Raw genomic sequence first — 72089 nt, forward strand, 5'->3', positions numbered from 1 at the left:
TAAAGTTAGTAAAAACCTATTACATAAAACCTGTCTGTTTGATTACAGGTGCTGTGAGGAAAAACGTGGTGACACGGTCAGCCACGGACGCGGAGGTCACCAAACACGCCATCAGGTGGTTCAACCTGGCGGCGGATCGGGCGGCGAGGGAGACGTGTCCCTCCTCCATCCACTCCTCCACCCGAATAACAATTAAACAATCTTTTGATTGAACTTCTTGTCGTTCACCAGTTATGCACTGTATATAGCGCAGCATTTCATGTTGTAGCCGAATAGTAAAAATATTTTATGTCTGCACCGACCTATGCCTATAAAGCACTAAATTAGGTCCACAAAATGAATGTAAAGTAGCCTAGCCAACGTAGACTACTTAACAAAACCAGAATAGGCTATAACCTATAATTTTCCATAAATGTAAATGTCAATTTTCTGTTTTCTATTTTTCTATTGAGTAGTGATTACTTTTGTGCAGTAAATTGATGTCTTGACTTGAACCTTTTCTGTTATTGTTATGCCTATTGACAATATTGTTAGGTAAAACATACAAGGCAATGCATATTTTAACTTATGCCTAGGCCTATATTGCTGTAGCCTAGGCTAGGAATGATAGTTTTGAGTTTTATCCTATAGTTTAGTTTATCCTATTTTATCCTACAGCAAGAACAGAAGGGATTTTGAAAATAAGATAAACGGGTCCAAAACGGACCCGGGCCAGATGAGCCAGGATCTTTATGAGTCCGTTGCGGTTCCGCGGCGGATGTCTGCATACATTTGCGGGTCCCATACGGACCCGCCACGGAGGTAAGGTTTTAATCGCGGATCCGGAGCGGATGCGGCGCGGAGCCACTGCGGATCCGCGATCCGCCTTCGTAGCGGATCCGTCCCTGAGTGCAAGTGAACTCCGATACGGGTCCGTTTCGCGGGTCCGTTCCGGAAGCCGCAATACCTCCGCGGCGGTTCCGCCGCAGAGTCCTTTTGCTGTGTGGGTTGTGTGGACTTGGGACCATCAAATATCCCAGGATGCATTTCGCATTCCTGTTTTAAAATATCACTGTAAGCTATAAAATAGGCTATATAGGGACATTTTAAAAGTATAACAAAGATGGAGGCCTATTATTTACATACTATTTTAAAGTGAAAGAGGGGTTTTGCTTTATATAATTTGTTTATATTGTATAAATCGCTGGAAGAAACCCATCGCAACTGAGCCTGCATATTGTGTGGCTTGTGTGGACTTGGGACCATCAAATATCCCAGGATGCATTTCGCATTCCTGTTTTAAAATATCAGTGTAAGCTATAAAATAGGCTATATAGCAGGGGGTGCCATGCCGTAATTCCGACGCCTCATTGTTCCGACGTCTCAATGTTCCGAAATATTTCCCATTAGATCGACATGCCACTATTCCGACGGTTCAATGTTCCGAAAACGAAACCCATTGGTCCGAAGGTCCGTTAGTCCGACTTTTGAAAAAGGAGGCGCATTAGGCCGACGGTTCAATATGCCGAATAGAAAAAATTGTTTTATACCTCGCTCGCTCCCTCTCTCTCTCACTCTCACTCTCTCTCTGTCTCCAAAATACAACCTAGGCCTACATATCACGTTCACGATGAATTTTGGAGAGCAAAAAGACAACGCTTCACTTCATTTCGACACGGTGTTGCAGCCCCATGGACAGAGAGCGGAGGTCTAATTCTCAACACGGGCACGAACACACACACGCACACGCACACGCACACACACACACACAGAGTGAGAGAGGGAGAGGGAGGGAGAGAGAGAGGGAGCGAGAGAGGGTATACAACTCTTTTTCCTATTCAGCATATTGAACCGTCGGCCTAATGCGCCTCCTTTTTGAAAAGTCGGACTAACAGACCTTCGGACCAATGGGTTTCGTTTTCGGAACATTGAACCGTCGGAATAGTGGCATGTCGATCTAATGGGAAATATTTCGGAACATTGAGACGTCGGAACAATGAGGCGTCGGAATTACGGGCAGGCCCCATACGGACATTTTAAAAGTATAACAAAGATGGAGGCCTATTATTTACATACTATTTTAAAATGAAAGAGGGGTTTTGCTTTATATAACTTGTTTATATTGTATAAATCGCTGGAGGAAACCCATCGCAACTGAGCCTGCATATTGTGTGGCTTGTGTGGACTTGGGACCATCAAATATCCCAGGATGCATTTCGCATTCCTGTTTTAAAATATCAGTGTAAGCTATAAAATAGGCTATATAGGGACATTTTAAAAGTATAACAAAGATGGAGGCCTATTATTTACATAGTATTTTAAAATGAAAGAGGGGTTTTGCTTTATAAAATTTGCTTATATTGTATAAATCGCTGGAGGAAACCCATCGCAACTGAGCCTGCATATTGTGTGGCTTGTGTGGACTTGGGACCATCAAATATCCCAGGATGCATTTCGCATACCGCATTCCTGTTTTTAAATATCAGTGTAAGCCAGTGGTTTTCAAACTGTGGGGCGCGCCCCCCCTGGGGGGCACCAGAGTTCTTCAGGGGGGGCGCGACGTGAGAAAAGAATAAACCCGGAAAAAAACCTGAAAGTCGATGATTCAAATCATCAGTCGTACTTCAACTGTAGAAGTAACATAACTAAATCAATTGTCAACCATTTATCTTCGTGCAAACCATTTAACAAATCTACACACTTGTATCTTCAATAATATCTTAACAGAATTTCGATATCATTTAAAATTTCTTCAGAATCACAGTTTTAGTTTCATACCGCTTTGTTTTCAACTGTTTTCATTGAAGACGTCAGCCCATTCTGATACACCTACTTCTAGACATCGTAACGCATTCATTTTTCAACCGTTTACCATCGTTCAAACCATTAAACAAATCTACACACTTGTATCTTCAATACTATCAAAACGGAATTTTGATAGCATTTATACTTTTTTCAGAATCACAGTTTTCAGTTGCTTATAATAATTTAGGTCACCATAGCAACGCCGGTAAACAAACCCCGGCGAATAGTCGAATCTCTGGACTGAAAAGGCAGATCTGATTCGACCCTGAATGAATCTGTGTAAACTGGCAGTTTACACAGATTAAGATGTTCAAATGTATTTAAAAAAGGTTAAGCTAAAACATGCTTAGATAAAGTTGTTAAATTGTGTTAAGAAATGTGTTTAAAAAAGCACAAAGATGTTGTAATGTTTCAGAAATATGCTTAAGATATTCTGACGTGTTGCTGAAAAAATATGTTTCAAATGTTTCAAAAATATGTTTCAAATGTTTTAAAATTATGATCAGAGATGTTTAAAATGTGTAAAATAATTAAGATAGCTTTCAAAACACAGGTATTTAGAACATTTTTTTTGGGGGGGGGGGCTCAGCTGAAATTTCTTCTCTGAGGGGGGGCTCACTCTCTCACACTTTGAAAACCCCTGGTGTAAGCTATAAAATAGGCTATATAGGGACATTTTAAAAGTATAACAAAGATGGAGGCCTATTATTTACATACTATTTTAAAATGAAAGAGGGGTTTTGCTTTATATAATTTGTAGAGCTGTCAAGCGATTAAAATATTTAATCGTGATTAATCACATTAATGTCATAGTTAACTCACGATTAATCGCAGATTTTTTTTCTATGCTAAATATCCCTTGATTTCTTTGTCCCATAATTCTTCTCATTTTAATTCTCTTATCAACATGGTGAAGTGCATCGGCTTGCCTTGTGCAAATGATTTTTTATTGATAACAACATTGGCATATACTGATCAAAACAGGACGATACAAAAAAAGAGCCTATAGTGCAATTAAACGACTGCTTTGAACAAATGTCATTTGAACATAGCAGTCAGGCTACTGCTTCTTTGTTTTGAGCCAAAGAATTATTATGATTATTTTTTTTAAATGAAAGAATTGCGTTAATCACGCGATACATTTTTAAACGCCGTTAAAATTGGTTTGCGTTAACGCCGTTAATAACGCGTTTAACTAACAGCTCTAATAATTTGTTTATATTGTATAAATCGCTGGAGGAAACCCATTGCAACGGAAATCCCGATCGGATCCAACTGGTGTGTGTGTTTCTATTCTATTCTCGCTCGTTCGTTCTGAAACTGCACTTATGATGGTTTTCACCTCTTTCGATGCTTTTATCCTCCCCTTGGAAACAGCGGTGAAGTGGGGCAGAGAGATCGCCATCTCTGTGCCGAGTTCCAAATGCGGGTGTGGTAACGTATATCATATGCGTCGAGAGCAGCGAAGAGCTGTAGTTCACAAAGCGGCCTCACATAAAACCTAAAATTATCAAACTTCTTCACGAACATTTTTAGTTTTCTTTGCATGAAAAATTATCATTTAAATCTACAAACAACATATGTGTTATCCAGGGCATATAAAGACTGGGACCAGAAAATAATTATTTTCTCTCCATTGACACCCATTCATATTTTTCGATCTCATAGGTCCCATGAGCTCTCCCGGAAGGGGCGTGACTTCGCCACTCTATTGCCTGTGTGTACCTGGTCACGCACTCAAGGGCGTACACCACGCCCACACCTGAACCACGCCCACACCTGAACAGATAAAATCAGAAGTGTATGAAACATCACTTGCCCTGAGCAATCTTCTGGACAACACCCCTACACTCGTCTTGCCTCATCTTGCCTCGTCTCGCCTCGACCCGTCTCGACCCGCCTCGTCTCGACCCGCCTCGTCTCGACCCGACCCGTCTCGACCCGCCTCGTCTCGACTCGACCCGCCTCGTCTCGACTCGCCTCGTCTCGCCTTTTTTGATCTCAAAGTTAAAAAGGTAAGATTGAAATTTCTGTAAGAATTCAAATAAACGGATAGACAAAGAGGCAGAAAACTCTGTGTCTGCCTCTTTGTCCGTTGTTTTATTTGAATTCGCGTCCCTTTTTCCCGGCATACATTGCGGTTCTATCAAACGGAAACAAAACAAGCAACTGTAATATTCAGTCTTCCCGTTTTGGACATCCGTCAATGTTTGGATTATGTAATAATAATTTGGCTTGTGAATAATAGCTAGTGAGGGGAAAAACGGTCTGTCTAGTTACTGGACCAGATAAAATGAGACGGAGAGGTAATAAAGTCTGTCGGCACGAGGACCTTGGATTTATTAAGTAAAGTGGCAACGGTTATACAGAGTCATAAAGCGTGAGAAATCGAATATGTGTAAGTCCCAAATCAGCGCTGATGGTTTGTCCAGAGCTTCACCTCCGTGGAAGGTATGCTTCAGAAGAAGGTCCAGAGTCCCTGTGTGATACAGTCTTATGCTGTATCCTCCTCTCGATGAGGTGTGTGCGTTTGAGGTGTGTGTGGTTCTGTGTGTTTTTGCTTGACCTTGGCTCCCAGGCCCTGGTATATGCATGTGTATCTTCTTGTGTTCCTCCTAACGGGGGAGAGCTCTCAAAATGTCTCCTGTGTGATAAATTAAAATGGGGGAGTGCCCCCCCGAAGTGTCTCCTGTGTGATAATTTAATGTGGCTCTCACGTTCTTGAGGATGACTGGTGCATTGTCTGAGTGTCTACCATTTGCCTGCTTGGGAAATGGGGCCTTGGCTCTGGCCTTGACCTGACTATATTATCATGTTTGTGTTATGTGTTATGTGTTAAAAGTTGACTATATTGTAATGTGACTGCCATGTGATGTGCTCATCAGGCTAGGGTAGGAGTTAGCTATATTTGTAATGTACATGTGATGTACTCAGCAGGTTATTTTTCCCAACATATCCCCCTCAAGTCGTCGCAAGACGACTTTTACTCATTAGGGGTACGAGGGATAGGACTCCAGCGCGGGACTACCATTATAACACCATTAGAAATAACAGAAAGAAGGCAAAATGATCATAAAAAAAAAAAACCATGAGCATGGGACTAAAACAACTCGCTGGACCGGGTGTATGGGGAACCACGTGGGAGAAACGCTACCCCTGCTTCAGACATGGGTATGCCATACACACCCCACCTAGGGGGTGGCATCCACCCCGGCCTTACATCGCGAGCAGACAATACCAACAATACTGGCAGCAGATAATACACAAAAAACATACAACAAGCATACAACAATACAAAAAACAATATATCAAACGATACCAAAAAACAACAACCAACAAAATGCAACAATAAAACTAAAAGTAAACAATAATGATATAAACAAAAATGCAACAATCACACAAACACTACACAATAACAATCACAGGAAAGAAATGCAACAATGAAACGTGTCCCTAAATAATAATAATAATATCAGAAAGATATGAGGTACACAACGAATGGCAATCCCCCTCAACCCATCCCTAGATGACCACACACTAAGGATGTGAGGAGGAGTTAACTGGTCTTGTAACAATAAGCAATCACACGCATGGGGTATTCAGGGTAGGCCCGGGGCACGGGAACAACTAAGAAACCACGGAATAGTCCTGAGCGGCATCACGGGCAGGTGGACGCAAGGCGCCACCTGAGCATTAGACCCTTTTATTAAACTGCGCTCAGGACCTCATCTGATAAACGGGCAATCAAGGCCCCTGGAATCTCGCCCGTGTGTATCCCCGAGCTCCATCTAGTGGGACAGCGATATAAACAACAACATTTGCGTTCCCGGCGTCGGTTGCGTAGACGCGGGCATAGATATGGGAGCGGCTAAAAACAGTGAAGCGTACAGAAGCGAATACAGCCAGGGGCGCCCTCAAGCCTTAAGGGAACGGGCCGCAGCCCCTGGTACCGGAACGCAGATCCCTGGTCCGGGCGACGTGGGTGCATCAGGTGGGAGGGGGATGGTGCCGTTGGCGGGGACGGGAATGGGGCAGCCCACCTGGAGAGGTTACTAGCACGTCACAGGCGGGGGGGGAGGGGGGTGTGGTGGTGGGGTTTCAGCATACGGTGGTGGAAACAGGACGCCGGGGCCGTGCACCTGGAGAGGCCACTAGCACTCACGGGTAGATGTCCGGCTCGGCGGGGACGCAGTCGATGGCGGGGGTTTGGAGTGTGTAGGGGAGCTCGTACTCAAAGTCAAAGGTTGCAGGGTGAGGGAGGCAATACTCACAGTCAAAGTTTGCAGGCACTATCTGGTCGTCCAGGGGAAGCTGGTCCGGGAAATCCAGCAGGGGCATGAGGGGGGGCTGCTTCGGAGTAGGGAGGGGGCTGTTGTTTCTCCTTTTCGAGGGCCGTGGTGATGAGGCGTGAGCAGAGGGTGCGGGCGCAGGGGATGCAGCAACACCCGCAGCAGACCACAATCCCGACAAAGCAAGCCAGGGATGACAGGACGGCCATGAGAAGGCCCTTCCACTTGCCGAACATGTCAGTCATCCATTTCTCCATGGGGTTGTCGACCCCAGAGTCCTCTGCCATCTGGACGGAAAGAGCTCGAAGGCCGGCCAGGGTCCTTGTCACTGACCCGTCAGGGGCCGTGTTGTTGGGATAAAAGTACAACATGTTGTCCTTATCATCCCACACACCCCTCCTTGCTCTGCCAATAGCATATCTATATCTATATAGTCCCTTGACCTTATCCGTGGAAAAATTGACAAACCCTTGCTGATTATAGTATATATTATTTATCCAATCAACATTTTTGTTAATAGTGGACCACCAAAACAGGACTGATTCAAACCCTGCCGAAATTTGATTGCATCATTCTTGGGTAGTTCGTCGGCTCCGGGCGTGTTTGCATCTGGCTCCTCCTCCAGCCCTGGAACCTTGTGTTTCTCTTGCTGGAATTACAAACTTATGTACAACAGTTAGATGTTCAAACATATTTTCCTTAATTCTATTTGTAATTACCCTAATGGAAGTCCCTTTTGGGACCCTCGAATGTTAAGTGAAGGCATGGGTCGACTCTTAAGCATTTCATGCGGGGTTAGATGCGTCGTTCTGTTAGTTTTCATGCGATAACTCATTAGTGTCAGTGGTAGTGCATCAATTCAATTTAGTGCTTGCACAAATGTTGTTCATTTTTTGTCTTGAGCGTCCCATTCACTCTTTCCACCATACCTTGTGGTTGAGGATTGGGGTGTAATCTAGTCTTTATTTGACATGCAAATGTTGAATCACATGTTTGAGTGTTCTCTGAATAAACGTTTTGTCTGAGCTTATTTCTGACGGAATTCCAAACCTTGTCTTGACTTCTCCAGTCAGAAACTTGATTACTGTAGTCGCACTTTGGTCTTTTGATGGGACTGCTTCTACCAATCTGTTGAACACTGTATGTCACACTCATTTAGCTGGATGTCAATCATTGTTTGCAAGTATGGTGAAGAAAAACCTTGTTTTCTTATTATTATTATTATTATTTTTTTAATTCTCCTCAATACCTCCCCCCTTGCGCAATGGTCAAAACCATGCGCATTAAATGATAAGCAAATCTAAGAACGCCGTTGGTGCAACCAACGTCGAAACGTCTAACCTTAACCATCAGCAAATTAAAGCCAATCTTTTGGGAAGGGAAATCGAACCAGTGTGTCCAAAACCAAAGCCCAATATGGGTGGGTTTACCATCAGCCGCCTGAAACCACGCTGTTCCAAAGTCATGCACTAATCCGAAAAACGTACATGTGTTAGTGGGCTTCTATACCACAAAGGTAAAATAAAATAAAACGCGACATGCCCCGTTCCAAGACCATCTCTGCTGCAAGAGCTGACATATCTGACTCCTGTTCCCCCTCTACCTTTCATCAGCCGGCTTTTCCTAAGATGGTTGCAGTTCGTCACTTCATGTTCAAGTGAGCCAGTGCTCACAGTGACTCTGCCAAGTAATCGTGACTGTTCCTGTTTTAGGTTGTCCCGGGCTTCAAGGTGGGATCTTACCCGTCGTTGGCTAACCAGCCTTCCATACTGGCTTATTGCAGGATGCCGTACCTGGGATACGATCAATCCCCACCTATATGGTGGTATAGATCGCAAAGTGGAGGGATGGAGACAGAGTCTTCAGCCGCATCTGCCCTATGCAGCGTGTGTGTGCGTAAAAGATACACATCAGGGCAACTATAAAACAAAAGGTAATTTATCAGAGTTAAAATTATTAAAGTGTTGCAGCAGCAGTAGTGGCATTTGAAAGGTAAACCCACTACTTCCGAATCCAATTTGACAACATAGCATGTATGACTCCTTCCCAGCAGATGTGGCGTCAACCCACCTATTGTCCTTAACTCTGGGTGATGTGAAAGAAAAAAAAAATCACAATATTAAAACTTGCATTTTCAATATTGGGCGACTCACTTCTGTCTTAACCGTTACTCAAAATCACAATTCTCTTCATAATCCTACCCGATTGCCCTTCACTATCTATTTAAATTGGACGACCTAATTAAACCTTTTATTCTACCTATTGATTGCATTTAGTGTTTTCCACATTTTGATTCACTACTATACCAAAGCCAAACCCTCTACGTTGTCCTTATCTAGTTTATTCAACACTGAATTGATACATTGTTTCCATTTACTAATTAACCATGTTGTTTTATCTGAAGTATGCTTGTGTATCCCCTTGTGTATCCCATCACTCTGAGTAGGAGAGGATTCTCCCCTACCTTGGCAGCCCTGACACACACACAAGAACAGGCTCACACACACATCCTTTCTCATTTTATTTTACTTATTTATTTTAAATGACACTCGTCATTGTGGATAACCTGAATTAGAAATTTGGATAACGTTTTATCATACTTATTTGGTCTAATTTTTAAGTATTGCCGATTGTTTTTTCTAAATTATAAGATCACTTTTAATAAATTGTCTATTACTTATCATAATCTCTAAGAAAATATTTTATTTGTGTTGTTATCTTGGCACCTAGACCTCGTCAGGTCCAAGCACCAAAATAACATCCACCTATCCACGCAGAGTCCATGGGTTGGGTCTGCTCCTCCTTTGATGAGTCACTTTACCCTGGCGCCATTGAACCCATTGACTCCTGTGGAGTGTGGTTTGCAGACAATTTTTAACACTATTTGCTCATGTTTTGGATTCTAGATAATTATTCCTGAATCCTGTGATCACCATGTAACTTGATCATGGACATATCGACACTCGGCTAGGAGGAGATGGGGATCGAACTAACAACCTTTCAGTTGCAAGACACCCTCTACTTCCTGAGCTAAACCGACCCCCAGCCTCCTCTCCGCTGATTTATTACCTCTGGGTCGGTCCGCATCCGCCCTTTTTTCTTTCTTTACATTCCTCTACCTTCTCCAAACACCTTCTCCCTCTGATGTCCAGCAGGGGGCGGTGTAGTTGGGGAAGGGTAGGGTTGGAGTGGTCCAAATTTGGCGGAGGGGGAGGTGTGGCTTGGGACTGAGTGAGAGAACTCAAAAAATGGCAGCCGTGATGCTATAACTCTGTGGGGCCTGTCTAACACACGAGGGCGGATGAGAGACTAGGGGGTAACTCTCGTCACTCTTGGAGGAGGAGAACGAGAAAAAAAAAAAAAAGAGGAAAAAACAGGGGGGCAAAAAACAACAACAGGGCTTTCTCTGTACTGCCTTATTGGTGTGGGTCAACAGATGGGGGTGAAATGTGTTCTCTCTCTCTCTCTCTCTCTCTCTCTCTCTCTCTCTCTCTCATTCTTTCGTGTGAAAATAATATGAATCACTTAGTTAATAGCAACACCTTCTTTAGTCCAATTGCATTAGATTATCATCACTGTTGTCCTAGTAAAGTATCAACGTTATTGTCCTTATAACCTCCTCATGAACTTTGATGTTCTTCATCCTGAATGATAACTGTGTCAGGATGTTCATCATCCTGAATAAAAAACAAAACTAAAACTAAACTTAAAGAAAAACAAATTAGCCATAATGTGAATATCCACTGCGTGTCTCCCTGTGATTCTCTCCCTCCTTCAGGAGAACACGCTCTCTCTCCCTCCTCAGTACGGGGTGCTGTTTGGTGCATGACAACAGATAAGGGTGTCTCCCTCCCACGTTGGGTGCGGCCATAACGCCTTGAAAGCGAGCGTGCTCTGGGGGCTGGGTGTGAGAGAAACCATGGGTAGTTCCTTTTCTCGGCCAGCAGAGGGGTTGTTCAGGTGAAACCTATGGACAGAGACTACAAGGAACTTCAAACATGGCAGACAGGGAACTACAAATTTATCTAAGCCTGAAAACTCAACAGAGCTCTACCTGCATTCCTTGGATATGTGGTATTTTATGGCGTATGGCCACCACACGCTTTCAGTTGAACACACTCTATTTCCTTTCTCTGTACTGTGTGTTAGTGTGTCTCTTTGTACTGCCTGAATGGTGTAGGTCGACAAATGGGGGGGAAATGTGTTCTCTCTCTCTCACCCTTCCTCACTCCCCTTAGGGTCAAGCAGCACCTAGGACCGTTAACAGATAAGCCTGGAATGCAACATCCTCAACTCCCCATCATGGAACAAGACCTAATAACTATCTCTCACACACAAAAAGATCCTTCTGTCCCTTCATTCACAAATAACTTTTCACTTTATTATATATAACTTAATACTGCTCCCCCTTTCCAAATTTCTATATACACAAAACTACGAAGCTGACCACCGAAATTGGTACAGGCCTCGTCAGGCCGAACCAAAACACCCTCACAGGTTCTAACTTCCATACAATTCTAGGGAGGGGAACTACAACATGAGGTGGAGTAGAGGACTTCAAATATGGTGGACGGGGACCTCAAATGGGAGGACTACACATATGGGAAAGGGGATTACACTCTGGGCCTGAAAACCATGCAGAGTCCCTTCTCGTGGTCCTGAAACAACCGTTCATTGTTAGAAAAACACGCACTCTATCGCTACCTCCAACTGTCTAGAGGGAAAATGGTCCCTCTCGATCGTCCTCCGACTTTAGCTCTCCTTGCTATCTCTCCTTGCTATCTCTCTCGCTCCCTCTCACACAAACGCACATTCACACTGACTTCACACACGGCTCCTCTCATTCTGTCTCTCTCTCTCACGCGCATACACAAACTGTCTCTCTGGTCGTGAAGGTGGGGGTGGGAGGTCTCTGCTATCCCTAGTCTGCGTCAGTTCAGGTGTCTGTCCGTCAGTCCCCGCATATGCAATGAATATATGGCCAAGAAATCGTTGTGCTTCTTCGGGCACCTCAGATTCACTTATCAAGGGCGGCGAGCCTTAGGCCTCGAGGGTGTTCTTTCACCACGCAACGAGCCTAGTTTATCTTATTCTCATTTACCTTTTTCCTCTGGGTGCCACTCATGACCCAGGCATACCGTTTCCATTACTTGGCCATCGGTAGTCTTGTATCACTATGCCCGATTCTTATAGGCCCTAGGGTCTCGAGGGTATTCCTTCACCATGCAACGAGCCTAGTTTATCTTATTCTCATTTACCTTTTTTCCTCTGGGTGCCACTCATGGCCCAGGCATCCATTACTTGGCCATCGGTAGTCTTGTATCACTATGCCCGATTCTTATAGGCCCTAGGGTCTCGAGGGTATTCCTTCACCATGCAACGAGCCTAGTTTTTTTCCTCTGGGTGCCACTCATGGCTCAGGCATACCGTTTCCATTACTTGGCCATCAGTAGTCTTGTATCACTATGCCTGATTCTTATAGGCCCTAGGGTCTCGAGGGTATTCCTTCACCATGCAACGAGCCGATATTTGATGTGTCACGCGTTCAGGGTCAATCGGGTTTATGGGGTTTGCTGGGATGCAGTCCTATTCGTCCCCACGAGATATTCCGTAGCGAACCGCTCTCACAGTCTCACCTCCTAATGTGGTTCCTATATAACTATGCAGAGTTTGGATTTTATCAACAGGTTCTGCCTACCTTTTGTTGGGCGATCGCGAGGTGAGACTGCAGGAATCGGTCCGGTGCTCCGGGGTCCCGAGGTCGTGCCGCTCTCCGTCTCTCGTTTCCCAATTGCGATTCAATTCGACGAAAGATCACGTCGGGGTCACCAAATTGAGGGGAAAAACGGTCTGTCTAGTTACTGGACCAGATAAAATGAGACGGAGAGGTAATAAAGTCTGTCGGCACGAGGACCTTGGATTTATTAAGTAAAGTGGCAACGGTTATACAGAGTCATAAAGCGTGAGAAATCGAATATGTCTAAGTCCCTAATCAGCGCTGATGGTTCGTCCAGAGCTTCGCCTCCATGGAAGGTCTGCTTCAGAAGAAGGTCCAGAGTCCCGGTGTGATACAGTCTTATGCTGTATCCTCCTCTCGATGAGGTGTGTGCGTTTGAGGTGTGTGTGGTTCTGTGTGTTTTTGCTTGACCTTGGCTCCCAGGCCCTGGTATGTGCATGTGTATCTTCTTGTGTTCCTCCTAACGGGGGAGAGCGCTCAAAATGTCTCCTGTGTGATAAATTAAAACGGGGAAGTGCCCCCCCGAAGTGTCTCCTGTGTGATAATTTAATGTGGCTCTCACGTTCTTGAGGATGACTGGTGCATTGTCTGAGTGTCTACCATTTGCCTGCTTGGGAAATGGGGCCTTGGCTCTGGCCTTGACCTGACTATATTATCATGTTTGTGTTATGTGTTAAAAGTTGACTATATTGTAATGTGACTGCCATGTGATGTGCTCATCAGGCTAGGGTAGGAGTTAGCTATATTTGTAATGTACATGTGATGTACTCAGCAGGTTATTTTTCCCAACACTAGCCTAGCGATCATCTACGAATTCAAATAAACGGATAGACAAAGAGGCAGAAAACTCTGTCTGCCTCTTTGTCCATTGTTTTATTTGAATTCGCGTCCCTTTTTCCCGGCATACATTGCGGTTCTATCAAACGGAAACAAAACAAGCAACTGTAATATTCAGTCTTCCCGTTTTGGACATCGGTTAATGTTTGGATTGTGTAATAATAATTTGGATTGTGGCTTTGAATAATAGCTAGCCTAGCGATCATCTACGTTCAATGTTCATCTATGTTCAGTTCTTTCTTTGCCGTTGGGCTCACGAGAGCGGAACTGGCGAGCGTATAATTGAAAATACATTTCCCTACATGCATCGCTCCCGCACCCTCGAAAGCCGTACAGAAAGGATTTGTATTTATCTTCGCACGTTATATATTATACATACAGCGTTAACGCTGTATGTATACCAGCGTTAACATCTAATTGTAATGTTTCTTTTCTACAGAAAAATGTCCGGAAAATCCCCGGCAGACCTTCCATCATCGGACCACCCCGAGACCATTGCGATGAGGGATGAAGCCAGCAAGAACTATGTAAGTTATAAACATTTGCGTCTTTGCAAGCCTAAATGAAGAAAATTCCATTTAATACTAACATAGAATTTCTTTTTAATAGCAAATCTGTGTAAACGACATCTACACCAGAGTCCAAAAGATGGACCATGCATACAAGTTTGGTACGCTGGTTTGCAAACATACCATCCGATACACGGAGAGGGAGAAGTACTTTGAGGGACGGGAGAAAGCCCACCACAAACAAGTCAAATTCCTGCGGAGGGAGGTGGAAAGACTTGGCGAAGTCATCCACCAGTTGGGACTGGATCTGGAGACATCCCAGGCCAGCTTGTCTGCTTCGCAGACAAATCTGGACGCCACACAAAACGGTAAAAAAAGAGCAGATTACCCAACATGTGAAAACTCATTTATTACCAACTCAACCAACCAACTACCAACTCATTTATTAACCTAGCTTACAAAATGTGCATCCCAATCCAAAGGACGATTACAAATGGAATATTAACATTTCTTTCATTCATATCTAGAACTTGATGACCTCCACCTCATCAACGCCTCCCAAGGTAATGCAAATTACCCAACATGTGTTTTAATTTGGTTAGAGATTTCAAGTCTTATGATTTTACCTATTAGACTATACTCTACAAATTAAACTAGCTTACACAAGCAAACAAAAATGCATACCAATCCAAATTACTAATTAATATTAACATTTGCTTTCATTTCTAGAACTTGACAACCTGACAACGACCGCCTCCCAAGGTATGACTATACATGATGTTAATATGGATTTGATTTGTCATCAGATACTGATTCCTCCCATCAGAGATTGTCTTCAAATTGTCTTCAAAAATTACTAATTAATATTAACATTTGCTTTCATTTCTAGAACTTGACAACCTGACAACGACCGTCTCCCAAGGTATGACTATACATGGTGTTAATATGGATTTGATTTGTCATCAGATACTGATTCCTCCCATCAGAGATTGTCTTCAAATATGGATTTGATTTGTCATGTATAACACCTATTAGCCAAATGTGAAAAATAATGGAAACTTTCTTTCCTCCCATCAGATACTGATTCGGCCCATCCCAGATTGTGTTCGACGATGTTCGATGAATACATGGACGAGAACGGAAACGGAGGTACACCTTCATCTTTCAAGTGACTGTCAGTGGTTATAAAAATACATGCAGGCTTTCTGTCCATGTGCTCGGAAAACTGATACTTTTTTCTTTACATTTTGCAGATCCACTACCAGGCCCCCTGAAATGAAATACCAGGCCCCTGTAAAACGACTACATAGTGTGATATTGTAAATAGTGTGATTTTTTTATATAGTGTGATATTGTAAATAGTGTGATTTTTTTTTTTTTTTTGTAAACTCCAATTAAAAACTCAAAAACATCCGATATTGTTTCATATTTACACAAATTGCCCATGCAAAAAGGAATGTTTCTCAATTCGCGTTCTTTTCTGTACTTGTGTGCCTGCGTTGGGACCGCCGACTTGGGACCGTCAAATATCCCAGGATGCATTTTCTTGTTTTAAAATATCAGTGTAAGCTATAAAATAGGCTATATAGGGACATTTTAAAAGTATAACAAAGATGGAGGCCTATTATTTACATACTATTTTAAAATGAAAGAGGGGTTTTGCTTTATATAATTTGTTTATATTGTATAAATCGCTGGAGGAAACCCATCGCAACGGAAATCCCGATCGGATCCACCTGGTGTGTGCTTCTATTCTATTCTGGCTCGTAATTCTTATATCAATAGCCTACTCTCCAATAATAGGCTATATAGGGAAATTGAGTAACGGCAATCTCATACAATCTTTTTCAAGCCACTGATTGTTTATATGTAGGGTACAGCTGGCTTGCCGTGTGAATACGCATAACTTTTCATTTATATTCATTCAAAATATTAACATAGCCTACTATTTTAAAACTAAAGAGGCTGGTGTTTTAGATAATTTGTTTGAGGAAACCCATCGCAACGGAAATCCCGATTGGATCCATCTGGTGTGTGTGTGTGCGAAACTAAAGAGGCTGGTGTTTTGTTTTATATAATTTGTTTATATTGTTCAGTAGTTATATGGCTACATGAGGCCGTAGCACAGTTAACAGACGAGCTAAGCTGGTGACGTCATTGAGTCCGCTGCTGTTCCAATTGCAGGTGCGTACTCCCGTCCTCGGAAGTGTTTAGTTGAAGTCCGTACTTGCCAAGTACGAACTTCCAAGTCTGCGAGTCCGTAGTTCGCATACTTGGAATTGAGAAACGGCGTATGCCAAAAGATGCAGCTGACTCCAGTGAATCTGTGGATATAAAGGTTTTGACTGTGGGAGGTTTGGTGTGGGAGATATAGCCCCAAATGCGTTTTCAGAACATTCCATTGGCTAATTAGGAGATATATTATTTCGTCGTTTTTGGCGAACCCTTCTGGTGAAATTTTCCAATAACTCCAGCCCACATTAATAATTCTTGGCCATATTTTTTATATAGACTCGGGTTTGCCCCTTGATGCTTTCCTTATAGTTTGAAGAACATTCCTTTGGCCAATTAGAAGATATACAATTTCGTCGTTTATTGCGCCCCCTGAGGGCTTAATTTTCCGATTTTTTTATTCAACGCCGTTAAGGTTAACTCCAACATGTGTGTAAAATGTGGATGTCTAATTTTGGATTTCTTTGGATTTCTGATTTTCCACGTCTAATTTAGCTCATAAACCAATATTCAAAACGCTACCGTTTCGTCGTCGAAGGTCGGATCAAAAAAGTGTTCCGTGAGTTCTTTTTGTGTGCGTCTGAAGATGTTGTGTGCAAGGTTTAGTGTTGATGGGTCAAGAAATGTGGGAGGAGTGGCGAAAATGCAGTTTCGCGTTTTTTTGCGGAAAAAAAAATTATTGACGCAAATGGGCGTGGCCTATGCCAAAAGATGCAGCAGACTCCATTGAATATGTGGGTACAAGTTTTTGACTGTGGGAGGTTCGGTGTGGGAGTTATAGCCCCAAACGCGTTTTCCCTTGGTATAGGGCCACCTAGTGACCGGCGTGTCTGGATTTTGTGGTCTGCGTAGTGTTCACGGACCTGAATCTAGTCATTCAATTGGCGTGTCGGCACCATTTACGGTTTGGGCTGTGGGCCCACTTCTAGGGGGAAATAATAATAACTAGAACTGCAAGCAGTTATGCAGGGGTCCAAGAAGTGTGCATTTCGCCGGCACAACGCGAAGCATGTGTTCAAAACGCTAACGTGAACCTGTGGATATAAAGGTTTTGACTGTGAGAGGTTCGGTGTGGGAGTTGTAGCCCCAAACGCCTTGTCCGCTACCATTTCGATTGGTTTGCTTTACCAGAGCCCCGTTGAACAGCATGTTTCCAGGTCCATCCAGACAGCGTCTTGGATGGACCTGGAATACAGACACACTGTTTCCGCCTCTCACGACGTGGACGAGGGGTTGGGTTTTGAGAGGCAAAGAAATTTGAAAAAATCAAAAAAATTCAAATGGTATTTTAAAGATTGAATAAAAAGGTAACCTAAATCCATGGCTAACATACTACAATGAGGGTACATCATATATCTGTGGACTAATACTTACGTAATGTTATCAATGGTTTGTTAATGCGTATTTAACACTATTTAATGTTAAGTAATGATTGGTTAGGCATTAAGTATGCTTAGTTAACTATACTTACCATAGTATTAACTAAGCCTAACAGTTAGTTTTACTTAGTTAATGCTAAGATAAGTATTAACTATATAAAAACTAACTGTAATGCTTAGTTAATGCTAAGATAAGTATTAACTAAGCATTACAGTTAGTTTCACTTGGTTGATGCTTAGATTAGCATTAACTAAGGATAACAGTTAGTTTGACTTAGTTAATGCTAATCAAGCATTACGCAAGTATTGAGAAATGGTTAGTTAGCTATGAGCTATTAACTAAGCATTATCAAATAGCTTATCTATGTACCCTTATTGTAAATTGTAAGTTATAGATGAATAGGGAAAAAATGCTGAAAAGGGACAAAATAGCTATGGCTTTTATTAGAGGGGCAAAAAAAAAAAAAAAAAAAAAAAAATGGGGAGAAATTGTAAAGTTAAAATCCAAAAAGTTAAAAATGGATAATATGTATTATTTATTAGAAAAAATTGAAAAAACAGTTAAAAATGGATAATATTTATTATTGATTACAAAAAATAGAAAAGACAAAGACAAAACATTTAAAACATTGGGTAGTGCTAAAAAAACCCCATATCTATGGCTTTGATTAGAGGGGCAAATCCATAAAAAAAAAATGGGGAGAAAATTCATTATTTATTAGAAAAAATAGAAAAATTAAAAAAATTAAAGATATATAATATTTAATATTTATTATTTATCTGAAAAAATAGATAAGACAGACAAACCATTTAAAATATTGGGTAGTGCTAAAACCTGCGAGCTGAACGAGCCAACCAGTTACAGAAGGAAATCTAAACAGAGGCACTCATGATCGGAGTAGTACGTGGACAGAATTTGCACTTTGATATCAGTGGGATTAATGTCACGAATGTATACGTGATCAATTGTTGTGTCGTTTTCTGTTGTTGGCGAAGAGACAATTTGGGTGTAACCTTGCTGTTGCATGAAATTTTCTGCAGATTTAGAAACAAGGGCATTGTCGTTGAAGTCACCCATAATTACCTTTCCTCCTGAAAGTTGGTTAAAGTGTTGCATTACCAAAGCGAGATTTTGTTTGAATAAGGCGAGTTTATATGATGGCGGTTTGTACAGCACAATGTAATTGTAATTCAAAGGCTGAACATTAAACATGATGGCTTCCAAGTCACTGCATGGCATGTGTATAATGTTACAAGTGATGTGGTCTTTGTGGTAGTAGCCCACTCCACCGTGCCGTTTGTTTACCAAGTCTTGGAATTGGGTCATGTTATGGTAGGATTGGGACCGGAGTTTGTGATTAAAAGTCCAACCTGGCATTTCAATGGAATCGACTGAGGTGTTTTGTTCCAGCCATGTTTCTGTCACGCAAATGATGTCAGCACTCAAGATTCTCTGGTCATCTTTAAGGTCTTCCATGCGTTGACATAGACCTTGAATGTTGTGGAGGCATATTTTGAGGGTTGAAGTTATTTCTGCTGGTGGAGTTGCAATGAATGGTTCCATTTTTTGCAGGGAAATGTCGATGTCTGGTTTCGAATAGAAGGCTTTGGCTGCGTAGTCTTGAATGATAAGGTTTTCCTCACACGTTACTCGGCTTAATGCTACATATGCGTGGCCAGCTGCAAATATCCTTTTAAGGGACACTACAGCTCTTTCTAAAGTTAAACCTAGAACTTTGTGTATGGTACAGGCCCATGCTAGGCGTAACGGGAATTGGCGTCTAGATCCACCAGTCATTACTTTGTCTTCCACAGCATCTATGGGTGTTGCTTGTTGAAATTGAGGCTCAAAGCATATAGACCTACTCCTCAGTTTCCTGCCGATTGTGTCATTGTCAAAGTTAACCAAAATGGTTTTGGGAAACTGAACGTTCCCTTCAAAGGTGATTTTGCAAACGGTACCGAATACACCATTGACCAATCCATCTGACAGATCTATATTTTTGATGAGCATTACGCAAGCTGATGGACCAACGATTAACGTTCTGCTTAAGCATGTCTGATTATCAAAAGTTTTTGGAATATTTTTTCTTGTTACTTCTCCTGTGGTAGGGTTTCTCTGAGTATCTTGAGCTTTAATTTGCACCAAATCCGTACACGTCTTGTGTAACATGGTGATGTTATGGGCTGCCACTTCATCGTTTCTGGGGAAAATGTGAAGGTCCTGTGTCAGTTCCCCCTCGCCTGTCTCGCGTTGTCTTAGCAAGACTTCATCTCGCTGGTAAATTGTCTCCTTTTCTGTGTTTTCTAAGACGATTTAATGTTTCAGCAAACTCTTTGTTTTTTTGTCGCATTATCTTTGTCAACTCAATGTGAGTGAAATGATTGTTCCACAGATCGGTCACCAATTGCTCGTGGTAAAGAGGTGTTCCCCTTACAGGTCCGAGCTGGAAGAAGTCACCAACTGCCATAATTGATACATTCCCAAACAATGCATAATCTCCTTGTTGCTTTATTTGTCGTAATCTACCATGGACATATGTCAGGATTTTATGATCAACCATACTCACCTCGTCCAAAATGAGTATTTGTAAGTCTTTCATGGTGGCTCTTAACGAATTGATTCTTTCATCTCCTAGAGGATGATATGGCAGTTTGGCAGTGGTAGTAATTGCACAGGTGCTGTGTATTGTGCTACCGTTAATATTATATGCTGCTACTCCTGTAGGAGCAGCTAGCAAAACATGAGTGTCGTCTGGATTACTGGACATTCTTGCAAAGAGTCTGCATGACTCGTAGTACACAGCTTTAATCAGGTGTGACTTTCCTGTGCCTGCTCCCCCTGAAATGAATATGCGAAACGGGTCAGGGTTTTTGCCATTGACTTTGTCAAGTTAACGTGCGCATAATGGACAGACCTTCAGCTCTTTGTATCGAGTGTGTGGGAAATTCTTTAGACAGTGTCGCATTTGTGTCCGACTGCAAGTCCGGTCTGGCTTCTCTTTCATTTTGATTTGTGTCGTTGTTAGTCATCTCCTCCTGACAATTCTAATCGCTCCAACTCTGATTCAGGACAAAGGTCTGCCCATGCCTCTTCGTGAGCCCCGTGGTGCCCTGCAACCTCTTGCCATCTGTCGAGCTCATCTGCATCTACTTCAAACAGGGATCTGTTCAAATCTACAACTTCCTTAACACTTTGCGTTGTATTGCTGCTGTTAGTGATGGAACCGGTCCTGTAAAACTGCTCATAACTGTTGTACGGTGGAGGTTTTATCTCATCTGTTGAATAATGAGGCAAAAACAATTGTAGCAAACTTTGGTAGTGTTTTTCTGGATATTTGGTTTGTGAGAAACGAGCGTATCTAACAACAGCATCAGATCCCCTAGTTCTCATCTTAACAAAGCCAGTGTTATTTTCCAGTTTAACAGAGCCCTTGCTGTGCTGCTCTTTCCCTTACAGAACTCTGTATTTTGAAACAAATGTGGCTAGACAAATATCATGTAAACTTGCGCCCTGGGGGCGGTTTTTGTAGCGGTCAGTTATGCTCGTCATCCATATTGAGTCTGTTGATGTGTCACCCTGTTCTGCTTTGCGTTGAATGACACTGAGAGAAAAACTCATTCTGACGATATTTTCACCAGTAGGGATAAATGTGACCAGTCTTGAGCATTCGTTGAGATGCATGTTTGTAACTCGATAAACACTTTCTTGAGCCGAGACCTCGCGATTGTGGAGAAAGACACTTCCCAACTTATTGAGTGTTTGTTTTGCATCTAAATGTCCATGTTTTTTCATTTCATTTTGAGTATGTTGTAACAATAAGCCCATGTCTTGTTCTGCTTTTGAGATGTAGGATATTATGTATACTACACAAGCAAAAGCATCGCAGACATATTGTATGTCCATGTTGCCATCCCAGCAACGCAAAAGGTCTTTGTTGTATTGATTAACATAAACATCTGATGGGTTGCGTTTGTGTACAACCGCGTTTTTATTGGTTGTCAATCGGTAGGCATTTTGAAACATTTCCTGGGTGATGTTAATGGATGCAAATAGCTGATCCACAGTGTCAAAGGTTAGGTCTGGACTTGAAAGAGCATGTTTGACCCTTGTCATGACACTTTTAGCCACCTCTTTTTCTTTTCGCATTTCTAATATGGAGATGTCTATGGGATCAGCGTCTGTTACATCCTGGTTTTCGTCTGTTTTACTTCTACAAAGAAAGGTGTGGTTGCTTGGAGGACGTGGAAAGTTAAATCTGCATGTTGTGCCTTTTTTCCTACAACTCTTTGAGTGTTTGGAGCTGTGTTTTTGAACGCTGGAAACAACTTCATGCAATGCGTCGGTTGCTGGCGGGAGTTCACAACTGATGTATTTATCAATAAATTGTGTGACTTCTTGGTCTGTGTTTTTGCCTATTTTTGGTGCATTTTCCACCCAGAACAGACAATGTGTATGGGGTGAGCCGCGTTGTTGGAATTCAACTCTAAAAAATGTCTCGATAACTTTACCAATGGGGTTAGCTGGTGACTTGATGACGTCATTTAGGAAAGTCTGAAACCTGTGTTGGAACATTCTTGCCACGGTAACCGGATTAGTTTTGAGTAAATTGCACTTCTGTGACCAGTCCAGGTCGTTGACATTTCCCTGTATGTTCTGTATTCTCATGAAAACATCTATGAGTTCAGTCCAGCGTAAATCAGCACATGAAAATGAACAGAACCAAGTAGGGACACCAAGCTGACGAACCATAGCAAATAGATTTTTCTGTACACCTTGCCAAAAAGCTGGAGTCCCTCGGATCGGTTGAAGGAACTTGTAACCAAGATCGGTTTTTAAGACATTTTGTACATCTCAATGCTATGGACACATTGGAAACAACCTGATTGACCTCAGATAAAAATTGGGTATAGAAAATGTAGTCCAAGTTGCTGCTAAACCTCCCATCAGCATTTAGGATTTGTGTGTTTATGTATCTACTGAGAGTGAGCCTGTGGGGCCGTGTATCATGGAATGTACCTGTCCCTTTGGGGAAAAGAGTTGGAAAACATTTTGCTTCATTGCCCTCATCTGTCAGCAGCCTAACAGGACTGTTTCCCTCAGCTGGAGCTATTGATAAAACACTTATGAAATGCTGATCAAATATTTCTTGTGCGATATCCATTGGCTGTAAACATGTGTCCAAGAGTAACCCGTGTGTTTGAGTTTCATATATATGGTCAGCTTCTTCATCATCTGACACCTGGTCTGATTGAGTTGTAATGACACTGCTTTCAGGTGCAGATGGAGTGTCATTCACTGGTTTGCATTCTTTCAAAACAGAACATGCATCTTTTTGCAAGGGATTTTCCCATTCTGGGTTAAAGTCTATGTCCTTATACCATTTATTCATGTGCTTTAAACATGCTATTGCATTTTGGATTTTTTGAGTGTGCACATATTGATACTGATAATGCCCCTTATAAGTAAGTTTTCTTTTCAGTTTTATTTTATTATCATTAAATCTTGATTTTCTAGCCTTGGGAGAACCGAAGTGACTACATCGCTGTTTGATGGAACGCAAGTCACCGGCCCATGGACAGAATTCTGAGAACCTCGTGGCAATGCCACAAGTCGCATAAAGAGAATATTCAATGCGCACAGGTGTTGTTCTAATGAGTTCAGTGTGCCTAATTCGTCAGGAATTGGATCCAATGCCATATTGTTCACAGTGCTCTCCTGGGGAACCTTACCACTGAGTATCTTGGTGTTGCAAGAGAAACATATCCACAATTTACCAACAACTGTCTGTTTTACTGTGCATGGCGATAAACATGCGTTATCACATTGATGGAGATATTTTGTGGTAATGCATTGTTTTGCAATTGCTGACACAGTTGAAGCCTTGGATTCATATGAAGTTATGTCACATAATCTAACTTGCTTTCGGAACAATAATCTGTGACATACACAACAAACATGTTCTGGTCCTTGTTTGACCTCTTCTTGGAAGAGTTCAATTACATAGTCGATATTATGTTTTAAGAGGGTTAGATTAAGTCTCTTTTGACAGTTTCTTTCAATTACAGAGGGCTTATAAGCCGGATCTTCTCTGTATTTGATTACAATTCTTTGTATCACCTGGTTACGATGGGCAGGTTTATTAGCATATTTTTAGATACCGCTGTTTATTACTCGTTGTTTGAACGGTTCATTATTAGCATATTTTTCAATACTGCGGTTTTTTACTTTTTCTTTGAACGTTTCATTATTAGCATATTTTTCAATACTGCGGTTTTTTACTTTTTCTTTGAACAGTTCATTATTAGCATATTTTTCGATATTGCCGTTTTTTACCTTTTCTTTGAACGTTTCATTATTAGCATATTTTTCAATACTGCTGTTTTTTACTTGTTCTTTGAACAGTTCATTATTAGCATATTTTTCGATATTGCTGATTTTTACTTGTTCTTTGAATAGTTCATTATCAGCATATTTTTCGATGCTGCTATTTTTCAGATTGGCTTGATACTGTTTATCACAATTATATCTTTGTTGTGTTTTTAGCTTTTTAACTTGCCTATGTTCTGTGTCTTCTGCGTATGTTTTCTTTTGTCTTAGAATTTTTAATTTATCAGTACATTTTTTACGTGGTGAAACAAGGTCTGCATTGGACATTTTGTGCGTTGTTTCACAGAAGCTAGTTAAACTAAAGCATGTATGAGAGGTTTTTTCTTTGACACATGCAATTGGTTCATAATGGAGTTCATTGCAGTGTTTCAGATATATAGCTTTTCTTGAAATCGGCTCAATGTTCGCCGTAAACGTAATCAATTTCTGTTGACTGTATGTGTAAACGTCAACACAGAGCAAATCTGCAGAAGCTTGTATTTCCAACTCTGTTGCCCAAGATCCAACATACTTCATTTTTGAGTCCCTGAGATATTGCTCCACGGAAGCAAATTGTTGTCTTAAACCAGTAATGTAATGAAGTGGATTATTCGAGATGTGATTCACTACAGCCTTTCTAAAGGCCTTGTGATTTGACTCGCAACCACTAATTACAGACGAAAGAGAACGAAAGAAACAATTACCGTCACCTTCAATGGATGTTGTATGGCATGGTTCAGGCTGTGCCATATCGAAGGGTTGTGAAACAATATTTTGATCTAAAGTTGGTACGATATTCAGTTTGTTGCAGATCCTGGTTTTTTCGCTTAATGTCAATCCAGTAAATATCATATTGGGTCTATCTGATACAGAAATTAAACAGACATCTGATGCACCATTTGTGTGAATTGGAAGATCACTGTCAATGTTCACAGTTGTGTCACATGTAGAAGTGTTTGCTACAGGCTGCACAGTTTGAAGGGAAAAAGACGTGTTTACTGCAAGGGAATTTCTGTCTGTTACCGAAAGGACACAGAGATCCGAGCCACTGTCAGTGTCAAAAGTACCGTCATGTGCCAAAGTGCTGGCTTCAGGCTGTGCAGAAAAAACAGTAAATGGTGAGTTTACCTCAACAGCTTTCACACCAGTGACTTCAAACACTTTGTTTGGGGCATGTGGATGATTTTGATGCAAGGAATTGACAAGGTTCTCAATATGGTCATATAACTCATACACAGTAGCATAGTGTGCTACTATGCTGGTTCCATCCGGTGCAACGGAACCCCAAGTACTACGAGAATGAGGATCGAAAACTGCAAAATCAGTTTTGACCTTGAAAACGGCACAGACACTTTCTTGGATGTTGAGCAAGCATGTGTCTGTCTGCAGCAGTGTCTTCTGAATAGCCTCTTCTAAAGGCATGGCTATGTTTTGCATAGAAGCGTCATAATCATCCTTTCGATCAAGACTTCCAGTGAGTGTATCAAAATATTCCAAACTAAATAATTTATTGTTTAATTTGCAGTGTCTGGGTAACTCGGAAATGAAAATATACCCAGTGGTGTTGGCTGAACTGATTTCCTTATTTTCTAGCATAGATGTGCACAAGCCATTACCTTGTTTTAGAATATGATGAATGTTTTTTTTTTTCCATTTGAGAACGCTATGGGTGGCGTGAGTCATAATCGCCGCTATGCCATTTGTAGCACACTGCTTACCTGCATTTTCCCCGAAGATGTGGCTGCTCTGGTCAAACGATCCTTGAAGACACCCAGGGTTCTCATAAGTCACATGACTTGATGTAGCAGCTCTGGCAGGTGCAACATCACAGGGTGCCTAAAAACACAACAGTAGTTCAATCAAAAAGGGGTGTAACCAATAGTTTACATTGGAATTAACAAGGAATTCATAAAAAAGGCTAGGAATCAATCAGCTGTAGTTCATGGCTGTGTATAATGGGAAAACGAAATTGTAGAAGATATTAACATTACTTTAACTAATTTCCAAGTTCTAATAAATGGCAGGAAAACACACAAGGAACAGGGAATAACATGTTAAAAATAAGTACCTTCTGATTGCCAAGTGTTACATGAGGATCTTCAAGCTGGCCATTGTCCTCGGGCGGGCTCTGCTGAAATGACAATTCATATAAGTGTTTTTAAAAGCATGTTGGTTCCCAGTAAGTAATTTGAAAATGTACATAGTTTAGGCATATTTATCAATGTTCTAAAAGAATAAAAAAAAAATGGGTCTCTTAAACTGTGGCTTTTCCTGATGGTATATCATTTTTTCACTAGTAATTGCATACCTGCTGACTGCTCGCAGTGACCTCAGGTGCTGGGTCAACCCGCTCATGGTCCTCAATGTGTGTCATCTGCAATCACAAGCATTAAGAATTTTAAAAGATTGAGGTTTACCCCTACATGCAAACTCATAAGCCATAAAAAAAGGGGATATTTGGTGTATTGTGGTGAAGAGAATTAAGGACAAAGAAAACTTTTATTTCAGTTCAGCTTCAATAGTTAAAATGAGCACAACAAGTTCATCAGCCAACCTTCTTGAAATTTCCAATTCAAAGTGTGTAGATATTACCAAGAACATGTTAAAAACAGTTAAACTATGTAGATTGTAATTATGAAATAAAAGTGTAAATGTTTCCAGATACTGATCCTGCAACAGATTGATTGCTTATTTGCAAATAATTTGTTTATATTGTTTTAATTACCTTGGTTGAACATCCCAAGAAGCTGGTCTCATTAGCTGTTGGTTTATCAGCCTGGGCCATCACAACTTTTGGCCCCCAAGGTGTTGGCTCCTCTTGTTGCCTCTGGCTAGAGACAACCCGAGCAGTTGGCTGGTTCACCTTCTAGAATGAGGTAAGGGAGAAAAATTATCATGACGGATACAATTGTATGAAAATTGAAAAGTGGGCAGTTCAAAGAACTTACTGCTAATGTAGTTTATTTAAAACAGTAACAAACATAGTGTTGTGCACGGCTGTATTTTGTGGCGCTACATACAAATGTAACAACAAAACCCAAACATTCATTTATTACAAGATGCTCTCTTTTTCCCCCCATTCCTTTACCTCACAAAACTCTGTTTGAAGAAACGGCCACTCATCAACACACAGAGTCTTGTCATCCCCCTCCGGTTGAGCAAACTGCAATGACATAGTAAGAATTATATGTACATTACAATTGAGAAATGGAAACACAAAACTACACTTTCTTAAAGGGAACTTAGAGAAAATATCAAAAGAATAGAGGACCGCACTCTATTCACTGAATGTGTGTAATCATCACATGTTGTATGCAAATTACCTTGCTCGAATGCACCAAGACGCTGCCCTCCAGAGTGGCTGGAACAGCAGCTTCGGGAACAGGTCGAGGGGGAGGTACTGTTGGGCAAAATAACCTGCTGAGTACATCACATGTACATGACAAATATAGCTAACGCCTACCCTAGCCTGATGAGCACATCACATGGCAGGCAAATTACAATATAGTCAACTCTTGCTCTAACCCAACGAACACATAACACAAACATGATAATATATAGTCAGGTCAAGGCCGGAGCCGAAGGCCCCATTTCCCAACCAGGCAAATGGTAGACACTCAGACAATGCACCAGTCATCCTCAAGAACGGGAGAGCCACATTAATTTATCACACAGGAGACACTTCGAGGAGCTCTCCCGGTTAGGAGGAACACAAGAGATACACATGCATATACCAGGGCCTGGGAGCCAAGGTCAAGCAAAAACACACAGAACCACGCACACCTCAAACGCACACACCTCATCGAGAGGAAGATACAGCATAAAGGGGTGTTCACACAGGCAGTTTTTTTTTCAGGTGCGGGTGGATGTTTTACATTATATTCCTATGATACAGGGTGCTTTTGTAAAAACATCCTGGGTGCTTTTAAAAACACCGCTGCCAGCGGGTTTTTTTCACTGCTCTGGGTGGTTTTCAAGTTGGGATAAATTCAACTCGCCAAGAAGAAGCACCCGACGTCAGGCAGTTTTTTGACAGCTGACCAATGAACGAGAACCTACGTCACTAGGAAAAACGTTGGAAATTCAAGAATGGCGACCCAAACCAAGAAGTCTTTCCCGACGGAGCAACTTGTTGTTATTGTCAGTGAACATGTTGAGTTGTATGACATGACCAACAAATTATACCACAACATATATCACAAGGAGAGTATCTGGAGGACGATCGGTGGGATTTTGGGACATAAGTGTAAGTATTAATTTTAATGTTTATCTGCTCACCTAACAAACTATCCAGTTGTCACCGTTAAACGTGTTTCTAATAACATTTCTAGCGAGAAATATACTTTTTACTTGCATAATCTTTAGTCAGTGATTGTGTCTGATCTTTAGTTTTATAGTTATTAGGAAGAATTTATCGGCTCGATGTCAAAGATGTCCGGTTGCTAGGGACGCTGCTTTCGCACAGCTGAGGGCACAGCTGAGGGCACAGCTGAGGGCTGTTGATACGGACAACGCAAGCGTTAGTAGCTGCTAGCGAAAGTCTTGGTAGGGCTTAATCCTAGCCTGTTGTTTACTTTTATTCACTGTAGGGGAGGATTGCCGTGACAAATGGAAATACTGAAGGGAAAAACGGTCTGTCTAGTTACTGGACCAGATAAAATGAGACGGAGAGGTAATAAAGTCTGTCGGCACGAGGACCTTGGATTTATTAAGTAAAGTGGCAACGGTTATACAGAATCATAAAGCGTGAGAAATCGAATATGTCTAAGTCCCTAATCAGCGCTGATGGTTCGTCCGGAGCTTCGCCTCCGTGGAAGGTCTGCTTCAGAAGAAGGTGAAGAGTCCCTGTGTGATACAGTTTTATGCTGTATCCTCCTCTCGATGAGGTGTGTGCGTTTGAGGTGTGTGTGGTTCTGTGTGTTTTGCTTGGCCTTGGCTCCCAGGCCCTGCTGTGTATCCCTTGTGTTCCTCCTAACGGGGGAGAGCTTCGAAATGTCTCCTGTGTGATAAATTAAACCGGGGAGTGCCCCCCCGAAATGTCTCGTGTGTGATAATTGAATGTGGTTCTCAGGCCCTTGGTATGGGCAGGTATTTCTCTTGGTTCCTTCTAACGGGGGAGAGCTTCAAAGTGTCTCCTCTGTGATAAATTAATGTGGCTCTCCCGTTCTTGAGGATGACTGGTGCATTGTCTGAGTGTCCACCATCTGCCAGCCTGGGAAATGGGGCCTTCGGCTCCGGCCTTGACCTGACTATATATTATCATGTTTGTGTTCGTTGGGTTAGAGCAAGAGTTGACTATATTGTAATGTGTCTGCCATGTGATGTGCTCATCAGGCTAGGGTAGGAGTTAGCTATATTTATAATGTACATGTGATGTACTGCTAAAGTGTAGAATGCAGTCTCTTTTTTATGAAATCGAATTTGGAGAATGAATGAAATTATTAAATTAAATTATCACATTTAAACACAAACATCTGCTTTGTACGTCTTTCTTTACATTAGATATTCTGAAGGAGATTTAACATTTTATCTTGTTTTATCACTACAATACCCACTTTGATATACATAGGAGCCACACAATTTCTATTGGGTGTAAATTTTTTTATTTAAACTCATGTCAGCTTTATCGTTCATGGGTATGGTACTGCTTCCAAGATTCAGAGAAAACTTCAACTTCACCACATCATCTGGTGTTTGCTGGTGATGAAATTAGATTAGATTAGATTAGGCTTTATTGATCCTTTTGTGATGACTCCCTCAAGGAAATTGATTGTCCAGTAGTTTACAGAAGAAACACAACACAATATTAAATTATATACAATATAAGATAAACAATACACTCTTAGATAACTATAAAAAGTAAAACAAAAAGTAAACAGTAAACAATAATTATAATAATAAATATAATATAATAATATATGATAAACAATAAACTCTTAACTAACTAACTATAAAAAGTAAACAAAAACAGTAAACAATAAACTCTTAGCTAATATAGAAAGTAGAGATAATAATAGAAGTAAAACAGGATTCAAGTAAAATAAAAAGATAAATGTAGAGAACTGTATAGAGGATTAATATAAAAAAATAAATATATATAAATAAATAAATGCAAACATATATATATATACATACACATGCAATGAATGCATGAAATGGAATAGCTGGAAATTGTACTGCACTGATGTTAATATATTGGTGCAAAAGTGCAACCATTTTGTGTTTGTGCCTAGATGTTATCCTGCCAGGGAACTCGTCCAGCTTCAGACATGAAGTACTGAGCAAACTTCTCCCTCACTGCCACAACATCTCTGCCAGCATTGTTGGTGCCAAGGCGAGGTGCGTTCTGGAGACCTTGTGATGGCTCAGCTGTGGATGTTCCGGTAGATGACCTAGCCGGTATTGTAGTGCTGGCATCCCACCTCAGAAAGTTATGGAGCATGCAGGTGGCCTTTACCACGTTCTCTGCCACTTCTGGAGAGACACACAGCACCCGACGGTACACTCTCCATTGGGATGCCAGCATGCCAAACGCACACTCGACCATTCTGCGCACGTGAGAGAGACGGGTGTTAAACACTTTTTTTTCTCCAGTGTTGTAGCCAGGGTATGGGCGCATGATGTTACGGCGCAAGGGGAAGGCTTCGTCTGCCAGAAACACATGAGGCATCGGGCCAAGATGTTCTGCCACTGGGAGGATGGAGTCATCCGGGATACCCAATGTGTTCTGCCGTAGGGCAGTACCAAAAGCGGAGGAGGATAGGGTTCCCCCATCACTGTTTCTTCCATAGGCCCCGATGTCAACAAGCCTGAAACAGTACCTGGCGTCGACTACAGCCAGAAGGACGATGGAAGAAGTGCCTTTGTGATGGCAATAGAGAGTGCCACTGGAGGGAGGAGCCTCAATTACTACGTGTTTCCCATCCATTGCCCCTAGGCAGTTAGGGAAATCCAGCTGTTGGAATCCAGTGGCTATATTTCTCCACGCTGCTTTGTCTGGAATAGGCATGTAATCTGGCAGGAGGCAATCCCAAATAGCTGTGCAGACCTGATGAACTATGCCTGCCACCGTGCTGGCACCCATCCTGAAGGCGAAAGCGATGGACCGGAATGAATCACCAGTTGCCAGATACCTGCCCAAAGAGTGATATTTAGTTTAGTCTGAAACAATTGAGCAAGCACGCATACACCTGTTGATCTTGATTGTGGCCGTTAGCAGTTAGATAGCAGTTTCTATTTCATTTGCAGGCATAATAATGATAGATTCAATTTATATAGCGCTTTTCACACACTCAAAGCGCTTTAAGTAGTAGTAGTAAAATAAGCTACGAGACATGCGTCTGATTTCATAGTCCTTTTTATAAATATATTTGCGGTTTTACCTTAAACAAATGCTGAGTCATTCCTCTGGACTGATGGCTTGCCTCATGTGGGTGTCTTGCCTTATTACTGAAGGCGCAACGATGCGCAACAAGGTTTCAAATTGACTCTTGTTGAGTCTGAAATACGCACTGAACCGTGCATTATGAAACCGTAGCTCCTGAATCAAACTATGAAACGCCCCGCACTGCTGCCGTCCCCGGTTTATGTCATGCACCCACAAACGGGAAGGTTCATCGTTATCCTTGTCGTTGTCATCTAACGCCAAAACAAGGGCTAATTTTCTCATCCTCGACATTGTAACTGACACTGTAGCGTAGTCAAACCACTTTGATGCGGTAACTGATTTGCAACGTTGGCTCTAGAACATTCTGCTCGAGAATAAACTTGACAAAACCACCCTGTCAGTTTTTTAGTTGGTAAAAAAACACCCGGGTCAGGTGTTTTTCAATATAAAAAAACTGCCTGTGTGAACACCCCCTAAGACTGTATCACACAGGGACTCTTCATCTTCTTCTGAAGCAGACCTTCCACGGAGGCGAAGCTCTGGACGAACCATCAGCGCTGATTAGGGACTTAGACATATTCGATCTCTCACGCTTTATGACTCTGTATAACCGTTGCCACTTTACTTAATAAATCCAAGGTCCTCGTGCCGACAGACTTTATTACCTCTCCGTCTCATTTCATCTGGTCCAGTAACTAGACAGACCGTTTTTCCCCTCACATCATCAAGTCCCAACTAATCCGTTTCCACCGCACCGCACCAGGACCCTTTTCAAGGCCCTTAGACCTCGCGGCTATTCCAAACGTTTTCTTCTGACTATTAAAGGGGAAGTGACCGCCCTCTTCCAGCCAGGCCGGCCCGTTCTCCCTGAAAAAAAGAACACAGAACAAAAGTTAATTCCATTAATTACTACATTTTCGCGACAACTAGGCCCCCTCAAGCAAGCTATAAAGCAACATTTTAATTCTGCCATACCTCAAACCGCCCCACTCGCTTCTTTTAAAATACTAATGTCCTACCGCCGTAATAAAAACCTACAGGACATTTTAGTCCATACAACTCCCCACTCTCCCTTACCCCACTCTTCTCACCCTCTCTTACTCTAAACCCTTCAACGTCCTATCACCCCTCTGCCCTCTGGGTTTGAGATGTGAATAGGATATCAGAGATGCCCAGAAAGGCAGGGGAGAATGTAGGGACAGACATCCCACACCTCCTTACCTCTGACTCCCCACCCTTTCCCCCCACCACTCTTCTCACTCTCTCTAAACCTAAACCCTTCAACATTTAAAATTTAAAAAGTTAGTTTTTAATCCTAAACCTAACCTTTGGCTTTATTCCCTAAACTCACCCCTAAAACCATTTTGTATTTATTTAGAATGATATTGTTACGGATTTTAAGCACATAAACTGCCCCCACATAGCCACTAGGAAGCAGGATCTAACACACAAATTGCATAACCCTGACATAGCCACTAGGAAGCGGGATCAAACACCATTAAACAGGCGAGGAGGGAGGAACCATTACGTCACGTTGGCCACGCCCACTTGACCCTATAAAAGTCGACAGAGAGATTGGAGGGCAGAACACCGGACTCAAGTTCAGTTCTAACCAGTCTACAGAGCAGTAAGTCAGATAGCAGGCCGGACGTTCTAATAGAGATAAAAATGATTTTATATAGAATAGAGATGATGAGTATAACAGTGGTGTTTGTGTGGGTACTGGCACATATTGGAGTGAGAGGGAATGAGGTGGTAGATAAGGTGGCAAAAGAGGCAACAAAATGTGAAGAAATTGAATTACGCATAAATATCAGCAAGATGGAGGGTAAAAACATAATTAAAAGGTAAATGAAGGAGAAATGGCAGAAGAGGTGGGAGGAGGAGAGGAAGGGAAGGTGGTTTTATAAAATTCAGAGGAAAGTAGGAGAGGCCAGGGGAAGAGGAAGGAGCAGAAGGGAAGAAACCGTAATATCACTGTTAAGATTTGGACATACAGGGCTAAATGCATCGTTGTTTATGGTTGGAAAACATGACACAGGGAGATGAGATCATTGTGAGGAGCAGGAAACTGTAGAGTATGAAGTAGAGAGACGACAAATGCAGGATAATTTGGCAGAAATTAAAGAAAGATATGCGTTAGAGAATATATTAATAAATGTCAGGAGATAGATGCTATAGGCACGTATTTGGATATTTAAAAGAAACAAATTTGATAAAGATTTAAATAAAGCAAATTCTTGCTTTATTTATAACTAAACAATATTAAATTACCTGATGCTATGCTATGTATGAGGTGCAGGTTATTTTGTAATTGTTTTAACATTTCCTGGGGTTATGCAGTGTATGGAACTATTTTCTTTAGACTTTATCCCTACCACTTATCTAAATCTAAATCCTAACCTTAACCCTTAGCTTTATTCCCTAACCTTAACCCGAGTGGCTATCCCCACCACTTATCTAAATCCTTAACCTTTAGCCTTATTACCTAACCTTAACCCGAGTGGCTATCCCTACCACTTATCTAAATCCTAACCTTAACCTTTAGCCTTATTCCCTAACCTTAACCCGAGTGGCTATCCCTACCACTTATCTAAATCCTTACCTAAACCTTTAGCCTTATTCCCTAACCTTAACCCGAGTGGCTATCCCCACCACTTATCTAAATCCTTAACCTTTAGCCTTATTACCTAACCTTAACCCGAGTGGCTATCCCTACCACTTATCTAAATCCTAACCTTAACCTTTAGCCTTATTCCCTAACCTTAACCCGAGTGGCTATCCCTACCACTTATCTAAATCCTAACCTTAACCTTTAGCCTTATTCCCTAACCTTAACCCGACTGGCTATCCCGACCCCTAACCTTAATCTTTAGCCTTATGAAGCACCAAATGAGGAGCACTAACGAGAAAATCTTTCCCATCTTGACACCAAACGAACAACGAGAAATCTATCCTATCTTAAAACTAACCGAGGAGCACTAAAGAAAAATCGCTCCCATCTTAACACCAACCGAAAACAACGAGAAATTTATCCTATCCTAAAACCAACCGAGGAGCACTAAGGAAAAATCTATCCCATTTTAACACCAACCGAACGAGGAGAATTTTTTTGCGTTTCCACCGTGAAAACATGGTATCTGGTACCTGAAGTGGCTGCTTTTTTTTAGTACCGCCTCGCTCTAGGTTCCAAGCGAGCTGAGCCGATGCTAAAAGGTGACGTCGCCTGGAAACTACCTGTACAATCAATATCCTATATTGCAGAATGGGCACGCACCTTTCGCCCACTGTGTCACTCAGCACAGGGGCCCCACAGGGTTGTGTACTGAGCCCTTTACTCTACTCCTTGTACACACATGACTGTGCCCCATCTCACACTACCAACACCATAGTGAAATTGGCAGATGACACAACTGTGGTGGGTCTGATCACCAAAGGTGATGAGGCCAATTACAGAGAGGAGGTTCAAAGGCTGACAGAGTGGTGCTCAGAGAACAACCTGAGCCTCAACATCAAAAAAAACAAAAGAACTGATCATTGATTACAGGAAGAAGCAGGGCACACACACCACTACACATCAACGGGGAGACGGTGGAGAGGGTGTCCAGCTTCAAATTCTTGGGCATACACATCTCAGAGAACTTATCATGGGCAATAAACACAACAGCAATAGTTAAGAAAGCACAGCAGTGGCTATACTTTCTCCACACACTCAGGAAAGTCAATCTCTCACAACAGCACCTAAGGTCCTTCTATCGCTGCTCCATCGAGAGTGTGCTCGCCTATGGAATCCTGCCCTGGTACGGTACCAGTTCTGCTGCAGACAGAAAGTCACTGCAGAGGATTATTAAAACCGCCCAAAACATCATCAACCAACAGCTACCTACCATGGACACCATCTTCAACTCCCGATGCTTGCAGAAGACACACAACGTTATGAAAGACTCATACCACCCTGCCAACTATCTGTTTGAACTGCTGCCCTCAGGGAAACGTTACAGGTCCATCAGAACACGCACCACAAGATTCATAAACAGTTTCTATCCCAAAGCAGTCACCATACTTAACTCTGACTTGAAAATAAATCCACTAGTTCCGACAGTATTAATCCATGACGTCCACATGTAATGCAATGCTCAGCACTTTACATATTTGTACCACTATTTTAAGGCATACTATTTTCTTTTACTATTTTTTAGGCATACAATGGCACTAAGTTAACGGTATAGTGTGTGACGACATGAATGTAGTGAGTGAACGAAATGTTGAACGTATTTTCTTTATTTATTATTGATTATGTTACCTTTTTAAATGAGACCAGTACGTGAGTGCACTGAATTTCGTTGTACTTCTGTCCAATGACAAATAAATATATCCTATCCTATACTGAGTAAATCTTTCAAGGTGGAGAGTCTGTACTGTCATGCAGTTTTCTTCGGTTTGAACAAATCATAAGTGTTATTTGACCTTGATATAACTACTGTAGCCGTAAAACTTAGGCTGAATCACTAACAAAGTGTAAATCATTTAAAACATATTTCAGCAGACACTTGTTAACTCTCTGGCCACTTCTACTCATGTAAACTTCAACCTCCAAAACAATCTTTGTTCCTTTTTTTATTTGGATATTTCTGTTTTAAAAAAAAAAAAGGGTATGGCACCTGCTTGTTAAAATAATGAAGTTCAGAGTTGTTTTATTTTTTCAGGCCAGAGAGTTAACAAGTGCTGAGAAAGTTACTCCAAAGTTTCTGGAGGTCGGTGAAGACGCACAGCAGCAGTCCCCGTGCTACCGCCAAGAAAGCCGCTCTTTTGAATCAGTGTTATTCGTTCCATTCCTCAGAGTAGACAACAGGATTCAGCCTCGTTTTGTTTTTACTTTTAATTCATTCCTCGGGAGGACTTTCCAGTCAGACTGCGTACTGTGTTCCCGCTAGACATAGGTTACAATTGTTCTCAAGCCCTGTTACCCAGAGAAGTTGTGTCAGGCAGAGATGAGGAAATGTGCCGTTCATCGCCTAAAGTGTGAGTAAGAGATTTGAGAAAGACAAACGGTACCACAGCAAGGATGCGAAGTTCATTCCTTAAGTCTTTCATTATGTTGACCAACTGTACAAAAGAGAATTTATAAGAATCTATTTGACAAAAAAATATAACTCAATGTGTTATGGTATGCAAGTGTCAAGAAGATTTAAAGTACTATGAAGATTTCTGTGAAGCCATTGCAGTCAGCGGGGAAGGCTGATTTCTGTGAAGCCAGCGGCGAAGGCTGCTGCCCCTAAAGCCAAGAAGGCTGCTTCGGAAGGCTACGGGGATCTGTCAATCATTGGATGAATATTAGTATTACACTTATGGCTATTCATTTCTCCACGGGATTCCCGTTGTAACCTTATTTGTTTTGGGTTATTGAAAGGGCTTTATGAACGGTTATATTTTGAGCAATTCTATTAACTTATTATATTTTGAGCAATTCTATTAACTCAAATAAGTTAATTCTATTAACTTATTTGACCTTTCAGAGGACAGAGGACTTCTACCAGACAGAGGACACTTATTACATTGTCCTGGAGCTGATGGAGGGGGGAGAGCTGTTTAACAGGGTGAAGGCGGGACAAGGCCTGGATGAGGCTGTGGCTAAACTCTACTTCTACCAGATGCTGATGGCAGTGGAGTACCTCCACAGGAATGGCATCATCCACAGAGATCTGAAACCCGAGAATAATCTATTGGCTTCTCAGGCAAAGACCTGTCTCATTAAGGTCACAGATTTCAACCAGTCAACGCGACCACGGGGCATGCACCTTACCAATAGACGAGTCCAACACGATACACCTGAAGCTCATTTTAAACCCTTGCACGTGTTTCAAATGTAATCTGGTCACCCAGAGAACGAAGATCACGGCCGACCATCGCAATACGACCGCGGGTGCGACCACCAGTGCATCGCCGAGAACAGCTCAACGCGAGCGAAGAGGGAAAAGCCCAGCGGTCTTTGTTCAAAAGCATTTCCTTTTTCTTTTCTATAAGTTAAGGGACATGTAAACTTCTATAGAAAACTACACCCACACATGATGTCGGGTCAAAAGCTCCACAATCACGCTTTTTCTCTAAGAAGAAGAACTTTCCCTCGGCAGTCTTTAATAAGGAAAAACAGTAGTCTATCTACGCCATAGTTTGTTTGGGTCGTGTGGAACATCAACGCTCAGGATGTGGTTTACGTGGTTTCCTATTTCTTGTTAAATTTAATATAGTCGGATGTTTTCTAAATTGCTATGCGTTGAATTGGAGTTTAGCAGTGATACATTCAGTGTTATGCTGTCGGCTTGTTGAATGAGCTCTTGCAGCCTAAAAGCACTTGCAGGCCGGCTGACCGAAGCCAAAGAAAACACAACACCCAACTGGAAAGATTGTATAGCAAATGCTCATCGGGAAGCTCAAATAGCGCGGAAGGAAGCACGGCGAGGGCATCTGGAAGCTGGAAGCGCGTGCTGCTGGACCACGACTACAACGGCCGCATGGGCGTCATGCTGAAAGACCGCTGGAGGATCCTGAAGAGGGACACCGTGGCCTGACCCGGTCCCCCTACCCCCCCCCCCCCCCCCCCCCCCTACGCAATGGGACCTGACCACTCAGCAGATCCTGCCCTATATTGACGGGTTTCGACACATCCAGAAAATCTCAAACCATATAAATCGTTTTGTAGCTAAAGTCCCAGTGCTGCAGAGGATATTACGGGATTGGACCTACGCTTTCTTGCCTGTTTTTTGGCTTTGAGCTAAAAAAAGAAGTACAATATATGAAGATTGCCTATCCACCTTGGAGCTTTTACATTCACGTGAACTTCTAAAAGGATGTATCACTGCTAATATTTTACAGAAGAATTGGAAAGTTTTCCACCGAAATGGAAGGGACTATTCCATGGATAATCTTGTCATTTGTGTTGTCCGACTTGACGCACTGTCTCGGACTCAAACTCACGACCACGGGGCATGAGCTAAAAAATAGACGAGGTTGTGTAAACAAACAAAAAAAAAGGAAAAAAAAACTTGAATACAAACTGAAAAGAAGAACCATTTCTCTTTGAGTCCCGAACCTTCCCTGTACGGCAATAGATTATCATCATGTCCAATGCCAATTTTAGGGAAATCAAAAGATGAATATCCTGACCAATATATTGTTTTTATTTTTTAATTTTTCTCTTTTGGCACGGCCGTGCGAGATATTGACACTGTCGCCCCGTGGGAAAAGGTGCTGTAGCTCAAAAAAAAACAACGAAACATGTTTATAAGTATATACATATGTGTATGTATATACGTATATACATGCATTATATATATTAACTTTTTTGTGTCAAAGACACAAAAAAGTTCACCCCCAGGCGTGGCTCTGGTATGCATCTGTCTGCAATCGGTTGTGTAAACAATATAAGTATAAGTCAAATTTCCGAACTCATCAGGAAACACATTCTCTAAAACGATGCACCCCATAGTATATAAAACCCATATAATTATATAATAGCATATAAAAGTACTCAACTGAGAAGGGAAGCCTGTTTTGAGTAGACATTAAACAGCCTGAACAGCCGAAATAGAACAGTTCACTTCATTTGGGATTGTGTACATTCATAATGCATGACGTAATTTGGTCACAATATTGGACAACTGTAAACACTTCAATACACAATGTCTGTACATTATTAAAGTGAGCCTTCAGGGGAAAATACTCTGCTCCACATTGATAAAAGGCACAGTATAAAGGTGACGTTTCGCACGAGGATCTACCACTGCAACATCAACAGCCAGGGGGTGATCTGTCTGGACATCCTGAATTCCAAATCTATGTAGCGTCTGGATCCGCTGCTAAACCACCACAGGAAGACAGATGATTAGAGACTAAAACACTACTTTGTCCACCTTTCAACTACAAAATACTCCCAAGAAAACACAGATTGTTTTTTTGGGCCGACCGGGTCCCTGCTGAGCTCCATGGACCACATGGACACTGATGAACTGCTCATCGGGAAGCTCAAATAGCGCGGAAGGAAGCACGGCGAGGGCAACTGGAAGCGCATGCTGCTGGACCACAACTACAACGGCCGCATGGGCGTCATGCTGAAGGACCGCTGGAGGATCCTGAAGAGGGACACCGTGGCCTGACCCGGTCCCCCTACCCCCCCCCACCCCCAAAGCCATGTATATTGATAATTATTTTTTTTAAACAGTGTGTGAGCATATGTTGTAAGAATGCCTTTGTAATACAAAAGGGACCCTTTTTTTTTTTCAATGTTCTCATAATCGTTTGCATAATTTTCTAATTTATATTTCATTTTCACGTTTTATGTTTGCGCGCCTGATGTGCATTTGCATTTTCACGGATATCATATACCATGCGCTCAGGACATAATCAGTGATTAATGCAGAACAAATTCTAAAAGAATTCTAAATCAGCACTGACTTTTAAATCCAACCTGGACACTCGGTTGGTTCTCCTCCAGCCATGTCTGATCAAAACAGGACTTCTACCAGACAGGACACGTATTGCATTGTCCTGGAGCTGATGGAGGGGGGAGAGCTGTTTAACAGGGTGAAGGCGGGACAAGGCCTGGATGAGGCTGTGGCTAAACTCTACTTCTACCAGATGCTGATGGCAGTGGAGTACCTCCACAGGAATGGCATCATCCACAGAGATCTGAGACCCGAGAATAATCTATTGGCTTCTCAGGCAAAGCCCTGTCTCATTAAGGTCACAGATTTCAACCAGTCCAAGATTCTGGAGGGGGAGAACAGCTCAACGCGACCACGGGGCATGCACCTTACCAATAGACGAGTCCAACACGATACACCTGAAGCTCATTTTAAACCCTTGCACGTGTTTCAAATGTAATCTGGTCACCCAGAGAACGAAGATCACGGCCGACCATCGCAATACGACCGCGGGTGCGACCACCAGTGCATCGCCGAGAACAGCTCAACGCGAGCGAAGAGGGAAAAGCCCCGCGGTCTTTGTTCAAAAGCATTTCCTTTTTCTTTTCTTTTCTTTAAGTTAAGGGACATGTAAACTTCTATAGAAAACTACACCCACACATGATGTCGGGTCAATAGCTCCACAATCACGCTTTTTCTCTGGAGAAATCAAAGAAAAAGAAGGAAGACGTTAAGAAAGCAAAGCAGGAGAAGCCTGGCCAGAAGGAGAGACGCGCGGGAGTCGACGAGCAACCTGCTCCTCCTATGGTGAAGAAGCCCCCAACACGGGAGCCCATGTCCAGTGAGAGCCGAGGCGGAGCAGTGGAGGGTCAAAGGGCCCCAAGAAGGAATGCGTTTGAGGAGCGACCGTATGAGCCAGAACAGTACTACCAGGAAAACTTCGGCCCCAAGGCCGACCTATTCTCAAACTTTAAATGGGTAAGAGGAGGAAAAGAAACGCTGGAAATAACTGGTCCGAAATGTTTATATTTTTAATAAAAATAATACGATTTCATAAATTGCACAGAATTTTATTAAAGTTAGTCTTTAACTTCAGTCTTTACAAAGACTGAAGTTCAGTGGCCACAGTTTAGACCTTTCACATTGCTTTGGGAAATATCGACATTTTTGGGTTAGTTTGAAGGCAACTGTTTGCTTGTTGTTGAAGTGAATGTGTTTAAATAAATCTAGTTTACATTACAAACTGAAGCCCCACTCACCAAGTGTGCCTCAGAAGAAAGTAGGATTTTTTTTTTTTTTCAGCTTTACTGATCGATATCCATGTGATCAATAGCTTTATTTTCCATGTTTGCTAAAGGCAAAGACCACTTTATCAAATCCCAATGGGAGCGTCTGGATCCGCTGCTAAACCACCACAGGAAGACAAATGATACGAGACTAAAACACTACTTTGTCCACCTTTCAACTACAAAATACTCCCAAGAAACCACAGATTGTTTTTTGTCTCGGACTCAAACTCACGATCACGGGGCATGCACCTTACCAATAGACGAGGTTGTGTAAACAAACATTAAAAAAAAAGGAAAAATAAACTTGAATACAAACTGAAAAGAAGAACCATTTCTCTTTGAGTCCCGAACCTTCCCCGTACGGCAATAGATTATCATCATGTCCAATGCCAATTTTAGGGAAATCAAAAGATGAATATAACCCTAACCCTAACCCCATCGCCGAGAACAGCTCAATGGGACCCTTGCACGTGTTTCAAATGTAATCTGGTCACCCAGAGAACAAAGATCACGGCCGACCATCGCAATACGACCGCGGGTGCGACCACCAGTGCATCGAAGCAGAACACACAGGACATCATCGGCTACAAACAGCTCAACGCGACCAAGTGTTTCCCAGGCTACGATATGGAGAGGACCCGCATCAAGGTGATGATGATGCGGGTTGATGTTGTTGATGACGATGATGTTCCAGTGTTTGCTAAAGATAAAAAAGAGTACTTTTACCTTGCTCTGTTGAATTGCACATGTTTTTATGTTGTGATTTAGATGTTAGCGACAGTAGGATAGGACGGATGAAGATGTGATGGTTTGATTAGGGAGATGTTTAGTTGCAGTTAAAGGTAAAGTCAACTACTGTTTAACTCGCTGGCAGTTAAATCAACCTTTTTTCTTTGTAAACAACTGACTCCGTATTGTCTTGAGGGGAGAATCGACCAACGTGGATACATCATTAATCAAAATCTGGATTTAGCAAAACAAAATGAACACTTTGACTGCAGGCAAACACAACGCAGATTCAACCGGATCTATAAATGCCCGCAAAACAAAGAAAGCCTTGTGTCCGTTGTGGCAACCCGGCCCAGGCCAATTAAGGATATTGAGAGCACCTGAAGAGACAGACTCTGAGGAGAAGTAGGGCTTATCTTCTTATCATCTTCCTCGTCACAGAGCCGAGGAAGATGTACTTTTTCAATCAGTGTATCTGTGCCACTTTAATTGCCATCTAAGACTAAATACTGGCCTGTCCTTTGTGGCTCCAGCCTTCATGAGGAGAGAGAAGTCCGGCCAGGTGAGAGTCTACTCACCTGAAGAGACAGTCTCTGAGGAGGAGCAGTTCTGGACCTCTGGATTGACCGGTACAAAATTCACGTGAACTTCTAAAAGGATGTATCACAGCTAATATTTTACAGAAGAATTGGAAAGTTTTCCACCGAAATGGAAGGGACTATTCCATGGATAATCTTTTCATTTGTGTTGTTAATTTTTCATTGTGAAGGTAAGACCACGCTGTGAATGACTAAAAACGGTTAGGTCCCTCCTGCGGATCTCTGAGTCGAAGTTCTACAAACAAAGAAAAAGAGGGGGAGGGGGGGGGGAGAGAGGGGGGGGAGGGGGGGGGGGGAGAGAGAGAGTGTTTGGTGTGTGTGTGTGTGTGTATGCTATGCACATTAGTGTTAGTGCTGGGCAGTGCTGGGAGCTCTGTGTGTGTCTGTGGGACCCTCAGTGACCTTTAACAGAGAGCAGGCTTATGAGGCCTACCTGGGGAGGTGTCTGTGCCTCTGGGCCTGTCAGTGACTTAATACAATACACAGGGCAGTGTTTGGTGCTCTGTGTGTGTCTGTGTGACCCTCAGTGACCTTTAACAGAGAGCAGGCTTATGAGGCCTACCTGGGGAGGTGTCTGTGCCTCTGGGCCTGTCAGTGACTTAATACAGAGAGAGAGAGAGAGAGAGAGGGGGGGGAGAGAGAGGGGGAGGGAGAGAGAGTGTTGGGTGTGTGTGTGTATGCTATGCACATTAGTGTTAGTGCTGGGCAGTGCTGGGAGGCTTATGAGGCCTACCTGGGGAGGTGTCTGGGCCTGTCAGTGACTTAATACAGAGAGGGAGAGAGAGAGTGTTTGGTGTGTGTGTGTGTATGCACATGTGCGTGTGTGTGGCCCTGACCTGAGGACCGCCGGATGTGCAGCACGTAGCCGATGATGTCCTGTGTGTTCTGCTCCGGTTCCTTCCAGGACACCTGGATGGCGCCGGGCGACAACGCCTAGGCCCGCACCATTGTGGGGGCCCCGGGGAGCCCGTCGGCCCACAGCACGGTGAGGCGGGCGCTGGCCTGCGCGGAGCCGGCGCTGTTCTCGGCGATGCACTGGTAGTCGCTGCCGCGGTCGTATTGCGATGGTCCCTCCTGCCAATCTCTGAGTCGAAGTTCTACAAACAAAGAAAAAGAGGGGCATTTACAAACAAGAATGTGTTTGCATTGAATGTGTGTAACGGAAGCAAAATGCACCAAATTGACCAATTCCTTATCATGTGTTTTTGATACTCACGTATGTGGCCACGGCTGAACGGATGTCCGTCAAGCTTGGGGACCCGGGGAGGCCCATCTCCCCCCAAGCTTGGAGGAGGGACGACAACACCTGAGGCCGATGTGTGTAAAACAAACATTAACAACTCTCAGAGTGACACAAGATATACCCATCCTAGTTCTGGAAACATTGGACCCGAAGCTTGTATGTGTTTTAATTATGTTTGTATTATAATTGATAATGCCTCATTTGCATTCCTTCTTAAATGTTTTATATTGTTTTATATATGCGTGTGTGTGTGTGTGTGTGGACATATACGTGTGCGTGTGTGCTATGCACATGTTTGATGAACTAATCCATCCCACTCACCACATCCCTGGTGTCTCCTCCTCCTCCTCCTCCTCCTCCTCTTTGCCTTTAGCAAACACTGGAACATCGTATTCTTGCACTATTGGTGGATCTGAGCTTGAGGGCCGGTGGCTGAGGGTTAGAAAAAACAAACAGCAAGAGAAAAAAGGACAGCATATTAATGACACTGTAATGATTGAGTTTTTGAAATGGAGAGCACACGTAATAACAGGCTAATCATGAACTGTAAAGAATTCAAGTCCTGCATTGTTCACTTACATTTGACTCTTGATCAATTCGTAACTTATGTAAGCTAGCAGCAGTAGCAGCGCCATTTTGCGAATGAAAACCATGTAGACTCAATCAATATATGTTCCCGGGGAGACGGAGCACTTCGTTTCGTTTGTTTGGCCAAAACATTGTGGCTCGGGCTGATGAACATTCAATTGTAACGTAGTTTGAGAAGTAAAAGAAAGACGATGACATTCGTCATGTGGTCAACCATAAAACTTTGTTTTCCCCAAGAATCTTCTGCCTTTATGTTTGGCAGTCCAAAGGCTGCTGATTTTACGTTTGTTGGACACCGTAACAGTGTGTCACTATCTTATTGCCTGCATGAGAGATCAATGTTGTTATAAGCTGTTACGTCTTTCTTACCGATCGCACAAGGCTGACTTGGGCTGTACCACTTCGGGAGGGATCGCTCAGTTGAATTGGTTGCGACCTTGACTCCATATATGGACATTGGAATGCGGTTTTCACACGCTGCTATGTTGCATCTGTGGCTGCCGGTAATTCAAACACAAAGAAGTAAACTCTACGAGGTTAGTCTGAAGCCATGGCACACAAATATACATTAACTTGTATATTTGTAATAATTAATTAATCCTCACCAACTAGGAAGCTGACACACCGTTATTGTTCAACAGATTTTGTCCACAGCATAGGTGTACGGGTGACGCCTAAGCACTCAAAGACGCCTAAAGTGAAGGGGGGACCTCACTAACCACCACCAATATGTAGCACCCACTTGGGTGATGCACGGCAGCCAAACTGCGCCAGAACGCTCACTACACATCAGCTTGAGGTGGAGAGTTAGGGATGAGGTGGAGAGTGAGGGAAAAGAACATTTAAACACTATCGACCATATTTAAACACTATCGATCACATTTAAACATTTAGATTCACTGCTCTCTATTGTGACCCTCAATAGAGAGCAGTGAATCTCTCTCTCTCTCTCTCTCTCTCTCTCTCTCTCTCTGCTGCACTATGTTGCTGTTGCTTGAGTCTGGCCTGTATCAGCAGCATATAACATTGTGCATTACTTGGTTCATATGTGAGGCCTGGTCTGATCTGATCAGGCAGTCTTCTGTGGCCTAATTGCTGGGCGCTATCCTTCTCCATTTCAAAGGGTCAGCTGTGAGGGCTGGTCTGGTCATACTAGGGATGGGCATTTGAAGAAATTTCCTTGATCGAGCATCGCTAGAGTTATCGATCAATTATCGATTAATCATTAACTTTTTTCTATAGGCTATATTGAAATTCCTGTTGGTAGAAAATACAAAATGCAGCATGTTTTTATCAATGAAATCTTTATTCCAACAATAATGTATGGGCCAACATTAATACAATACAGTTAACTTGAAGATCTGCAACTGTTTAACAGTTTTAAAATAATAAATACAGGCATTATAGGTTATAGGCCTATGCGGCGCTCGTAACGTAAAGTCTGAACCATGCGCCTACAGGCGCTCTTAAAGGTTTGGAAACGATTGAACAAGACTAAATCTGTAGCCTATTCCAATTACAATAAGTAGCCAACTTATCGGACAACAATAATCAAACGAAGGCAGTAGGCTAAAAGTGGGCATTAAACTGTATAACTGTTTTGAAAAAAGGGGGAAAAAAGGCCGACATATAATGCCTATAGGCTGCAGCCGGCGCGCGGAAAAGGCTTGCAACAAAAAGATGAGCCACCCATGTACAAACAATTGCATGAACTAGTCTATCTAAAAGCAATACGTTATTGAACATATATAAGGCTGAACTTGTTGCTAAAATATCACAGTTTTGGCAAAATGTAACGACTCCAAGAGGCACCAAGCCGAAAGAAAAGCGGAGCGAGAGACAACACATTAAGAAAAAAAAGAGCGACTCACATACGGTGGTGACTGTCCCTACTGTCCATAGCATACAGTAACTCCAGCCTACATATTTTTGTTTAGGAAAATAAGCATGTTAACATGCTCGGGGGTCAGACGCGAACGCAGCCTTGTGACTGTCAGTCCAGCAGCAGAAAACACCCGCTCTGACGGGACCGAAGTTGCGGGGATGCAGAGGTATTGTCGCGCTAACTTTGACAGCCAGGGGAACCTTCTTCCATTCACTTTCCACCAGTCGGCAGGGTGGTAATTCTCCCACATAGTGATATTCAATTAAATGCTTCAAGACTCACAGTATGCAACACAACGTCCTTTTGATCGATAACAATATAAATTGATCGACGCATTTCTTAACGATCAATTATCAAGCATCGATTAATTATGCCCATCCCTAGGTCATACTGTCAGTCACTAAGACTGTGGGGGTTGGGGCATTTTCTCTTATTTGGAGAAGCTCCAACACATGAGCTTACCTCTCCCGAAATAAGTGTTTTTTGTGAATGACAGACAGGGTCGTTAAGACTGACAAAAAGATCTCGAAATTGGATAAGTACAATTTCAGACACTTTCGGAAACATAAGTTTATTCATGAATCTTTTTAATTCATAAATGTATGGATTTATATCACTTTTATTCAAAACAAGACACATTTGTGTGTGGATCAGAAATGTGTGTGTGAAACTTACTTTTGCCTATGGATTTATTTTACAGTTATACCTGCCGATATCCATTTGTGTGTGCATTGAAATGTATTTGTGAGAAGAGAGTAATTTATATAAAAATTACAAAATACATTTGTTAATCCTTCTCTGTGCATTCATTATTAATGAGACTGTTCTGACCCCATAAAAATGGACAAACAACGACCAGTTTCCAAATGTTTTTTTATTGAAACGTTTCAAACATGGAACATGAATAAATATATAGAACTAAAACACAACATGAATAAATATATATAACTAAAACAAAACATGAATAAATATATATAACAAAAACACGGAACATGAATAAATATGAAGAACTTAAACATAACATGAATAAATATATAGAACTGAAACACAACACGAATAATAAATATATAGAACTGAACTGAACTACTGAACGGTTACGCCGCTATTCCACTGCATGGTACCAGCTCGACTCGACTCGACTCAGCTCGCATTTTTTGCGTTTCCACCGTGAAAACATGGTATCTGGTACCTGAAGTGGCTGCTTTTTTTAGTACCGCCTCGCTCTAGGTTCCAAGCGAGCTGAGCCGATGCTAAAAGGTGACGTCGCCTGGAAACTACCTGTACAATCAATATCCTATGCTGAGTAAATCTTTCAAGGTGGAGAGTCTGTACTGTCATGCAGTTTTCTTCGGTTTGAACAAATCATAAGTGTTGACCTTGATATAACTACTGTAGCTGTATTACTTAGGCTGAATCACTAACAAAGTGTAAATCATTTCAAATTTATTTCAGCAGACACTTGTTAACTCTCTGGGAAGGAAGGCCACACCACAACCAATCTCAAATACGACCTCAGATCAGACGAGACAACCCGCTGAACTTAAGCATATCAGTAAGCGGAGGAAAAGAAATGCTGGAAAAGGGAACCCTGGTGTCCTGGTTACGGGGGACGATGGTAACAAATTTGATTCAGGGGTCTAGGGTGACTTTACTCAATGTTTAATTGAATTGTCTGTTAAGAATGAGTACTTTGTCAAATGTAATTATAATTTGTAACCTCAAACTCTTTTTATTAAGTTGATGGAAAAGTGCCCTTATGCATCATGTTTCCCATCTTCTCTCAGAGCTCTGAATATCTATATGACTGCAAAACCTGTTATTACTGATGTACACCGTCCTTTACTTGAATTTTTGTGTACTCTTTCTATATATTGTTACGACCCCTCCCTTTCGGCAGCTGATTACTTCCTGCAGGAGTTGGCTGAAAGGGAGGGTCGTTAGGGCAAGTTGCTCACACCTTGCTAGGCCTCTACCCAAGGTGATATAAGCCAGCCTGGTCTCATTGTCTCTCTCTCTCTCCTAGGCTCCACGCTGCTACAGGTTGTTGGTTCTTGGTTCTTTTTGATGGCTTCCTTTTACACTCAACAGCAGCACACACATCACACTCATCCATGCACTACATTCACCACTGATGCCACTACTCTCCACACCTCATGCTATTGGTAAATATGATTGTTTAAGTTATAATAAAACCTTTTCATTTATCACTTTCAACCTGACTTGTCTCCCCTCCTTGTCACATATGCTGAGCCAGTTTGTGACAATATCAATATTTTTTTAATGTAGTGGTAGAGCCATTTTTGGGCCGAGAGTAGGGTGAAACATTTATATATATATAAATGTGTTAAAATAAATCTAGTTTACATTACAAACTGAAGCCCCACTCACCAAGTGTGCCTCAGAAGAAAGTAGGATTTTTTTTCCCAAACATTCATAATGTTTGGGGAAAAGGGGTTTTATTGTCTTTGTATAACTTGTTGTGTTATTAGGTTAAGTGGGGTTAACGGGTTTGGGTTCTTTATTGTTTGTGTGTTCGGTAACACTTTAGTTTGATAGTCCACTGTTGACACTCAACAAGCCATCAGTAGATATTCAGTTGCATGTCAACAGTGAATGAGTTGACATTCAACCGAACTATCTCAACTGATAAGCAACATGTATTCAACTAACTGTAAGTTAACTATAAGTTGCACTATTAGTAGATGGTTAGTTGATATTTGACAGAGCTTGTTCAACAGATAAGAAACATGGATTCAACTAACTGTCTGTTAACTATAAGTTGCGCTATTAGTAGAGGTTGTTTTGTACACGTAGCATGCATTCAACTAACTGTCAGTTAACTATTAGTTGCATTATTAGTAGATGGTTAGTTGATAATCAACAAAGCTTTCAACAGATAAGAAACAAGCATTCAACTAACTAAGTTAACTACACGTTGCACTATTAGCTGGTGTTTAGTTGATATTCAACAGTGAGTTAGTTGATACTCTACAGAGCTTGTCAACAAATATGTAACATGCATTCAACTAAGTGTTAGTTAACTATAGTATATTTTTATTTTGTTCATTTATTTTTACAAAAACAGTCTGCAACAGACATTGTGCTTTTACTACATGTTCTTTACAAATATATAACTATCAGTTGAGTGTCAACTTCTAGTAAGTTGACTATCAACTGCTGTTATTAACCAATTCTCAACTTACGTTTCATTTGGATCAACTTTCCTCCACTCACAAGAAACACATCTAATGAATGAACATTCAACCCTCTGTTGATCATATATGTTCATTGCAAAATAAAGATGAGAATATTTTATCAATCAATAGGCACCCTGTGTAGGTGACAACCTGTTCATTGTCATATGACTGTCGACAAACTATCAGTCAATATTCAACTAAGCATTAGTAGAGAGGTCTTAGGACTGTCAAATTAAAGTGAAAACAGTTTAGTGTCTACACACTATTAACAGAGCAAAACAGAGAAAATAGTTGACTATCAGTTGATTCTCAACAAACTATCAGTCGATATTCAATTAAGCATTAGTAGACAGGTCTTAGGACTGTCAAATTAAAGTGAAAACAGTTTAGTGTGTGCAAACTATTAACAGAGCAAAACAGAGAAAATAGTTGATTCTCAACTAACTATCAGTCGATATTCAATTAAGCATTAGTAGAGAGGTCTTAGGACTGTCAAATTAAAGTGAAAACAGTTTAGTGTCTACACACTATTAACAGAGCAAAACAGAGAAAATAGTTGACTATCAGTTGATTATCAACAAACTATCAGTCGATATTCAATTAAGCATTAGTAGACAGGTCTTAGGACTGTCAAATTAAAGTGAAAACAGTTTAGTGTCTACAAGCTATTAACAGAGCAAAACAGAGAAAATAGTTGACTATCAGTTGATTCTCAACAAACTATCAGTTGATATTCAATTAAGCATTAGTAGACAGGTCTTAGGACTGTCAAATTAAAGTGAAAACAGTTTAGTGTCTACAAGCTATTAACAGAGCAAAACAGAGAAAATAGTTGACTATCTGTTGATGATCAACAAACTATCAGTCGATATTCAATTAAGCATTAGTAGACAGGTCTTAGGACTGTCAAATTAATGTGAAAACAGTTTAGTGTCTACAAGCTATTAACAGAGCAAAACAGAGAAAATAGTTGACTATCTGTTGATGATCAACAAACTATCAGTCGATATTCAATTAAGCATTGGTAGACAGGTCTTAGGACTGTCAAATTAAAGTGAAAACAGTTGAGAACAGTAGTCTACAGACTAGTAACAGTACAAAATAGAAAAAAAGTTTTGCAAAACTAATCAGTAACACTGGATGACCACAAAGTGAAATAAACAAAAAATAAGCAGGATATCAGACACGGAAAACCACTTTATTATTTGAAAATAAATAACTAAACGTAATCAGAAATTGTGGTACAAAGGCGAAGAGTTCAAAGGGCAATGTACATTTATAGTAAGTCAAAGAACTTCAACCAGGCTTACTTTGAACTTTTTAAAAAAAGAAAAAAAATTAAAGGATAAATCCGGTGTAAAATGGATCTGGGATATGTTTAACATGATAACGAAATGGGATGTTCATTTGGGAGCAAAAAAGTGAATGTAGACGCATTCTTAAGTTGGCTGTTTTTAGCCGATTCTACCAAAACGCTATAAACTTGGAACGATGGGGGCAAGTCTCGTGGTAAAAACGAAATTGCTATTTTAAACCACTTAAAAGGATAGAAGTAGCCCGACACTTCTTTGATAGTATAATAAGGGTCTTAAAATATAAAACGAGGCATTGATAACTTTGTAAGTGTACAGATTGTTTATTAAAAATGATATTTTAAGCACACAATACCATCAGAAGTTCACCCATCGACACCATCTTGTATTTAAGACTTGATAAGTAGAATGGCGAACACAGAGCTTAGCTTGCGTGTTCTTCCCGGAGGTCACAATCACTGTATTTGTCAATGTACTTATATCGAGTCTTAAATACAAAATGGCGTCGACAGGTGAACAACTGATGGCATTGTGTGTATAAAATGTAATTTGTAATAAACAATCTGTACACTTACAAAGTTATCAATGCCTCGTTTTATATTTTAAGACCCTTACTATACTACCAAAGAAGTGTCGGGCTATTTCTAGCCTTTTAAACTGTTTAAAATAGCGATTTTGTTTTTACCACGAGACATCGTTCCAAGCTTATAGCGTTTTGGTAGAATCGGCTAAAAACAGCCAACTTAAGAATGCGTCTGCATGTGGTTTTTTGCTCCCAAACGAACATCCCATCTCATTATCATATTAAACATATCCCAGATCCATTTTACACAGGATTTATCGTTTAATTAAAAAAACTCTCTCCTTTCACCCCTGTCCCTTTAACCCTTTTTGGAGAATGGTATGAGTTTTTTTTTCCTCTTCAGCTCTTCAATTTTAAGGGCAAGTTCTCCAACAATTTTGGACTGGCAGAGCTTTGCTAAATGAAGGAGCCTCTGTTCGCCTTTGATTCCATCCAGGACACTCCTCTCTGCAATGTAGAGCTCCGCGATTGCTGCAGTGTCTTTAACTGCGTTTCTAGAAACACGTGCCTTCAGGAATGCCCTCGACATCTTGCGTCCTTTTTGAATTAGTTTAAGGACCCGGCGGTACCTTTTAACAACATCCGATATTGTTGTCACTGAAAATGGAAAATAAATTAACAACAATAAAACACTAATATATATACAGTTTACTTCTCCCCAAAGATTGTTGTGGTTTGTCTTAGTTGCAGGGTAAGGGTTAGTATGTACTTTTAGAAAAATGAAATTTTCATAGGGGTGCTAATAATTCTGCCCTAAGCTGTATACACTATATTTAATGTCCAAACCTAAAGAAATACAGCACAACTCTATAGTTTACTTTACCTCGAAGACCTTTGTTCTTTGAAGCCTTTTTGCTCTTCTTTTTGTTTTTCTTTTTGTGCTTCCTCTTTTTCTTGCGGCCATCAGAGGAGGAAGAGCTTGTATCACTGCTCCTGGAATCGGTGGAGTCAGTGCTGGAGTTGGAACTCGAGTCAGTGTCTGACTCTGGGTCGGTGGCAGTGTTGTCCATTTTCTCACCTGAGAAATGACAAAAAGCAGAAAAATAAAACTTAAAACAACCTTAAAGTACAACTTTACCCCCTGTCTCAGCATAACTTCTCCCACTGCACAATTTCGAAAAATACGTTCTGACCAAGGTTCTGACGGCTGATAGTCGGGAAGGGGGTGGCTGTAAAGGAGGTGGGGTTAAGCTAGCTTCCACTCAGGAAGATCTGAATGACATGATTTCATTGAAAAACGGAGTGAGACAAAGTCTAAAGGTACTGTCGCTACACGATGTGAGCTCATATGCTCATATGTCCATCAGACGTTGTGACATAGAGTGACCCTCATACGATGGGTGAACCCCAATATTGTTGTGGTATATTGTTGTAAAATTCTAGTGAAGCCACATACATTCTTGAAAGTCCTTAAGTAAAACTTTACTCCAGCTTTACTAACCTTGATTTGCTGAAGGCCTTTGCTCAAGCTGCTGCTTGAGCAAAGAATTCTCCTCCTCCAGCTCATTGATTCGGGACTGCAGCTCTTCCGACCTTTTCTTCCATTGCACTTTGTGTGGTTGAATATTTTCGATATTACTAACTGCAAAATAGGATAAAAAATAGAATAAACAAGTCAAAACTTGTAGGAAAATTTAACATGTTAACTTTTGTACAATGGTATGAACTATACATGTATTACCCAGTTTTGGCATACTACTATCCTTTGTCATAGGTGAATTATCAGGACACACAACGGAAAATGATGGTTACTGACAGAAGTTGATGCATCAAAATGAATGCACCAGATGGCTATATTAATGTTATTGGTGTCCAAAATCACACAAGAAATTGTTGGTTATAAACAATACATTTAGCATTGTTAAACAGCAAATGAAGTGCATGTTATAAATAAAGAAATTTAGAGACAGGACAAAAGGGCATTATCACTGTGGAATCACTTTCACACATTTTTAAAGGCTTTCACACATTAAAGGCATTAGCCTATAGTACAAGCTTATACATTCATATTTTGATTATTTATATGTGTATGTTTTAAATTGAGATATACAGGTTTTAAAACTATCAATTCTCACATTTTCCTTGAAAACCAAGCCAGTACAATCATAATTCCTTTTTATATATTGCATCGTAAATCGCAATATTGGTCACCATAACCACATCGCACAAATTCTCTAAATCTTTGCCACACTAATTGGGTGCACCGCTGGCGCAACAGGCATCTCTGGAGGGACGACTCTTACCAGTCAGACGTTACGTTACATATTAGTGGTATTAGATCAGTGTCATTGGGAGGGCTTATACAAAGATTCTTGAGTTGAATTTACTACCTTTTTTAATACCTTCACAATATTGTTTAATACCAGCACGACTTCAAGCTGCAACTGTAGCAGCGTGAAGTAAAGTGACGAACAGTAACAGTAAGGCTACAACACTTTGCCCTTCACAAGCCATGTGACTGTGGGTCAATGTTATTCACAATGGTGGTACAGTACTTGAAGAGACAAATATTTTCTGAGGGGGTACTCATTGTTAAAAAGTTTGAAAACCACTGGCTACCTCACTTTCTCTATCACTCATACACTTGAATGAATAAACATTTGTCAACATTGAAACTACACCCAGGGGTAGGCAACCTTTATATTTTTGTCCAGAGCCACAAAACGCCTTATAAGTTAGGGGTGTAACGATTCATGCGATAAATCGATGAATCGATTGTCAGTCCTACCGATTCAACTAAATCGATCTGCTAAAATAAATAAATAGAATGAATCGCTTTGGCTTCAGCAATAATCGATATAAATGCTTTAAAACGTATGAATCGATCATGATTTTAAGACTTAGTTTACACGTTTATTTTGTGAAGTGCAGCTCGGTAATCCGTAACTCTGTCATCAGCTAGTCAGCTTGCTAGGAAGTCCCACAAGTTTTCTTTCTCCCTCACCCTCTAATGGTGCATTTCAAACATGGCAGAGAGCGGCAGCGAGATTGTTAATGCACCAGCAAACTTGAAATCCAAAGTGTGGAAGCATTTTGGCTTCGCAAAGAATAGTGGTAAAATTGACAAGGGGTGTCACATTATTGCATGTTTATTTCACAGATATAGAATTTTGGTTAAAAGTTACTGAATCGAATCGTGGTTTACAGAATCGAATCGAATCGTTCCAAAATATAATAATTGTCCTTGAATCGAATCGCCTACTGAATCATTAATCAAATCGAATCGTCTGAAGCCAAAGATTCACACCCCTATTATAAGTGGAGAAGCCTGTACAAATTCTGAAAAGTATGCTGTTGTGTTTTCTGTTGGAGAACCTAAAACTTCATTCAGGCTCACACACACACACACACACACACACACACACACCTTCCCGTGAGGATGGACACTGGGGTTTCAACGGCCATCAGTGTGCATATTGTATACATTTCTCTGCAAACCTATGTCGGCATCATGCCTTCAGTGTGTCTTGAACAACCACAAAGGTTGCACATATTATATTCATATTTTATCGTATTTGTCTAAATGCATACTAGACTGTAGATAGATTTGAGTGAAGTTACCAACACAATAGATTGCTGAGTTTTAGTAACCCATGTATTGATTTAACATAAATAACATGAATACCTTGTGCATGTGTATATTTATTGCACCTATCTGTTCTGTTTAATGATAATTTCATAAGAAAACACATGGTAATAATTGCATGAATAAATCTCTGTACAGGGTGGGGATTTCAACATGCAGCCTTTCTTGATGTATATTTGTAAAAGGAAATCTTGTACCTATTTTAGAACATTATTCTATTTTTCTTAGAACCTAACAATTATTCGTAAGTATGTACTGTCATACCTACATCTCTGACGTTTATAATAAACCAAACCGTTTGAAAATCTGTTGAAAGTTTAGCAAGTTATGGTTATTTAAAAAGTACATGTACCACTACCAACACAATGTTACGGGTGAGCACCTTATTGTGGTAAGATGGCCGCCAGTGGTGACGTTCAACTCCATTGGCAAGCAGCGTGGACGAGACATCTAGTTCTATATCTATCTATGGGTAATAACGTCGTCAACCCCCAGCTAAGCAAAGCTAACGGTAATAGCTCTTGCCGAGCCCGGCCAGAAACAGTTTGAGTATTACAATCCCTTTACAAATGTGTCAACCCAACTTACCAGCAGTAGGCATATCGGAGCTTTCTCCTTCATTCCCCCGCTGTCCTTTTGCCCGGGTAGAGCGCTCAGGCCTTTCCATCATATTTCCAGGCGACGCCGAACTTAACTGATGGAAAATCATATGCTGGTACTGAAACAAAAGGTAGGCCTAACATAAGTGGTTCACACATACAAGTAATGGCGCCTGCTTTCGAAATAAAACAATAACTGTTGAGAGAGGGTTGATACTTACCATAGCGACAAGATCCAATTAATTTTGCGCGGACTATTAGCTTCTTTCAACGGCACAGTGTTGGCGATGCGGCTTAGCCAATCGGACGGTAGAAGCGCTTGATTATTATGATTGAGTCAGGCATCAACCAGGGAATCAGCCCAACCTTGCGGTGGGAGGTGTTTAGATGTAAAAATCAAGCGTACCTCCACATATTGAACTAATAACAGAAAAGTGCGCCAGATTTTCAAATCAGGGCCAGTAACATCAGTTATTTCCTCTGCCCACCGGTGCTATGGCTTCGCTTGTGGGAACACTTTTGAGAAAAGTGAATGTCAAGGAGACAAAAAAACATCATTCAAGTTGATAACATGGTTGCAAAAGAAAAGGTTGCTGCAAAGAAAAGTGAAATGCAAAAACTGCAGACACAAAATGAAGATGGTCTACTACACACAGTCCACAGACCTCCACATCTGGTAAGTGTGCTAATGTTATTAATTATTGTTAACTCATGGGCCCATCAGTTGTTTGGCAATCGGCACAACCATTTAGGTTGGAATATGATATTATTGCGAGTTTCCGCGCCTCCACCGCGCTGCAGCTCGTCGCCTCCCTTCATTTCAAAGAGGGAACGCGGCAGAGGGGAGGCGGTTTCCCTACCGCTCAGCTTTCCCAAACTGTTCTCTCGACTTTATTATTGGTAAAAGTTTATACAGAGACTATTACACCGGTATACATGTTTTAAAAGAGAAATACATGTGATGAATTTCTGGTCAAGCTATCCCAACGAGGATGATTTTTTAAAAAGTCACTTTTCGTTTTTCGTGTTTTGATTTCCAAACGGATATGGATTGAACGGAAGATACACAGATTTTGGGGCCATAGGATTTGGTGCTGTCACGTTAAAAATTGTACCGGGGGCGAAAATTGTACCGGCCTACGTCATCCATAGTAATCCATTCCAAACCTGCCTGGCAACAGACGATCGCAACGGGGGATCGCGTCGAATGACGTGGAAGGTTCTTGAACATTCGCGAACTCGTTCATTGAGCGCGACAAGACAGATAACACTTATTTTACAAATTACATTTATTAGCGTTCCTAACTTTATATTTGTATTGTATTGCATTGTATTTATCTATTTCCCTACACAGTAACAGCTAAATGTTATGGGGATAACGTGAATAATAATAATAAAAAACAGTTAGTAAATGCCTGCTCACCTATCTACCTATCTATCTATCTATTATCTATCTATTACCTATAATCTATTCTCTAAATCTAATTAAGGAAATTAAATTAACACAAGCTAGCTAGACTATGAACACATTAAACACTCAGTTTACTAGCTAAATTCGATTAAACAATTAAATGCAATACAAATATAAAGTAAAAACAAGTGTTATCTAGCGCGATCTGTTATCGGTATTATATTATTTCGTCTTCGGCAACATGAGCGCAATTGAAACCTGCCTGGCAACGGACAACCCCTTACGTAATCTGTTGTGATGACGTAGGCCGGTACAATTTTCGCCCCCGGTACAATTTTAACGTGACACCGCCCCAAAAAAACAAATGCTAATATTGAAATATTTGTATGGTAGCCCTTATTAACAATTCCCATTTGAATGTAATATATGTAAGTAATGAATCAAATGCTAATGAATGGTTTGATTGATTCAATGTTATTATTTCAGACATATCAAAAAAAACAAAACAAAATGAAAAGAATGAAAATACAATAGACAAAAATTATGTTCAAATCAATTCACAAAAAAAAAAAATATATATTTAATTGATATGCCTGAAACAAGTAGGAAGAACTATACACTTAATCCTACCCCTTTGTAATGCATGATTGAAATGATGAATAAGCTTGTACACAGCGAATAGCCGGAAGCATGTAGCTTGATATGTAGTATCAAGCTAGTTTAAGTTTTAAGATATCTATTTGATCAAGTTATCATTTATGACATGATCATCAATAAGGGTTATTTACATTGCCACAATGTTTTAGGCTGAGCAGTTTGTAGACAATGTATGTATGTATATGTCAAACTTATAGACATCATTTAAATTTCCAATTTGTTTGCAATTTTCAGGGAGTGCCGTCGTAAAAGATGTGGACGTTTGAGGAGAAGTGTAAGGACCAAGTCTCTTTTTTCAAACTCACACTGTAGTCTCTTCACATGGATGAAGTACATTCACAGGTAATCATTTTAGGTTTTCTCCAACTCCAGTATTTAACAGATTACAGCTCTAGGTTCAGAGTGTGAAATGTTTGTACAATTTAAGCTGAAACTATAGTTGCAAGTTGCAACAGTAGTTTTTCAGTAGAAAAAGCTTTGTGACAAAAGTAGACTTACGGATTGATCAAACAAGCACATATTTTCTTTGTTTATGTAAACAGTTCTAATTCAATCTTTGTTTTCTTTGTAGATTTGCACAGGGTTTGCAGCTACGGCAGGTAGACATGCTTCAGGATGGCATCACTAAAAGCACTGCAACACTCTCAATGATGTCTAAAAAACTGCGAAGAATTTGCCTAAAAAGCCTGAAAAGGCACAGGAAAGAAAAAGGCCAGAAAATCGGTGGAGTCAACGCTATCGTCCACATTGACGAGAGCAAGTTCTGCCATAAGCGCACGGTATATTTGTAATATAATTCACTAAATATGGGGTCATTCAATTTCAACTCATCAAAAACCTGATCTTTCCTCAGTTCTTGTTTTGGATTTTATCATAAAATTAATGTTGAAATAACAATTGTCTTCAAGAGAAATCTTTAAGCTTTACTTTCAGATTAATTATTGTGGAAGTTTGGCTCTATGAACATAATTTCTGAATTTTCGGAATTTGTATTTAAAGCCTCACCATTGAAAATATTTTCCCTGGAATGGTTTTAACCACACTTGAAAAAATATATTAATTTAAGTACTTGATGATGTTAATGCAATCAAATAAATAGCACTATGTACTGTATTCACATGCAAATCGGCATATTGGAGGGGCCGATGAAAAGTTACAAGGTCATGACTTGTGTGCTGTATGCATCTTTCAAGAAGTATGGAAGACGCCGAGGAGTGTTTTGATACTATTTGCTATAACCAATCTATGCCTTAAGAAAACATGGGCAACATTATAGTTTTTTCAGGTAGAGCAAGTTGAAATAAGAAATAAAATTAGACCGTATGCTATATCATATCAAGGTAATCATGCAACTTCTAGGTAACTGTCAGGTAGTTCAATGCATGAAAGAGTTATCAACTTATTCACTGTTGACATGCAACAACACATACTAATAATAATATGCATTCCAAACTTAAAAAAACAAAAGTTTTTATATTACTCCATTATTTATATCATTTGGAAATTAGCATAATCATCCTACTTCTCACTGGCAGTAATATAACATTGATTATGTATATGTTTGACTGTAGGGTATTATTTATTTTATAACATTTATATTGTGTTTTGGCAGTACGGAAGAGGGCGCTTCGGGAACAGCTGGAGGAGAAAAAGGACATGGGTCTTTGGAATGCTCCAAATCAAACGGTCTGACAGGCGTCCTATTCTTCGCCTCGTGCAGAGACGAAATAAGGAGACCCTTGTTCCTATCATCAAAAAGCATGTGAAGCGTCACAGTCTCGTCGTAAGTGATGAGTGGAGAGCGTATGCCGGTCTCGCCACAGAGGGCTACAGGCATGTCAGGGTGAACCACAGCCAACATTATGTTGACCCTCAGACAGGACTCCATACTCAGAACCTCGAGAGAGCGTGGCAGACCTATAAAAAGGAAATTTGGAGAATGCGGGGGAATCGGTCGGAGAAGGCCTTGAAAGAGCAGCTCTGCTTTATTGAGTGGACCTACTGGTTAGCGAGGAAAAATTCAGAAGGTGTCCTTGGCAGGCTTGTCAAGGACATAAGGCGCTCCTATCAGACATAGGAAGCAGAGCTTGGCATTGATCAAAATAAGCTGAAATGGACAGAGGAGAAATGGGAGTGTTTTATTTATTTTTAAAAGAAAGGTTTTTGTTGTATATGTTCAAACGGTTTATAGTATTCTTGGTTCTTTTGACTCTTCAAACTCTTCCTTTGTAAAAAGAGTTCTGTTAAAGGTTGGGTACGGAATTCACTTTTTTGGCCATTTTTGCAAAATTACTTGAAATCCTTATCATAACCCGCTTACAGCCACTGAGTCAGAAGTACTGACATGAAAATTAAACTTGTCAATCATCTGTGGAACGGGCAGGGCTCGAAAAACTCCAGCCAATCATTTCCATTGCCACCGAGTTGCATTAGACAGTAAGTACGTCAATCAAACGGTCGTACTGCACTCCCCCTCCCCCGCGCCCCGCGCGCAACCCCTTCGTGCAGTACTCGTGACCCAGAGCAAGCTCCTGTTTGTTGTTATCCTGCGGTAGCTACTGGAACTAGTTAATCCACATTTGGACCTAGCAGTAGAAGACAATTTCCATGGCAGACAAGACGCCACCATCCCCACCACCACCACCACCACCACTAGCAAAGAGAAGGAAAACTCTTTTTCAGAGAGTAATTGATAATAAAAACGCTGAAAGAGAAAAACTGAAATCAAGAATAATCCTAGGCGCTGCTTTCGAACGTTGGCGGCAACTGAAGGACGAGAAGGGTCTAAAAACCGATGCTTGTGTGGCGGTTGACCTAGTTTCAAAGTTTATACCGTTTATACTCGGTAATACCGGTGTGGAGACGAGTGTATTACTCGGTGTGAAAATGTCCACACCGCGGCAACCCTAGTGAAAACCAGGACTTCCAATACAATTATATGAAACAAACATACATTTTCTAAAAATAGTAATGATTTATGTGACCGTTTAATGTTTATAACATCTGGTGCAACCATAGCCGCGAGAACGTATTCTCAGCAGGGGGTGCTGGAAAAAAAAACCCGGCCTGCACTGGACTCGCAACTCGTCACATTGATAAAAAAGATATATAGCAGCGCAGCTCAATTACACCAGTGCATGCGCGCACAGTTGAAAATCGATCGTTGTGTTCACTTCCTTCACACCATGGTTCACATCCAGCTGCTCACAGAACAAGTTTAGCGCACCACCGCTACCCTCACACTTTTTCATATAACCTTTTTTCAGCACTAGGTCATATGAGCATTAAATAAATGCTGCGTCTCAACATGCCTTGGACAGCAGCGAGGATGACTCGCTTTGCCACGGGCCGAAACAGTTCGGAGCGACCACAGCCAGAGCGAACACAGCTGGGCAGAGGAGTGTCAGGAAGTCTTTGGTGTACACATCAGTACGGCCTATTTGCACTACTTTTTAGTGGCAATGCAGTGTTTTATTCTATGCCTTTTTATTTTCGTATATTATTTCAATTAATACAATTTATTTATTCATGAAATCAAGATCTGGTCTTCAAATCTTTTTTCCAAATATAGGTCGTCTTACAATGGGGTTTGTGTTTATATTCGGACCAATACGGTACAGCGGGCGCTCACATGACGTTAAGCATTTCCTGGTGCATAATGTGACGCTTCAGAACCTAAAATCCCGTTTCTCCCCGTTGACACGACAACACATAACCGGCGTTTTCAGAAATCTCCGCTTTGGCCGGAGTTTTTAGAAATGATCGTTTTCTGTGATAAGACAGGGCCTCGGACAGGGGGTGTTGCAGCACCCCCAGCACCCCTACTTCCCGCGGTACTGGGTGCAACTTACAGCTGAATGTAGTGCCATGTTGTTAAACGAAAACCTACGCTAGCCTGGCTCGCTCTCGCGCATCTCTGTTCGCACTCGTGCATGATTGCGCGTCCAGGTACTTGGAATGGGTGGAGTCAGAGTCAGCGTTGAAGGAGAGGGGGTAGGACCATTTGAGTTGTGTATTTTCAAAATCTGCTGGCGTTTCGCAAATCGCATGCCCAACCTTCAAAGTTTAGTTTTTTTTTTAATAATAAAGTTGTTTATTTCACTTTGCGGTCATCCAGTGTTACTGATCAGTTGAGCAAAACTTGTCTCTATTTTGTACAGTTACTAGTTTGTAGTTTTTCTACTGTTCTCAACTGTTTTCACTTTAATTTGACAGTCCTAAGACCTCTCTACTAATACTTGGTTGAATATCGACTGATAGTTTGTTGAGAATCAACTATTTTCTCTGTTTTGCTCTGTTAATAGTTTGCACACACTAAACTGTTTTCACTTTAATTTGACAATCCTAAGACCTGTCTACTAATGCTTAATTGAATATCGACTGATAGTTTGTTGAGAATCAACTGATAGACAACTATTTACTCTGTTTTGCTCTGTTAATAGTTTGCACACACTAAACTGTTTTCACTTTAATTTGACAGTCCTAAGACCTGTCTACTTATGCTTAATTGAATATCGACTGATAGTTTGTTGAGAATCAACTGATAGTCAACTATTTTCTCTGTTTTGCTCTGTTAATAGTGTGTAGACACTAAACTGTTTTCACTTTAATTTGACAGTCCTAAGACCTCTCTACTAATGCTTAGTTGAATATTGACTGATAGTTTGTCTACAGTCATATGACAATGAAAAGGTTGTCACCTACACAGGGTGCCTATTGATTGATAAAATATTCTCATCTTTATTTTACAATGAACATATATGATCAACAGAGGGTTGAATGTTCATTCATTAGATGTGTTCCTTGTGAGTGGAGGAAAGTTGATCCATATGAAACGTAAGTTGAGAATTGGTTAATAACAGCAGTTGATAGTCAACTTACTAGAAGTTGACACTCAACTGATAGTTGAATATTTGTAAAGAACATGTAGTAAAAAGCACAATGTCTGTTGCAGACTGTTTTGGTAAAAATAAATGAACGAAAAAAATATATACTATAGTTAACTAACACTTAGTTGAATGCATGTTACATATTTGTTGACAAGCTCTGTAGAGTATCAACTAACTCACTGTTGAATATCAACTAAACACCAGCTAATAGTGCAACGTGTAGTTAACTTAGATAGTTGAATGCTTGTTTCTTATCTGTTGAAAGCTTTGTTGATTATCAACTAACCATCTACTAATAATGCAACTTATAGTTAACTTACAGTTAGTTGAATACATGTTGCTTATCAGTTGAGATAGTTCGGTTGAATGTCAACTCATTCACTGTTGACATGCAACTGAATATCTACTGATGGCTTGTTGAGTGTCAACAGTGGACTATCAAACTAAAGTGTTACCAGAAATTGTAAATGGGCCATTCAAATTGGTTTCACATCTTTTGTGGAAGGACCAGTCAAACTGGTTTCACTTGAAGAAATTATCCAAAAATGCATTGCAGTTCCACAGTTGCTCTGTGTGTGAATGAAATGCATCCATTTATGTACAGACACAATCAGGGGCGCTGCCAGGAATTTTGGGCCCTATGAAAGATTCTAATTTTGGGCCCCCCCCAACATCTATCGACTGTTTTGGTAAACATGGCCCAGCATCACAATAGCACTTCAGTTAGACTTTTCGTTGCCCCTTCATGGAGTATGGGTTTGTGTGACTTTAAATAAGGGTATGAACTTACTTATTAAACGTATTTCATTCAGTTAGTGACATCATGTAATTCAAGTAATAAACTAAGCATTTATAGCCTACTGTCTTTTAGGCAGCAGTCTTATACATATTGTCCAATAGCTGCTTAAACACAATTTTACAACAATGTCCTTCTCTCATGCTAAAATTGGACTTGACCCAGTTTGGTTTCAACACATCAACTTTTCAGCAAATCCAAACACACTGTTTTCCACACAACACAAATACCTATGGAAATCCAATGGAATTTTGTGTTGAAAATAAAGCTGTGTGTACAGATTCACAAATACAGAAATTTGATTGTTATGCTAAAATTGTCTGTAAGCAGCTTGAAACTGTACTACAATTGTCAGTTTGATTATTGATTACCCATTCATGTAGTTAGTGACCTTGCTTTGTAATTGAGAGTACATTACAATGTTAAACCAGTACATGGCAGCATAAGCCTGTGGATGCTTCACAGCCAGAGCCCCAAGAAACCATAAGAGTACTCACAATTTCATACCTTGTATAACTGCAATAGTCTTTTCAGAAGACATGATGCACTGCAAAAAAATCCACCGTTTCTGCTTACTTTAAACACATATTTATTATGCAAGTACAATTTCAAATTCCATAAATAGTACATAAAAAAGATACATTAAAAAGATAGACTCTTATAGGAACTGAATTAACATTACAATTGCTTGACATCAACACAAATATTTACACTTCAGCTTCAAACAATATGAAAAAAAATCTCAATTTACACTGTTCATGAATAAAAAGTTTAATTGCTGAAGTCTAAAGTGCAAAAAATAGCTCCAAGTAACAATCAAAATGTAAACAAAGAACATAATTTACAGTGCAATTGCATACAATATCAATGGATCCACATTGTAGACATCAATACAAATATACAAGTAACAAGAGTTACAGTAAAAGAAAGAAAAACATTCTGTTTTCTCGAACCTAACGACTGACCGTTAAATACTGAAATATGATCTAGCCTAGAAGGCACCCTCATTCAAAACTTTCATCCTAAAGCAACTAACATCCTACCAAACTAATGTTGCTTACCTCCTTCTCCGAAATGGAATCCAGTCGTGGTGGCCGTGGGCGGATCTTGTCCTCCTCCTGAAGTTGAAAATGCACATACTTAAGACACGTTAGGTTCTTTTGAAAAAAACCTCTTAAGACCCATTCGCCCACCGGTGGGCGATTTGTGTTTGTTGACCACATGTTTCCACTACGCAGCGACATAACCCGCTTCAACTTTCATCATTACAGACATTCTATACATCGTTAGAAAGGGTAGAATCTCCACAATTTATTCATCCGGTTTTTTTTTTTTATAAATCATGAGCACAAAACCTTTAATATTGATATTAACCAGCATGGTAAACCGGAAATGCCAGAAAACAGAGTGACTCCCTACCTTTGAAGCAATCTGAGAACCGTAATATGTGTCCATTCCTCAATTATTTATATTCTAATTGTCCGTGAGAATCCACTGATCAAAAGCATCCAAATGGTTTTTCATAAAATTATTCCAGCTTGTGAATATCGTCGTGTAAAGTCCATTTGTTTACCATCTCCAAACTTTGTTCGTCAACTAACATACAGACGTTCGCAGCCGTATCGATATTTTCTCTAGCTCCAGCATGCAGTTGTTGGATATGCTTGTTTTCATCACTTTGCTGGCTACAAAATAAAAGTGTCCCCGTCTTTTTCTGTTCAGTTTTCACTCCGGTACAGCCCGTGAAGTAGATGGAGCGCTCCCAGTTCGAAGGGCCAATGGGCTTTGTTTACTTTGTTACGCGGCTTTAGTATAGGGACAGCGTATTGGCTATTGATATGTCAATCACTTGGGCTTCTAGCCAATGAGTTTACCTTTCCAACGCTGCTAGGCGTGTCCAGCTGTGATACGTATGAGCCGAGATATAAAGCTGCGTCAACACGGAAAACGACTCACTTTGCGCATATTTTGCGCATATATTGTTCATATTTAGTTCTTGTCATATTTTCATGATATGGCCAATATCTCAATATGAATGTGTGAAAGAATTTTAGTTTTGAATCACGGAGAAAGGTTTTATAGTCACCACTTCAGTAATGTTTCCAGTGTCACAGAAGTAGAGTAAATGCATTTGGCACAATTTGGCCATTTGGAGACATTTTGGAGAGGTTTGTGCCGCCAGTGACAACACACCATAAAAACTCCATTAACTCCCCAAGGTTTAGGCCTAGAACTCCAAAATTTCTTCCAGGTGTAGTTGGCATGATGTAGAAGGTATTTGGCATATTGCCATATGCCTTACATATAAAGCACATCCTAGTTATTGTAGTTCAATTATGACCTATTATTTTCGAAGACAAAAAAAATTGCTTTAGAGCCATGTCTGAACTGATGTCATTTAGGTTGTGTGTATGATACATGCCAAATACATATCTACAGAAACTAGAGCTTGTCAGCTTTCAAATGAAGTATCATACATCCATCTAGGACTTAGGGTTACTGTGTTATAAGCTTTTCCATTTGGGTATGTGTATAGGCGAAAAAAAACAAAATACTGCCGGGTCTTAAGAAAGACTAGTTTATCACGGTCGTTCGTCCACATTTGCCGTTTGTTCGCTGTGACAATAAAGGTGGAGTTTTTAAATAGGAAACTATGCTAACTAGCATGCTCTCTTGGAGGCTAATCCAAGAATTCTGCTTGTTAGCCTACCATTTGATAAAGTTTGAAAACGCAAGGTCATTGAGTGAGCATACCTTCTTTATTGGCGAATAATTGAGTGACCAGTTGCCTGCCTCTTTTGGCCCTCTCCTCTTTCTCCCGTCTTTCCTTCAGTTTTTGCCAACCTGACTTCATTTCTGTAGCTGTCACCACCAGCTCACCATCATGTGGTTAAGACCTGACCTCAGCCAGCCCAGCCGCTCTGTACACCTGCTGCCAGTGCCAGCATCTCACATTTCGGATGCTGTTCGATTCAACGCATCGTGCGTTGCGGCTGAACCATTTCGCAAGAGCTCAGGGGGAAGGCCAAATGACAATATGTTAATTAACTAACGAAAACGTTATGGAAATCGACAGTTGTGAGTTTAATACGTTTATTTCCAATTACCATTTCTTTGTAATGAGACATTTAAAAAAAAAAAAAAAGGCAAGAATATTAATATTATATTATTAATTGCCATCCGCGGGCCGTGGGCCGTGCTGCGTTGGGCTGGGCCCTTAGAATCAGTACCACTTTTCCCCGCCAGGCAGCGCCCCTGGACACAATTATTTATTTTCCAGACCTTGGGGAATGTGTGATTGAAATGATGAATCAAAATGTGAAGTGCAAATGTTAATAAAATATCTTGAAAGTGTATCTCTGTCTTTGGAAAAAAAGCCAATCTTGGAAAAAGTCTGCAAGTGTGTTGAAGTTTACCAAAATGAGAGAAACCTCAGCAGTCCTCTAGAATGAATAAGATTTTTAATTGATATATCTCTAAAGATAAGAAACAGGATATCACCACAGAACCTCAATTTAAGTTACACAAGCTAGAACAAGTTGCAAAACAGCTACAGAACAAAAACAAAAATCAGCACTAAAAAACACATATGAAACATTTCACCAAAATGGGTCATTTCACGCTTTTGGAGTCCTCATCCCTATCCTTTAAAGAGCCATCAGCACAAACAAACACACAGATGAAACATTTCACCAAACAGGGACATGTCATATGTGTCTCTGAAGGCAGATGCCCTGTAAGCTTTAGGAGTCACCCGCCGCCCCACCACCCCCCAAAGGTCAAAGGCCACGCATCATATTCAGAAAGTTTATCCATACATGCCAAGAATTGATCCACTAAAAAACATATGAAACATCTCACCAAACGGGTCATGGTACGATTTTGGAGTCCTCATCCCAGGTAGTCAGAAACTGCTTTCTTCTGAGGGTCATCCAGGCGGTTAGCTGCTGTCTCAAATACCCTCCGTACAACCTGGCTGCTCACCTGGGGGACGTTGCACTTTTGCTGGAGCTTTATCAGATCACCAGCTGCATTGTTAATTGGCTTACCGCGGGAGGACACAAAGAAAAAATCATCTCCATCCTTTTCATCCTGCTCATCTCGCTTACGTTTCCTTTCGCCATCAAGGAGCTGTGGCCGCACTTTGTTGTAATATTTCTCAAACCACGCCTCCTCCTTCTTGGACAGGACAATTGAGACCACAAAATGTGCAGCCGTCTTGTGGTCCTTTACAAAAACGATTGAATCATCATCTGCGTGTTTCCGTTCAAGCCATTCCTTGACCTGTAACAAAAAGAGGATATGCCATTGATTAGGAAATGTAAGGCTAAAATGTCAGGGTAAATTTATCAATAGAGCACATAAGAGCACAATAGAGCAGTAACACTCACCTTCATGCTCTGCACCACACATGGCCGTTGGCAGTGTCTTAGTATGACAATTGCCTCAAGATAGTATAGCACGCCATTGCGTGCTCCTGCGCACGAACGTTAATCTATTGAAGCGTGTTCCCGAGCACGATGGTCCGACTTTTTGCGTGTTACACAAAACGAAATGTAAACCAATGCATTCTGAATGGGAGTGTTCTAAGACAATTAACGTTCTCCACAAAACGCTACGAGAGAGAGAGAAAGAGAGAGCGGGAGGGACAGAGAGAGAGAGAGAGAGAGAGCGAGAGAGAGGCTTCAGAAAGGGTGTGCGCAGATAGTACAGTGCACCCTAGTTATGTTTATGCCAAAACCTAAGTATATAATTAGGCTATAATTATATTATTTAGCGTGTAATGAGACAATCTATAGCCAAATTGTCGAAGATGCCCGAGAATCTTTCGGGATATCAGCATGGGAAATCGGCGAATCAGACCCATGAATCTATTGTAGCGACCCTGGGACAGTTAAATAGTTTGTGTGTTATGTGTTACATTATATTTCGTTGTCCGTTATGCCAGTTGTTCTATGTGCATGTATTGTAATGTTATTCTTGTCAAACAGCGTGTGGGGCGAATCATTAGGTCAGCTGGGGGAGGGCCTTGGAAGAACAGGAGGGTGGGGGCCTGCACGCGAGTGAGACCGTGTTGCCGGGGTAACCGGGGTTTGTTTGGGTCCGGTTTTCAGCTGTTGGTTTCAATGTTGTTACAATGTTACGGGTTTCAGTGACCTGGTTTTTGGTCCATTAAAACTACCTTCAACTAATGACTCGACATGATTATGTCACCGGCGAGGTCGTTACACTATAAAGAAACACGTCATCTCAAGCGGGAGAGAAAGTTTGCGGTGCTGGTTTGTGTCACCAACCCAGCAACCCAGTCGCCAAGAAAAAACGTTGACAGTGCACGTTTCCATGAACACTGGATACGTAGCATTTCAACGTAAAAAATAGCGTGTTATACCTACAGTATCCACGTGTGCCGCTGTGGAGGCGGGTTTCGGGGTTTGGGACACGATTGTTTAGGGGGGGGGGGGAGACTGTTGTTGACCGGGGAGGGGGGGGGGGGGGGGGAGACACGTTTGTTGAGGGGGGGGGGGACACACGATTGTAGGGGGGGGGGGGGGGGGAACACACCAACCCAGCAACCCAGTCGCCAAGAAAAAACGTTGACGGTGCACGTTTCCATGAACACTGGATACGTAGCATTTCAACGTAAAAAATAGCGTGTTATACCTACAGTATCCACGTGTGCCGCTGTGGAGGCGGGTTTCGGGGTTTGGAACACGATTGTTTAGGGGGGGGGGGGGGAGACTGTTGTTGACCGGGGGGGGGGGGGGGGGGGGGGGGAGACACGTTTGTTGAGGGGGACGACGACACACGATTGTAGGGGGGGGGGACACACGTTAGTTGAAGGGGGGGGGGGGGGGGGACACGTTTGTTGAGGGGGGGGAGACACGTTTGTATCCTAACAACAAAACAAGTTAACAAAAGCCCCATTTGTCAACTGAGAACCCCAATTCCCAGAATCCCCCGCGGCTCCGGAACACGGCGTAGCTCATATTAATCTTTATTATCTGAATGGGAAATGCAATATTTTAGGACAGATACACCATTAAACGCGTTTCTAATGACATTTCTAGCGAGAAATGTACATTTTCCTTACATAATCTTCAGTCAGTGAATGTGTGTGATCTTTATTAATCTTTATTATCTGAATGGGAAATGCAATATTTTAGGACAGATACACCATTAAACGCGTTTCTAATGACTTTTCTAGCGAGAAATGTACATTTTCCTTACATAATCTTCAGTCAGTGAATGTGTATGATCTTTATTAATCTTTATTATCTGAATGGGAAATGCAATATTTTAGGACCGATTCACCGTTAAACGTGTTTCTAATAACATTTCTAGCGAGAAATATACTTTTTACTTGCATAATCTTTAGTCAGTGATTGTGTCTGATCTTTAGTTTTATAGTTATTAGGATTTGATCGGCTCGCTCGCATGTTTCAATGACGTCAGGTTGCTTTCGCTAAACTAGCAGCTCACGTGCTTCCTGCGTTTGTGTTATTAAACTGTTACTTTATGTAACTTTTAATGATATCATCTTGTTAGAAACACGTATATCTGAGAGCCAACCCAGTCGCCAAAAGCATACGTTGACAGTGTACTTTTCGTGAACACTGGATTACGTCGCATTTCAACATAAAATAGCGTGTTATACACACACACACACGCGCGCGCGCACGCACGCACGCACGCACGCACGCACGCACGCACGCACGCACGCACGCACGCACGCACGCACGCACACACACACACACACACACACACACACACACACACACACACACACACACACACACACACACACACAGTATCTTGTACAATGATTTTTAGATTTCTTCTTTGTAAAACTTGAAAAATAAAGTAAGTTTTGGCTTTGGAAAAGTAATTATTTCCCTTATTATACAAATAGGCTATGCTGTTAAGGCTGCCGTGTTCCAATACCTGTACTTCCATGAGTATACTTAAAGGAAGTATACTATCCGTACTATCTACTACGTTAATTTTTCAGATGTGAGTGCTGTTCCAAATCGAGTACTCCGTGGTGCACTAACCGGAAATTACGATCACGACTGCCGCCGTGGCTCCTCCCCCGCAATAAACATCCCGCTTTGAAAGGTGAACTCTTTACGCCCAGCAGCTATAAAAAACTATAAAAACTAAAAAATGACTCTATTAATGCAGGCTATGTGGAAAATGCGCCGACTTTGGCTCAGCCTGGCTCCGACTCTTCCGCTACGTATACATATGTGTAATCCAGCACATATAAAGACGGGGACCAGAAAATAATTACTTTCTCTCCATTGAAACCCATTCATATTTTTCGATCTCAGAGGTCCCATGAGGGGCCTACCGGAAGGGGCGAACTTACGAGCTCTATGACGCTGCTCTCGAGCGACATATAGATAGGACTGCTAATCTTACAAGCATTCTCAAGATCGATTGTCGGCAGTAGTTCTATTCATTCTATCGCTGTAACTTTTCTCTCGTGTTGCTATGGACAAGTTGTTTGACCTGGATCTCCGTGACCCCCGCACAGAAGGAAGACACCTTGCCGTTGGGTTGATGCATGACCAATTCCTTGCAGAAGCCATGGTAACAACCTTTTGTACATTAACTGAACTTGAACTTGTACATGAAATGAATGTTTCAGTACCTCAGAAACTCCGTCTAACAAGATGTTGGACTTAAACACACAGGAGGCTGCGGAGAATGTCAATCGGGCAAGATCTGGAGGGGATTCACCACGGAGCTCAACCAAACGGAGCGGACGCGGCAAGGCCAGAGGGAGACGTGGAGGCCGTGCGGGCCATACAGGCCGTGCAGACCGATGGAGTGGCCTAACTACAGGTTTGTTTATGTGCAAATTCAGATTAGTTTAATTTGGTGACAAACAATTACCCATGGCAATTAGGGATGGGTCAGAATTTTCTATTATTCGATTTTTCGTTCCCGTGGGTCAAAGTCGATTTGTAACATTTGGACCGCAAGCACTTGAGTGCACTTGAGTGTCTGCCGTAGAGATATATTAATCTGTCATGTACTGTTTAACAGGCATGGACACTGAGGTGTTGGCACTTCCTTCAGAGGATTCCTTGCCCTTACCCAGAGCACAGCAAAATCCTCAAGAGATGTTTGGTAAATATACAGTGTTTAATTCTGAAATCCAAATACTGTATATAGAATGTAGATCATTTGGTTATATTTTATTTGCAGAACAAAACATGGAGAGGCTTTCTGCCCTACTGGATTCAAGCCCCTGTCCTGCTGAGCCTGAGAGAAGCGCAGCATCATCGTGGTCTGTTAGGCAGCAGAAAGCCTCTGACCGTTGGGAGGAAGCACGGCCGTACCACCTCAGATGCCTTTTGGAATCTGAGGCTGTTGGCAAGCCATTGTGTTGCTTCTGCCACAAGCCGGCTGTTATAAGGTTGGATGTTCATCAATCAAATAATAGAATGTATCTATGTACACTAAAAAAAGTATATCATATAAATTGAGTGACTTGACTTGAGTGTTTTGTCTGCTTAGGTGCAGAGAGTGCCTTCCGGAGCAGTGGTTTTGTGGGGCCTGCGACATGCATAACCACAGCAAACGGCCACTCCACAACAGGGACAGCGTGGTGGATGGCTTCTTTAAAGCCATTCCCCCATCCACATGTATCTCAAGAGGAGAGACTGGAATATATGCCACACATGAGCAAGGTAAGGTCTGACAAATCTACCTGTCTAGACTTCCTGATCCTTATCTTGTTTATTCAGTCTGCTGCCATATACAGAATGTTCA

The 72089-nt window shown here is 41.3% G+C and overlaps 3 protein-coding genes and 1 long non-coding RNA gene across 5 annotated transcripts in view; 2 read left to right on the forward strand and 2 right to left on the reverse strand.

The window, feature by feature from the left end:
* Positions 1-32281: 32281 nt before the first annotated feature.
* Positions 32282-44871, reverse strand: LOC115529188 (immunoglobulin superfamily DCC subclass member 3-like). Of its 2 annotated transcripts, XM_030337739.1 has the most exons (5): positions 44762-44871; positions 44126-44236; positions 43778-43867; positions 43398-43658; positions 32282-32391 (listed from the first exon to the last, which is right to left on the reverse strand). In XM_030337739.1, exons 2-4 carry the CDS (start codon positions 44190-44192, stop codon positions 43495-43497), a joined length of 321 nt encoding a protein of 106 aa, XP_030193599.1. In that variant the 5' UTR covers positions 44193-44236; positions 44762-44871; the 3' UTR covers positions 32282-32391; positions 43398-43494. The 2 variants fall into 2 exon arrangements, with proteins under 2 accessions (XP_030193599.1, XP_030193598.1); XM_030337738.1 differs by lacking the exons at positions 44126-44236; positions 44762-44871 and having other exon boundaries at positions 43778-43870.
* A 593-nt stretch (positions 44872-45464) lies between these two features.
* On the forward strand, positions 45465-47129 carry LOC115529718 (uncharacterized). Its single transcript, XR_003973631.1, has 2 exons — positions 45465-45538; positions 46662-47129. It is a non-coding gene; the product is annotated as an uncharacterized LOC115529718 (long non-coding RNA).
* A 4441-nt stretch (positions 47130-51570) lies between these two features.
* Positions 51571-55876, reverse strand: LOC115529719 (coiled-coil domain-containing protein 106-like). Its single transcript, XM_030338691.1, has 4 exons — positions 55545-55876; positions 52812-52952; positions 52194-52388; positions 51571-51967 (listed from the first exon to the last, which is right to left on the reverse strand). The coding sequence occupies exons 1-4, from the start codon at positions 55663-55665 to the stop codon at positions 51669-51671; spliced, it is 756 nt and encodes a 251-aa protein (XP_030194551.1). The 5' UTR covers positions 55666-55876; the 3' UTR covers positions 51571-51668.
* Positions 55877-70589: 14713 nt separating this feature from the next.
* The window catches only part of LOC115529065 (uncharacterized), a 4887-nt gene continuing 3387 nt past the window's right edge, over positions 70590-72089 (forward strand). Inside the window, exons 1-5 of the mRNA XM_030337521.1 lie at positions 70590-70901; positions 71006-71156; positions 71361-71444; positions 71523-71733; positions 71835-72007. Of these exons, the coding sequence (XP_030193381.1) occupies positions 70803-70901; positions 71006-71156; positions 71361-71444; positions 71523-71733; positions 71835-72007 (718 nt within the window). The 5' untranslated portion in view covers positions 70590-70802. The remainder of the gene's footprint in view (positions 70902-71005; positions 71157-71360; positions 71445-71522; positions 71734-71834; positions 72008-72089) is intronic.

Source organism: Gadus morhua, chromosome 17, assembly GCF_902167405.1.
Source record: "Gadus morhua chromosome 17, gadMor3.0, whole genome shotgun sequence".
NCBI classification, from domain to species: Eukaryota; Metazoa; Chordata; class Actinopteri; order Gadiformes; family Gadidae; genus Gadus; species Gadus morhua.

Bases quoted from the DNA above. Each gene is read 5' to 3' on its own strand.
- LOC115529719 (XM_030338691.1), bottom strand. From the start codon at position 55,665: ATGATTTTCCATCAGTTAAGTTCGGCGTCGCCTGGAAATATGATGGAA. The intron at 52,953-55,544 runs GTAAGTTGGGTT...CCTATTTTGCAG, and splicing joins CTCCGATATGCCTACTGCTG to TTAGTAATATCGAAAATATT. The intron at 51,968-52,193 runs GTAAAGTAAACT...TTCCATTTTCAG, and splicing joins AAAGAACAAAGGTCTTCGAG to TGACAACAATATCGGATGTT.
- LOC115529188 (XM_030337738.1), bottom strand. From the start codon at position 43,834: ATGGGCCTCCCCGGGTCCCCAAGCTTGACGGACATCCGTTCAGCCGTG. The intron at 43,659-43,777 runs GTGAGTATCAAA...CTTTGTTTGTAG, and splicing joins GTTCAGCCGTGGCCACATAC to AACTTCGACTCAGAGATTGG. The intron at 32,392-43,397 runs GTCAGGGCCACA...TCTTTTTTTCAG, and splicing joins GCACATCCGGCGGTCCTCAG to GGAGAACGGGCCGGCCTGGC.